General features: G+C 40.3%; 2 protein-coding genes across 2 annotated transcripts; one reads left to right on the top strand and one right to left on the bottom strand.

Moving 5' to 3' along the window:
• Positions 1-22,951: 22,951 nt before the first annotated feature.
• On the top strand, positions 22,952-23,919 carry LOC138878388 (secreted RxLR effector protein 161-like). Its single transcript, XM_070158061.1, has 2 exons — positions 22,952-23,587; positions 23,800-23,919. The coding sequence occupies exons 1-2, from the start codon at positions 22,952-22,954 to the stop codon at positions 23,917-23,919; spliced, it is 756 nt and encodes a 251-aa protein (XP_070014162.1).
• A 4,051-nt stretch (positions 23,920-27,970) lies between these two features.
• LOC104219752 (LOB domain-containing protein 11-like) lies at positions 27,971-29,617 on the bottom strand. Its single transcript, XM_009770478.2, has 2 exons — positions 28,884-29,617; positions 27,971-28,076 (listed from the first exon to the last, which is right to left on the bottom strand). The coding sequence occupies exons 1-2, from the start codon at positions 29,558-29,560 to the stop codon at positions 27,971-27,973; spliced, it is 783 nt and encodes a 260-aa protein (XP_009768780.1). The 5' UTR covers positions 29,561-29,617.
• Positions 29,618-72,089: the final 42,472 nt, after the last annotated feature.

Raw genomic sequence — 72,089 nt, 5'->3', positions numbered from 1 at the left:
ACCAACAGGGCACTACCAAACGTATAAGTTCAAAAACACTTGCTCACATAATCATCACCTCGGTGCTCAAGCTATAGGCAAAAATTCAGCCTCGAGTCCTCCAGACTGGCCCAACATGAAAACACACAGATCACATCTTGCCCATCGATCAGGGAATCATAAGCCATCGATACACATCTGATACCGAGCGCTCATGCGCGCATACGAACATGTGGAAGGAATTCCAAGAGTGACTTTTCAAGATAAATCAAGGATGCAAGAATTCAAGAATGTGAAGTTTTTCCTAAAGGTTCGGCAGCCTCCCGAGGATAAACACAGACATATCTGTACCGATCCACGAGACTCTACTAAATCTACTCATGACTCGTGAGACCTATGTAACCTAGGCTCTAATACCAACTTGTCACGACCCAAAATTCAGACCTGGTCGTGATGGCGCCTCTCGTGAAGACAAGGCCAGCCAACACAACACCTATTCTAACCCTTTAATCATTAAGAGTCATTTTAAGCCTTTAATTACACAAATGTTTCATAATATAAGTCTGAATAAATAGTGCGTAAAATGTACTAAGTACAGTAATGAAAATGAGAGGAGGAGTTAGTACTGCGAACATTGTGCAGCCACCTTGCTAACTCCGATGACTCCGCCTCTGAGCAATCAACACCCACTATCGGGTTCCAAAATACCTGAATCTGCACATGAGATTCAGGGAGTAATGTGAGTACTCCAACCCAGTAAGTAATAAGAGTAAATAAAGACTGAGCAGTAGGAAATGATGAATCCACATTTATGATAAACTCAATAAGTACAACAGGCTTTCAAATTAGAATACGAGTAAATTGTCTCATTTCAAATACAGCTTTTGGTAAAAATCATTTGAAAATTCTTTCCGACAGTTTCAGTAGGGGTTCAATACCATTTATAATAAAAGAGAAAAAACCATAATCGGCCCCTCGAGCCAAACATAGTTCATATACAGCCCCTCGGGCAAAACAGAAATTTATACCCATTTCATAACTTAGAAACTTCTGTTTGAATGAAAGTTGTTTAAAGAGTTTTCTCAACATTTTCAAAAGAGGCTCGATCTAAAGATGAGTGAAAACAGTAATTAAATCAACATATTCGATAAAACTCACTTTAAGAAGGAGTCAAAAACAGTAAGTTCATAACAGGCCCCTCATACAAAGCATCACTCATGTACATGTATGTCTATAGCCCCTCGGGCAAGCCTCTCAGTCACTCAAGAGTCAACTCTCATCAATCCGCGCTCACACTCAGCACTCACACTCAATAAGTACCATATAGTAACCGCTGAGGCGTGTAGCCCGATCCAACATAACGTTGCGGCGTGCAGCCCGATCTATATACATATCGCTACGGTGTGTAGCCTGATCCACACACACACACACACAAACACACACACACACAGATATATATATATATATGTGTGTGTGTGTGTGTGTGTGTGCAACCCGATCCATAGATATATAATCCTCACAACCAGGCCCTCGGCCTCTCTTAGTCATTAACCTCACAATCAGACCCTCGGTCTATCTCAGTCATCAACCTCACAATCAGACCCTCGGTCTATCTCAGTCATCAACCTCACGATCATACCCTTGGTCTATCTCAGTCATCAACCTCACGATCACTCGGACCATCAGTAAAATAGGAAACTCAGCCCAAACACTTTTCACATTTTAAGAAGTAAAGTGATAAAATTAGATTCTAACAATAAACAGGTAAAACATGACTGAGGATATGCTTTCAAAACAAATAGAGTGAGGAAAAATAGTGAAAATGTCCCTAAGGGTATGAACAGGTCGGCACAAGGCCCCAAACATGGCATATAGTCCAAAATATAATATCAATCTCTAAAACATGGAATATCATAAGATTTTCAAATCAAATACGCGACTTAAAAGTCGTACGGGACGGACCAAGTCTCAATCCCCAATGGTGCACGACTCCACACTCATCATCTAGCGCATGTGTCACCTCAAAGTAGCACAACAATGTGAAATTCGGGGTTTCAAACCCTCAGGACAGCATTTACAATCATTACTTACCTCGATCCGGTCCAACTCTAGCCCGCGATGCCTTTGCCCTCACAAATTGACCTCTAGATGCTCCAAATCTAGCCACAATCATTACGTAACTATTAAAATATGCTAAGGGAACAAAGCCCATTCGAAAAAACCGATTTGCATCAACAATCACGAAATTGTTCAAACCCGGCCCCCAGGACCACGTCTCGGAATCCGATAAAAGTTACATCAATAGAATCCTCATCCTCTCACGAGTCTATACATACCAAGAACATCAAAATTGGACCTCAAATGCCCCTTCAATTTCCCAATTTACAGTCTCCAAAGTCAAACCATAATTTCCCAATTTTAGGCTTTAATTTCCACATACTTCATGATTAAATAAGTAAGAATCAACATAGGATCGAGTATTGAGTACACAAATCTTACCTCCAGGTGTTATATCTTGTATCCTTCTTCAAATCCTCTCAAAAAGCTCCAAAATCGCCAAAAAATGGTGAAAGATAGCCCCAAAATTGCGGACAATGGCTATTTAAACATTCTGCCCTGGCATCAAAAACCTTCTTTGCGAACGCGGTCAACACCTCGCGTTCGCGAAGCACAAAATAACTTCGACCCAAAATTGCTCTTCACGATCGCGACCATCCACTCGCGAACGCGATAGCTCCTCAGCTTGACCCTTCGCGATCGCGTTACCTCTCTCGCGAACGCGATGAATAAAACACCTTAAGCACAGCTGACCAATTTTCTCTATGTGAACGCGGAGCTTTACCCGTGAACACGATGCCCTAACAATCAGCCCTTCGCGAACGCGGAGCCTTCCTTGCGAACGTGAAGGCTAAAATTCAGCCTTCACCAACTAACCCTTCGTGAACGCGAGGACCTGCTCGCGAACGCGAAGGTGAAATTTCCTGAAATCCTTTAGCAGTTTTTTGCAACTTAAAAAAAAACATAAAATGGCCCGATTGACCACCCGAAACTCACCCGAGGCCCTTGAAACCTCAACAAAACATGCCAACATATCCCATACCATTATTGAAACTTGTTCCAACCTTCGGAATGCTCAAAACAACATTAAAATACCAAATTTGCATCGAATTCAAGCCTAAGAATTCCAAAATCTTCCGAATTACGCTTTTGATAAAAAACACAACCAAATCACGTCCGAATGACCTAAATTTTGCTCACACGTCACAAATGACACAACAAAGCTACTACAACTTCCAGAATTCCATTCTGACCCCTATATCAAAATCTCACCTATCAACCGGAAAATGCCAAAATCTCAATTTTGCTAATTCAAACCTAAACCTTCCACGGACTTCCAAAATGCATTCCGATCATGCTCCTAAGTCCCAAATAACCTAACGGAGCTAACCAAATCATAAAAATTTCGATCCTAGATAATATACCAACAAGTCAAATATTGGTCAAACTTTTCAAATTTCAAGCTTCAAACTAAGAATTGTTCTTCCAAATTCATTCTGATTGCCCTGAAAATCAAAACCAATTATTTACATAAGTCATAATCCATCACACGGGAAAATGGATGCCCGGGAACTGATGAGCAAGGTGCAGAAGCTCAAAATGATCGGTCGGGTCGTTACATAACGAGACTTGGTATTTCGAGCATGGTGGAATTTTCATCTGTGACGTGGTGTCGTCGTCCTTGTTAAATGCATTAAGTTCGCTGGTGTTATGGTCTTCTTTAGTTTGCCTTTGGGATAGGGTATTTCAAAAAGGTGTCGGGGAAGCGGTTTTCAGAGATCGTGATGTGCAGTAGTTCAGGATCGAATCGGCATTCCTAGTATTGATGGCTCATGAAAGGTTTAAAGTTTGTAGCGATATACTGGTTCAAGTTCTATAGAGATGGATATTGATTTAAGACAACAATTGGGCAGTGAAAGATGATGAAGGACATGTAGGAGGTATCTTAACAGTGGTTAAATTTCTAGAAGGTCAAGTGTGAGAAACAAAAGTCGAGTAGTTGCTTAAAGGAGTGAGTTTGACCAATGTGGGAGAGTGGCAGAGTAGCATATGGGTTCAGTGGTAGGATGACTACATGCATTGGGAAATGTTTAGAGTGATTTGGGATTCATAGTGGATAGTGACTAGGTCTACAGACTTAATTTGGAATATTGGCTATTATACGGCGGGAGATGGGATACAACAGAAAGGAGTTGATTGATATGAAGAAAGATATAACATGACTTTAGATTGGAATGAATTTTTGTACCTTTAGTTGATATCCATGAGGAGTGAACGAACTTGTACAACTGGTGAATGATCACGAGCTCAGGGTGAGTTACTGATTTTATAGTAATTGTACCCAGTGCAACGACATTGGAAGATGTACTTATGTAATTTCCATATGTGGGTTATCTCCTGTGAATAGGTTAGCAGTTGTGTGGTGTTGACGAAGCTCCAACGAAGAATTCTACAGAAATTCCGGTAAGAGGTTGAATATGTAAATGTGGCTAGTGATTCAAAGTTTTCATAAAATGTTAATAGAAGGATTTTGAGGAATTTGGCGGGTTGGATGTGCAAGTTCATGTCAATGGGGGATAAGGAATCTTATTGTGTTCCAGAGTTATGCAATGGTAGTTTCAAGCCAAGTGGGAGAGCCCCACCTCCTACGATTGGATTGCATGGTTGTCTAATTGTGGCGTTTCTGGTTATCAGCATATTGATAGGTTATTTCGACTAAGGAAAAAGAACACCAATGGTAATCTGAGTAAAGGATTTGAGGAATGTTTGATATAATTGGCCTTATCAATTCATGTTCAGGCTTTAGGAAGACTCATGATTTATGCTTCGTGTAGAGGTGAGTTACAAGGAAGGTGATTCAACCGGGTGCTTTTTTTAGAGGGTGTTGATGTGATAGTAGGGCCTTGGAGTTGATTATATTCGGGACCAAGCCAGAGTGGGTGACTCTCAACAATGGTCCTAGTGGATTCGAATGTTAAACTGTGGTGCCTAAGGATTTCGAGTCTGTAGTATGGTTGAGTGTCGAGCTTTTGCAGCGGATTATGAATAGAGCTTAGAGTGTTCTATGTTATCTTCAATCTGCGGTGTAGCATTTTAGCAATGGGAGAAATTAACTTCAGATTCATAGAGGAATCATCAGAATGGGTGTACCAGTTGAAGATGTGAATGTGCGCACAAAGAGGTTATGAGATGATTCGTGGGTTTAGAGATAGCATGGTCTCATGAAATAAAGTCACTCGGAATGAGTGCAGATATAGGTTAGCTATGTTTTGAATGGAGCTCTTATTATTCCTAAGGCAAGTCCAGAGTAAATTAGAAGAAGTTGGATCGGTTAGCAATGGTTGAATTGGCATGATGGTGGAAATGATCAGTTCTTTTAGCGTGTTACGTTATACATGTGATTTGTGGCGGTACGTGCGAGGCTTGATGGCTACCGTGATTGATTTTATTTGGAGGAATTCGAGCATTATGTCCTGTTATGTGTAGATGGATCCCTGAAGAATTATAGTGGTTTAAACCACTGCTCGAGGTTTGTATTTTTCTACAGTTATGGGAATTTAGTGGCGTTTTGCAATGGTTCTCCTGAAATGAGTTAAGTGAAAGGTTTCTATATGATGAAGTGTTTACCTTATCATTGGTTCAGGAGTTATGATGAAGTTCTTGTACTCTTGCGTATTGGCATGGTTAAGTGCAGTGGGAAGCATGGTAATTGGAGGTTGAGGATCGAGGTTGCGGTTCGGTGTTGACAAGAATGTCACAAGATCGGATGAGCAGAAAAGGATTCAAATGGTTAGAGTAAGCTGGTATTGTCTTTAGCATCACCTGAGAACGGTGTCCAGTGTAAGATGCTTTGTGCACTAATAGTGGATTCTTGATTTGCTTTACGGCATTAGTATGGCCGGTGGTATGGATGCACATATTGTTACCTGGTGCGGAAGGTCATAAGAGCATATCCCACGGGAAGATTGTATAAGTGTGACATGTAGTCACTTGATTGATTGAAGATTGAAACCAAGTATGGAGACTGTGGTATTACCGCTAATGTGAGAGTTTTGGCCCGGAAGGCACTTTATTCATTTGGTTATGAACTGAGGATGTTTGTTTTGAAATTGACGGCCTGGTATGTCATCAAAAAGGGTTATTGTGGACCCCTGAAAGGTTATTGGCCCAGTGCGGTACGATCGGAATCGGCTTGAGGTCCATAGGTGGATCTAAATGTGAATGTGGACTCTATATCAGGTTGGATGTGTTCATTTCATCATAGCGTTGTTTACCAAGGAGTATTCAGAAGTTGGATGTTATTTCGCCATTGGCTATTTCATGTAATAATGTATTGTGCCATGTGGTTTGTGAGGCGATTTGATTATTTGCACTCGTGTTGAAATCCCATGTAATTTGTGGTGTTGTGAGAGCAGGATGGCTCTCAAGATACAGGTCATTTATTGCTCCTTAGTTGTGCTTGAGTTTCATGGCATATGGCACTATCCGTCTCCCCAGGATTTGTATTATGCACTTCACATGCTTGTGGTTGATATCTGGGTATTTTGCAGGTATGAGCATTTTAGCTCGGTAAGTATTTCCCCTTATAGATTATGTGTGGATTGGGTGGCACGCCACCACGAGTACATTGTCGGGATCGGGTGGCACGCTACCACGAGTATCATGGTTGGATCAGGTTGTACGCTGCAATGGTATTATGTGTGAGTCGGGTTGCATGCCGCAATAGTGTGATGTTGAGTACTGTTTCCCATATCTATTCTTGTGTGTTTTGTTTCTCATTTTTTGAGAAGGGTTCATAACATCTTCTCGGTTGTTTAATTAGTTACGTGGGTAAAGTAGTTCTTTCCAGGGTTCATTTTTCCTTTGGTATCACATTCGATTTTGTAGCTTGTTGGCATATTGTGGTATCATAGGAGACTTTGTGTCTGAGGTGGCTTATTGCCTGGGAAGCTTGTACTGGGTGAGACGAGATTATTAGACCTGGGATCAGTGCGATCAGATTTATATGAAGCATATTAAAGAGCAAATACCGTTATTTGGTTCATAATGAGGTAATGGTTCTTGTCAAGAGGAGGAACTCAACGATTTGTTGACTCGGCAGTTGGTTATGAACTTCTACACATCTCTTTCGTCATGGAAGCATTACAAGAGTTAGAACACGACTTATATGTGCCATGAGGTGTGTTGTGAGCATCAGATTCGTGGGATTTCGGTTGTTGTTATCAGAGGATATTATTGTGGTCATGTGAATTATGCGGTGCACGGTGTGGATTCATCAAATTTATACAATCACGAATTAGTGCATCATTTAGTGATTAATACGGTGTTTGTATGATGGATACAGACTTGGTGGAGAATCTTAGATGTTGGAATTTGGCTCTAAGGCTAATTTCACTAAATAAAAGGGAGAATCTTCAGATTTGCTCGAGCTAATGTGCTCAACTGAGTTGTGGTAGCACTAGTAGGTGCACGAGGTGTTAAATAGTGATTTCAGACAACTCACGAGCTGTTCTTAGCATGTTTAGGACTAACGCATGTTTAAGTGGGAGAGAATGTAACGACTCGACCGATCATTTTGAGCTCTAGCGCATCATTCGGAAGTTTGAGGCCATGAGTAGCTTCACTTTAGGTATTATGACTTTTATGCGTGGTTGGAATTGGAATTTCGGAAGTTTAGAGTTTATCTAGAAAGAAAATTCTCATTTCGGAAGCTTTAAGTTGGAAGAATTGACTAAGGTTGGATTTTTGAGTAACTAACCTCGAATCGGAATTTGAAGGTTCGAACAGGTTTGTATGATGATTTTAGACTTGGGCGTACGTACTGATCGGGTTTGGATGACCCGGGAGCGTTTCGGCACCTATTGTGCAAGTTTGCATTTTGGAAGAATTTCATAAATTTGGGTTGAAGTGCATTTCAATGTTATCGTTGTTCGTTTGGAATAGTTCCGTATGGTGATTTTGGTATTGGGAGCGTGTCCGGAAGTGGATACAGAGATCCGTAGGTCGTTCTGGGGTCATTTGACAAAAGTTAGAAATTTGAAGATTATTAAGAAGTTTGACCGAAAGTGGACTTTTCGATATCGGGGTCAAATTCTGATTTCAGAAATTGGAATAGGTCCATAATGTCGAGTGTGACTTGTGTGCAAATTTTGAGGTCAATCGGACGTGATTTGATAGGTTTCATCATCAATTGTAGAAGTTTGAAGTTCTCAAGTTTATTAAGCTTGAATTGGGGTGCGGTTCTTGATTTCAATGTTGTTCGATATGATTTGAGGCCTCGAGCAGGTCCGTGTTATGTTATGGGACTCGTTTGTATGAATGGACGGGGTCCCGAAGGCCTTGGGTGCTATTTTAGACTGATGTTGTTGGTATCTGGTTTCCTTCATCGCGAAAAGGACTGGTGTTGTTTGAGGCTGCCGAGTTTTGGTCTTTACGAATGCGACGGGGAGGTCGCGAATACGAAGGGATTGCCTGAGGGACCTATGCAAACGCGAAAGGTCAGTCGTGAATACGTAGAAGGAATGGGGGAGCTGGCCCTGGAGCCATTTAGCCTTCGCAAACGCAGGGCCATAGCCGCAAAAGCGAAGAAGATGATTCTAGAGCCATCGCGAACTCGAGGCTTTGATCGCGAACACGAAGAAGGGTGGACCTAGGCAATGCAGAATGTTTTAAAAGCAGGATTTGAGTTCATTTCACCCATTTTTCACACGGCTTGGTTGATTTTTGGAGCTTTCGAAGAGGGATTTCATCATCTATCATGAGTTAAGTGATTTCTTCTAGTTGTGAGTTAAATAAAGGTTTATATATGGATTTAGACATGAAAATTTGAGATTTTGAAGAAAACCCTAGAAATTGGTATTTTTGGATTTTAACCACGAAGTGGAATAAAATTATATATTTGAGTTTGTGGTGTTATGGGTAAAGTTTACCTTCGAAAATTTTCAAAATCCAGGCACGTGGGCTCGAGGCGATTTTTATCAATTGTTTGAAAGGAGTTGTAATTTTTTGTAAATTGGATTATAATGAGTGTTAGAGTATGTATTTATGGATTTGCACATTCATTGACTAGTTTTGGAGCGTTGGGCAATGGTTTGAGTTGTTGAAAAGGCTTGGGAGCCAGTTATGGAACTTCGGAATGAAGTAAATCTCTTTTCTAATCTTGTAAGAGGGAATTAACCCCATAGGTGAATTGAATTAATATGTGCTTCCAATTTATGGGGCTACGTACGCACGAGGTGACGTGAATCCATGTGTAGCTACTATTAGGCTTACGTCTGGGTAGTCTAGGACCCAAATCATATTATATTTGCGATGTTTGCATCCTACTTGTTAATTTAATTGTTTAAAACATATTGAAACTTGATAAAGGAATTGTAAAAGTTTAAACTTCACCTACTTGAGTTTTAGATGGGTCACTTAACCGTTAATGAGAATTGATATTTCTTTGAACATTAACTCTTAATAAATCATGAATTTGGATGTTTATATGTGTTTTTCTCTTCTTGTGGAGCGGGCCGAATACCTTAGTAGTAGATAGATGCATCTATGGTTAGTGTCGTTTGACCCTCGGTAGTGCATAATTTATATTTATATGTTGGATCGGGCCATACGACCTCGACATGACTTCCGAATGATAACTTTTTGGAACTAATAATAATTGCATTGCTTTATTGGTTTGAGTAATAACTTGTTAAATTTTGAAAATGAAATTGGAAATTTCTATTAGTAAAAAGTGTTAGTTTATATGAGTCCACCAAACTATAGAGTACATGGTCCTCTACGAGATTCTACTGAAAGCACTTAATAAAACAGTAAGTAAATGAGGCAGAGGATTTTTACGTAGAAAAATCCCACACAAGGGGATCAAAAAAACCACGACCTACACCTGTAGGCTTTAAACTTCACTAACTTGTAATCTACCTATTACAAGTTACTTTACAATAATTCCTATTGTAAATGATTTACTCAACTAAATTGTGGTACCTTTACCACAAGCCACTTTGTGACTATCCTAGTTACAAAGGCTTTTTCAAATTTGTGATGCTATCACCACAATCCACTTTGTAATTCTATGATTACAAAGACTTTTCCTTATGACTAAATCTAGTCACAACATAAACTCAACGAGTTTATGGATTTACAAGAGGATTCCTAATCAGAATGCTTTTAGATAAGCGGTTTAGGAGATACAATAAGTACAATAACAAGGTTACAACTCAACTAGGACAACAACAATCTATCTTTTAGGAACTGGTCCGTATTAGCGGTTAACCTTGTTCTTCAAGCTGTGAGGATTGATTTCTCTATTTTTGCAAGAGGCTTGAATGAAAACAGAACCCTTCCAGTGATGTTTTTGTATAAAGCTCATTGGGTATATCTTGATCACATCACTTGAAATGATGTGAGTACTTTGTTTGGTTAGAGAATGAGTGGGCTGACAGTGTAGTGCAGTGCAGTAGAAACAATGTCGTTAGTCACTTCATTTCCAGCTGTGTACAATTGACTTTGTACTTCTATGAGGAAACCACAAGAGCATCATGTACTTGTGTTGGTTCCTAGCTCCTAAAGCTGTAGCAGTTCACCTTTAGCTAGAATCCGTTAAAGCTTGCAGTAATCCAAGTAGGTCAGGTTCCATATCTGGTTCTTAACAGTAAGTTTGTTAGATCATCAAAACATAAAGAAAGAGTATTTAAGATCTATCAATTTCCCCATTTTTGATGATGACAAACTTAACATTTATAAGTAGGAATTGGGGCAGTAAAAACCAGTTACCCCTGAGACTATGCCTTGAGTTCCCCCTGAGATTGTGCCTTATCTTACATTAATAGAGCATAAGAACCAGTTCCCCAATGTGTTTCCCTCTGAGTATTTTCCTCCTTTTGGCATCATTAAAAAGAACAACATCACAAAGAAGTCCAGCTAAGCTAACTCATGCCACAAATGTGCACACAATCATGATAGAGAATAGAACACAGAGAGAGAGTACTAGACATAATAAAAAAGGATTTATATTAATGATGATTTAATATGCTTCTGCCTTTTGAAAAAGGAAGAGGCAACATTGGACTTGTTCACAGAAGCAGTAGTAGTACATCCCAACCATAAAAAAGATACAAAAAAACTTCCACCAAACATCAACGATGAAACATAAACAAACAGAAGAAACATATCCAGAAAATTGGTCACTGAAGGGGTTCTTGGGGGGCACTAGGAGGAACAGGCTTAGTAGCTGCAGCAAGTGTCTGGATAACAAGGTCTATTTGGGCATTTCCTGACTTTTGCTCATTAAGTAGTTCAGCCTTCAGGTTCTAAACTTACGCACTGAGATCAACATTTTCCTGTGTCAAACGAACCACTTCATCATTCGACATGGGAACCGCTCGGGCTTGATGACCTTCCAAGATAGCATTTCTGGCCTTCAACCAATGAATTTCCTCAACTGCACTGTTCTGGGCATTGATGAGCGGAGAAACAGTTGATGTACTTCCTACCCCCCCCCCCAATACTTCTCAGCACATTCTCACTCTTCCAAGGTTTTTTGTAAGAATGTCTACTTTCGGGTCCCCACTTTACCTGTTCCCAGTGGAGTAAGCAACCTTCTGCTTACTGTTTCCCAGTGGAGTAAGCAAAAATCCATAAGGAAGCCCATGATTACCATCCTTGAAATTGGCAACCTTCTGCATGTGTTCAATCATTATGGCAGGCAGACTCACAGGGTTGAAACTGTCCAATTGCTCCATTAGGAATAGGTCAGACTTGGAAGTCACAGACCTCCTTTCTGCTCGAGGCAACAGGACCTTGTTAACCAACTCAAACAACAGCTGGTAGAAAGGGAGTAGTGCTTTATTATGGATCTGGTCCCCTTTTTGATTAGCACTATCTTTCACCACTACATTTCTGAAATTATAATGACAAACATCTCGTACACTCGGCACCCCAACTATAGGAACTTTCAAAATCTTTCCAAGCAATTTTACATCAAAAACGATGTCTACCCCATTGACCAAAGCACAGACATGGTCAGTATCAACTGGAAAGAGACTAGAGAAGAAACTTTGTACCTCCTCCTCATACACTTTAGGTGCATCAATGTGAAATAGATGCACCCATTATTGAAACTCGACTATTTCCAGAATTTGGCGCATTCTGGCCATCTCAGAGATTGTTGGGTTAAACATACGACCCAACAGAACTTTTTGATGTCTCAGGTGCTCAGAGCCAAGACAGACCTCACTTCGCACTTTCTTCCTAGAACTAGATTCTTCAACAGTTTTAGACTTGCGTTTCCTAAGCTTTTCTCCACTGACTTTGCCTTTTCCCTTGGACTTGACTAGTATATCCTCATCACTCACTACCTCCTTCATCTTGGACTTAGATGTTGACCCTTTCTCTATTGAAACAGGCTCTGCCTTTTTCGAGGACCGCCTAATAAGGGAACCAGGTTCCTCAAGATTTCCCTCTTCCACCTCGACTACAGGGATAGCCTCATCACTTACAGGTACACCATCATTCACCAACTTTCTTCTTTTCTTCTTACTGCTCTTCTTGCTCTTTTGGAGAGTAGAGTCATAGGCCACTTTGTCTTGAAGCCTGGTAGTAGGTCGCTTGATTTCAGACTTAGGGGTGGAGACAACCCTTCGTTTACTTATGAATGCATCAAGGGACACGTTGTTCAGGTCTTCTTCATCACTAGATCACATTTCAGGTACTTAAATTTTCAGGGGCACAACATCGAATGCAGGAACATCACTTCCATAGGGATGAGAGTCCTGACCTGGGTCCTCCGGAGAGGGATCAGGTTCCTCATGTGATGCCCCAGTAGTATCTGCTACTGTATCCCCTTCACAACCATAATGGCCCCTTCTCCCCCCACACTGTGTGAGTCATTTTTCTGGGAAGTAATTTCATGCAATATCCCATCAGCGGATACTACAAACATAGTTACGACGTCCTTCTCTTCTTCAACCGGTGCTTCCACAACCATGGAATCAACAGCAACAATGGCAGAACCCTCTGTGAACTCAGTATTTTGACCTTGTTCTCCACTTAGGATTTAACTGGTGGGAACATCAGACAATGGGGAGAACGGAACAGCAGTTTCAAGGGTTTCTGAGTTGGGAAGAGATTGGGAAACTGGGGAAGGTGTGACTGCATGAGTAGGAGTGATGGAGGGTGACGAAGGCTCAGTGAAAACGAGAGGTTCCATAGATGGGTCAGAGGCAGTTACAGTTGAGGTAGAGAGATCAGAAGTTTTCTCAGCCATTGGAAGAAGAGGTTTGGGTGAATCTAGAGTAGGGCTTATGGTTAAGAAGGGCAGAAGAGAGGGTTTTTAAAAGGATAATTATAAAGGGAGAGGAATAGGCACCAGTTCTGAAATGGCGGTTGGGCATGGAGAATTGCGATGTTTCAGATGGAGATGGAAAGTTTTGAATTGAAAGGATGTGACGGCAGGATCTGAAAAGTTCATGACATGGTAGTTGCATTTTGTACTCTTTTTAAGACGTGCATTAAAAGGATGCGCAGAACTACTAACCTTTAGTACAAGAACCTGGTTCTTGAAAAGAACATTTTCTTCTTCTTCCCCCTTTTTTTTAAAAGAATCAATCCTCTTTTATCAGTCATGCACTGCATCTATTGCTTCTATGCTCATCATGTGTGTTTACCTTCAAGGGTATTGAAGTGAGTTAGATATGGCTAGAAAACACTTTGAGCCAGTTATTTCTTAAGGAAACGAGCCAGCCAAAGAGGAATCAGGTTCATAATTTGTCCTCAACAGTCCCAGCTTTACTCTGTTTCTTTCAAACTGTTCCCTACTTAGAGCTTTGGTGAAAATGTCTGTAATTTGATCTTCTGTGCTGCATAACTTCATTCATATCAACCCTTTCTCCACATTATCTCTCAGAAAATGATGCCTCACATCAATATGTTTTGTCCTTTTATGTTGAACTGGATTCTTGGCCATATTGAGTGCACTAGTGTTGTCATATAGAAGGGGCACACTCTCAATGGGTACCCCCAAATCCTCCAGTTGCTGCTTGATCCATAGAAGCTGAGCACAGCAGGATGCTGCAGCTACATATTCAGCTTCAGCTGTTGACAAAGCCACTGAATTCTGCTTCCTTGTTCCCTAAGAGATAAGACATGAACCTAGGAAGTGAGCCATTCCAGAAGTGCTTTTTCTGTCCACAAGATACCCTGCATAGTCTGCATCAGCATACCCAATTAGATTAAAATTGTCACCTGATGGATAATACAACACCAGGTCCTATGTCCCCTTGAGAAATCTTAGTATCCTTTTGGCAGCCTTTAAGTGAGATTCCTTAGGATTCAATTGAAACCTTGCACATAACCCCACGGTGAAAACAATATCAGGTTGACTGGTAGTGAGATAGAGGAGAGACTCAATAATGCCTCTATACATTGTTTGATTCACAGGAGATCTGGTTTCATCCATGTCCAATCGAGTAGTAGTTGTAATGGGAGTGTCTATCACCTTTGTTGCTCCCATGTCAAACCTCTTCAAGAGTTCCCTAATGTATTTTTGCTGACAGATGGAAGTACCCTTTGGGGAATGTTTTACATGAAGACCCAGGAAGAAGTTTAATTCCCCATCATGCTCATTTCAAATTCGCTTCCCATAAGTTTTGCAAATTCTTCACACAGAGAGTCAGTTGTTCCTCCAAAAGTGATATCATCAACATAAACTTGAACAATGAGCAGGTTCCTTCCTCGTTTCTTTAAGAAAAGAGTATTGTCAATTTTCCCTCTTTAAAACCATTTTCTAAGAGAAATTTTGACAATCTTTCATACCAAGATCGAGGAGCCTGCTTTAGTCCGTACAAAGATTTGTCCAGTTTGAACACATATTCAGGGTGCTCATGACATTCAAACCCTGGGGGTTGCTTCACATAGACTTCTTCCTTATGGAGTCCATTCAAAAATGCACTTTTGACATCTATTTGGAACAAGGTGAATTCCATATGAGATGCAAAAGCGATTAGAATTCTGATAGCTTCCATGCGAGCAACTGGAGCAAACGTTTCATCATAGTCAATCCCTTCCTCCTAATTGTAGCCTTGAACCACTAGCCTGGCCTTGTTCCTTGTGGTAATTCCATGTTCATCGAGCTTGTTTCTGAATACCCACCTGGTTCCTATAATGGTTTTATCTAGGGGTCTGGGTACCAGGTGCTACACAGATCCATATGCAAAAGCTCAAGCAGCTTTGAGGTGCTCACATCTCTTTTAGACTTAAAGGAGGACTTCACATGTTTTCCTCTACCACAGGCATCACAGACTTTTTACATCTTGAATTGTGACATAGGCAGACCATGGACCAGGTCCTTCTGAATTAGTTTATTTAGAAGGGAAAAGCTTGCATGCCCCAGTCTTCTGTGCCATAGTTCAGCATCATCGTCAACAGCTTTCAGACAACTCAGATTACTGCTCTGTAAGGACTCGAAATCAGCAACATAGATGTTCTTGTATCTCTTGGCCACTAGTAATATTTCATCAGTCACAAGGTCAGTGACTGTACATATTTTGGACAAGAATTCCACCTTGTTTACTTTATCATAGATTTGAGAAACACTCAGGAGACTGTATTTAAGCCCATTGACATAGTACATATTTTCAATAGAATGAGCGACCGACTTCCCAACTTTTCCAACTCCAAGAATATATCCCTTTTGCCATTGCCAAAGAATACACTCCCTTCTTGCAGGGCTTTTAGTGAAAGAAAGTCTGTGGTGTTCCAAGTCATGTGTTTCGAACATCAACTATCCATGAACCGTTGTTAAACACTTCCTTTCGTTATTCCCTGCACAAGAGATTAGAAGTTAGTTTTAGGAACCCAAACAAGTTCGGGTCCCTTGTAGTAAGCAAGAGGATGAATAAGAGCTCTATTAATCCATGCAGGTAATGTGCGTTTTTTGTGAGTGGAACCTGGTCCCTCTTTTGTGGTCACGGTTTCGGCAGACACTTTGTCTTTCTGAACTGATTGATTCTTGACCTGGACACTTTCCTTGAAGCGCCCAGTGTTCCCACATTAGATATGAGTCCAGTTATCAGAGACAATGATGCTCTCACTGTGAGGGTTGTGAGGAGTTTTCTCCCTTTGGAACCCTGCTCCCTGCCTTTTCACTATCATTAGGAAGCAAGACAGTGGTAGATTCTGAGGACCAGGTCCACTTTAGAGACCTTTCAAGATCATTCATTACTTTTTCTAGATTGGTTTGGAGGAGCTCATTTTTCTCAGTTTCAGCACACATCCTACATCTCATAGCTTTCACCTCATCTTCAAGCTAAGTTACCTCACTTGCTATCTCCTTTCCTCTTTCAGAACTTTTAGGTTTTGACTTAGTCCAAGGTTTTACTATTCTTTCCCTTTGGTCTACAATTTCTACCAACAGATCACTCTTTTCTTTTATAAGGATTTCAATGGTTTTTTTTGTGGTTAATAACTGCAGCCACTAAGTCTTCTCTAGTATGTTCAGATTCTTCTAGTTCTAAGATCAAGGAATCCCTATCCCCCTCAAGATTACAAAATACAGTGATTAAATCATCAACTAAACACATGAGTTTTTTTGGAGAATAGGATTTCAAATTTCTCTGAACGTCTCTGAAGTTTACCTATTTGTTGTCATTGTCTTCATCATCATCTGATTGAGCCATCAAAGCAAAAGTGAGTCATATCCAATCTCCTCGCCTTCAACTTCCATCAAGGAACTTTCACCAGTATTAGATTTATCTTCAGACTATTTTACTTGTGTAGTTCCTTCATAATCCGTTTGCAAAGCTTCCCATATTTCCTTTGTAGTGTCATAGGTAGATATTCTATCATACTCTTCAGGTCCCATTCCACATACCAGAATTTTCTTGGCACAAAAATTCTTCTCCACAGCTTTCTTGTCTGCGTCAGTGAATTCTTTGTTGGTTTTTGCCATTGAATATGGAAATTCACCTAGTACCTTGATTGGAACATAAGGACCATCTCAAATGATATCATATTGCTCATAATCCTCAGCCATAATGAAATCATGCATTCTATCTTTCCACCACCAATAACATTATCCATCAAACTTGCGAGGTCGGTATATGGATTGACCTTCTTCAAAATTTGGTGGAGCTGCCATGAGTATCCTTCCTAGGTGTTATCCTGATAGGAGGAACCTGCTCTAATACCACATGTTAGTTTATATGAGTCTACCAAACTATAGAGTACATGGTCCTCTACGAGGTTCTACTGAAAGCACATAATAAAACAGTAAGTAAATGAGGCAGAGGATTTTTACGTGGAAAAATACCACACAAGGGGATCAAAAAAATCATGACCTACACCTGTAGGATTTTAACTTCACTAACTTGTAATCTACCTATTACAAGCCACTTTACAATAATTCCTATTGCAAAGGATTTACTCAACTAACTTGTGGTACCTTTACCATAAGCCAATTTGTGACTATCCTAGTTACAAAGGCTTTTTCTAACTTGTGATGCTATCACCACAAGCCACTTTGTAATTCTACGATTATAAAGACTTTTCCTTATGACTAAATCTAGTCACCACATAAACTCAACGGGTTTATGGATTTACAAGAGGATTCCTAATCAAAATACTTCTAGATAAGCGGTTTAGGAGATACAGTAAGTACAATAACAAGGTTACAACTCAACTAGGACAACAACAATCTATCTTTTAGGAACTGGTCCGTAGTACCGTTCAACCTTGTTTTTCAAGCTGTGAGGATTGATTTCTCTATTTTTGTAAGAGGCTCGAATGAGAAACATAACCCTTCCAGTGATGCTTTTGAATAAAGCTCATTGGGTACATCTTCATCACATCACTTGAAATGATGTGAGTACTTTGTTTGGTTAGAGAATGAGTGGGCTGACAATGTAGTGCAGTGCGGCAGAAATAGTTCCGTCAATCACTTCATTTCCAGCAGTGTCCAATTAACTTTGTACTTCTATGAGGAAACCACAAGAGCATCAGGTCCTTGTGTTGATTCCTAGCTCCTGAAGCTGCAGCAGTTCACCTTTAGCTGGAATCCGTTAAAGCTTGCAGCAATCCAAGTAGGTCAGGTTCCCCATCTGGTTCTTAACAGTAAGTTTGTTAGCTCATCAAAACATAATGCAAGAGTATTTAAGATCTATCAAAAGGAATTATTGATTATTTTCAGTTATTGAATTTCCAGCTATGTTATATATTCCATGCTTAAATATAATATCGGCATGTTATTATTAGCCTATAGTAAGTGTTGGAGTCGACCCTCGTCACTACTTCTTCGAGGTTAGATTGGATACTTATTGGGTATGCGTTGATTTACGTACTTATACTACACTTGTTATACATTTGTTTTGCAAGTGCATATGTGTTTAGTGGCCCTGTGAGAGCAAAGGTGTGGTTATTTGTTGTTACATAGGTGAGCTGCACTTCCATATTATGATCCGCAGCCAGCAGAATCTCCTTCAGAGTTACTTATGTATTTTCCTTTCTAATTTGTATTCCGGACATATGTTGTATTTTATTTTACCTTCCTAGTTTATTCTCATGCACTTGTGACACTAGGTTTTAGGGTAACTGTGGGTTGTTCAATATTGAAATTGTGAAATATTTGTATTCATTTTGTAAATTTCATCTTTTACCATTTAATTGAAGGAAATTATGATTTCAAAAATGCTAAAATGAGAACCAAGTTGATTATTTATTATTGGCTTACCTAACAGCGGTGTCCGGTGCCATCACGACCTTTAATGGATTTTGGGTCGTGACAGTATAGTTTGGCGGACCCTTAGTTTCTATCAATTGGTATCTGAGCAGGTTCTTTCTATTAGGCTATCACCTAGAAAGGATCCTCACGGCTGTTTCACCAAACTTTGAAGAAGATTAGTCTACCTACAAACCACCAAGGTTCAATGGACAATACTACAAATGGTGGAAAACAATGATGCACGACTTCGTCGTAGCTAAAGATTCAGAGCTCTGGGATTCTATCTGTGATGGTCCTTTCATTCCCATGAAGACCATTGGTGAACTAACAGTGACAATTTGAAAAACAAGAAAGGAATTCAACCATACTAATCGCAAGTCTATAGATAAGAATTTCAAGAAAAAAAGATCCTCGTCTGTGGCATTGGACCAGACGAATACAATAGGATTTATGCATGTCAATCTGCCAAAGAAATCTGGGAAGCTCTCCAAACAGCACGTTAAGGGACAACTTAAGTCAAGCAGTCGAAGTTTGATATGATAACCACTGAGTATGAACTCTTCAGGATGAAGGATGATGAGTCCATTCAGGTCATGCACACTGGCTTCACCTCTATCATCAATGAGCTTCATTATCTAGGAGAGACTATTCCAAGGAACAAACTTGTCAGGAAAATACTTAGTGTATTACCTGGTTCCTAGGAAAGCAAAATTAACGCTATCACGGAGGCAAAGGATCTGCAAAAGCTGACCATTGATGAACTCATTGGCAATCTGAAGACTTATGAAATAAAGAAGAAGAAGGATCATGAGAGAATAGATCCCAAAAGGAAGAAGAACCTGGTCCTCAAGACAGACAACGATGACTCATGTGGTGAGGATGCTGATATGGCATATCTAACAAAAAGATTTCAGAAGATGGTTCGCAAAAATGGAGGTATTCCAAAGAAGGGCAGCTGCAACAAGCCAAGAGGATATGACTTATGTCATAAGTGCGGGAAGCCAGGATATCTCATTAAGGACTGCCCTCTCCACAAGCAAGAACAGTACAAATACAACATATATAAAAGCAACCAAGAGGAACCCGGTTCCTGACAAAGATTCAAGAGAAAAGATGTCGTTGATAATGTTGTGAAATAGGGTCTTGCTGCATGGGGAGACTCTTCCAGCGAATTTGGAAAAGATGATGAGCAAGGTGATAGTTCTACGATGGTAGTAGAAAGTGAAGCAGCTGAGTATGACTCCATTTTTGCCCTTATGGCAAAATCAGATGAGGATGAGGAAGATGACAATGATGATGAGATAAACTTTTTGGATGTTCAAAGAAATTTGGAGTCCTATTCTCAAAAGAAGCTTATATCCTTTGATAATTTTCTAATTGATGCATATCACAATCTTATTAACGATAAGAATTTGTTAACTGTGGAACTATGAGAAATAGAACATGAGAGAGATGATCTAGTGGTTGTTGTGGTTGATTTAAAAGAGACCATTGAGCGTTTAAAAAGGGAAAAGATACCTTAAATGAGAGGATTGCAAACATAGAGCATCAGAGAGATGACTTATTAGTAGTAGTTGTAGACCTAAAGAAAATAATTGAGGAACTAAGAAGGGAAAGTATGCATGAGAACACTCAAAAAGGAAAGGAAGTTGCAAGTGAGACACACCATAGGCTTGAAAATGAGCTAAAATCATTGAAATCTAGTGTGTGTGCTGAACTTGAGAAAAACAGACAACTTCAGGAAGATCTAGGCAGAGTGAAGAATGACCTAGAAAAATCTCTTAAGTGGACTTGGTCCTTTGATGCAATCACTATTATGTTTAAGAAAAATCGGGGGAATAGGTAGGGAATCGGATTCCAAAGGGAAAAAACTCCTTACAACCTTCATAGCAAGTATGTGAATGTCCCTGATAACCGGCTCTGCACTCACTATGGCAACACCGGCCATTTCAAGGAAACATGTAAAGCCAGATTTCAATCCTACCAAAAAAAAAGTTTTTGCTGAAAAGGTAACTGCTGCTAAAGAACCCGGCCCCTCATCTAAAAAACGTGTGATGCCTTCTTAGACAAAAAGAACTTTGATTCAACCTTTTCCTCATTATAAGGGACTCAAAATTTTTTGGGTTCCTAAGTCTAATCCTTGATTATCTTATGTAGGAACAGTGAAAGGAAGCAGCCAAAGATGGTATATGGATAGTGGCTGCTCGAAGCATATGACTGGAAGCACTGATAATTTCCTTTCACTCAAAGCCCTGCAAGAAGGGAGTGTGTCCTTTGGCAATGGCAAAAAGGGATACATTGTGGGAGTAGGAAGAATTGTGAAATCTCTCACTCACTCAAACCCAAAAAGGAAGTAAGCACCTCAAGGCCACTTGATCTCCTTCATATGGATCTATGTGGACCTATGAGAGTGCCAAGCAGAGGAGGAAAGAAGTACATTTTAGTCATAGTAGATGACTACTCCAGGCACATGGACCTTGTTCCTCAAAACCAAAGATGAGACTTTTCCCGTATTTGATGCTTTTATGAAGAAGATACAAGTAAAGATGAGCCATAATATTGTGAGTATAAGATCTGATCATGGAACAGAATTCGACAATACAAAGTTTGATGAGTTCTATGCTGAAAATGGTATAAATCATAATTTTTCAGCTCAAAGAACACCTCAACAAAGCGGCGTTACAGAGAGGAAAAATAGGACTCTTGAAGACATGACTAGGAAAATGCTGACTGACAGTGGTGAAGTGGTGCATGATCAGCTCCCTCATGAACAAAATCATGTATGAATTGCTGAATGGGAAAAAACCTAAGCTAACACACTTAAGGACATTTGGTTGCAAATGTTTTGTCCTTAACAATGGTAAGAAAACTCTGGGAAAATTTGATGCCAAAAGTGATGAAGGAATATTTCTTGGATATTCATCACAAATCAAAGCTTACAAGGTGTATTACAAAAGCTCAGTGTGTTGAGGAAAGCATACAATGATCTTTGACGAATCACACCACCTTTTTTGGAAGAGCTACAAACAATAAGGATGATCAAGATGGAGAGCTATCAAATGTCCCTGGCGAAGTCAATGATATGGAAAATGGAAAGGCCGGCATGATGAGTCAGGTCAAGGAATTGACAATGGCATAGCTGAATCTCCAGCTGATGTAGAGGATTCTGGTCCTCAATCATGATAACTGAAGTAGAGAACAAAGTTGTGGATGTTGTGCAAGGAACCCCAGATGCTAAGCTGAGAAGCAGGACTCATGAATCACATCCAGAAGAACCTAGATCCTCTCATAATGAGATTCAGGTGTCCAACTGGAAGCATAAGAGTTCACATCCTCTTTAGAATATGACCACTCCTCTTGACTTAGGGATTCAAACTATATCAAAGTCAAGAAACTCACTTGCCTGCTCAACCTTTCTCTCTCAAATTGAGCCAAAATATTTCAAGGAAGCATTGAAAGATGCTGACTAGATCACTGCCATGCAAGATGAACTCCATCAATTCTAGAGGAACAACGTATGAAACCTGGTTCCTCGACCAGCTGATAGAATTGTATAGGAACCAGGTAGTTATTTAGAAACAAATTGGATTAGTTTGGAAACACGACAAGGAATAAGGAAACACTACTAGTTCAAGGATATAATCAAGAAGAGGGGATTGACTATGAAGAAACCTTTGCTCCAATTGTCCGAATGGAGGCCATCAGAATCCTTATTTCTTTGCATCCCATATGGAATTCAAACTATTCCAAATGGATGTCAAAAGTGCATTTCTGAATAGTTTTCTAAAAGAAAACATTTTCGTCAAACAACCTCCTGGCTTCAAATGTCATGAGCATCCTGAGCATGTTTTAAAACTTGACAAGGCTTTGTATGGGCTGAAGCAGGCTCGTCGCACATGGTATAAAAGTTTGTCCAGATTTCTCCTAGAAAATGGCTTTATAAGAGGAAAAATTGATGACACCTTATTTTTTAAGAAACGAGGGAGGAACCTGCTTATTGTGCAAGTCTATATTGACGATATCATCTTTGGTGCAACAAATGACTCTCTGTGTGAAGAATTTGCAAAGCTCATGGGAAGCGAGTTTGAGATGAGCATGATGGGGGGATTAAATTTTTTCTTAGGTCTGCAAGTTAAGAAAACTCAGAAGGGCACAATGATAAGTTAGTAGAAGTACATCAAAGAGCTTTTAAAGTGAATTAAGATGGAAAGTTCAAAGGTCACTAATACCCCTATTACCACTAAAACTCATTTGGACATGGATGAACCTGGTTCTCCTGTGAATGAGACCATGTACAGAGGTATCATTGTGTCACTCTTATATCTCACAGCAAGCAGACCAGATATCATTTTTAGTGTGAGACTGTGTGCCAGGTTTCAATCTAATCCAAAGGAGTCTCATCTGAAGGCGGCCAAGAGAATCTTGAGGTATCTCAAAGGGAAGCAGGACTTAGTTCTCTACTATCCCTTAGGAGACAATTTTGACTTGGTCAGGTATGTTGATGCTGATTATGTTGGTTATCTGGTGGATAGGAAAAGCACTTCCGGCATGGCACACTTTTTGGGATCGTGTCTAATCTCATGGGGTACAAGAAAACAAAACTCAGTGGCTATTTTAACTGCAAAATCTGAGTATGTGGTAGCTACCTCTTATTATGCTCAACTGCTATGGATCAAGCAGCAGCTAGAAGATTTTGGTGTTTTTTCTAATTTTGTGCCATTACTATGTGTCAACACCAGTACTCTCAACATGGTCAAGAATCTCGTTCATCATAAGAGAACAAAGCATGTTGATGTGCGACACCACTTCCTTAGAGTTAATGTTGAAAAAAGCTTATTTGTACGAAGTTTTGCCGTACAGAAGATCAAATTGCAAATATCTTTACCAAATCACTAAGTAGAGAGCATTTTGAAAAGAATCATTTGGCACCGGGGTTGATCAAATCAAGTTGAGGACCTGGTCCCTCAATGATTGGCTATGAAAGAAATGAATAGGTAAAATAGCTAAAAGTGTTTACTGGTGAGGTCTAACTCATTTCTATACCGTTACAGGTAGACATGCATGGCGATTACAGGGCAAACAAGAAGCTAATAGTATTACACTTTGGTAAAAGGATGCGGCTCTCATCTACAAAATCTGTCAGGGAACCTGGTTCCCTTGACACAAGTTAGTAGTCCCTTTTGTACTATCATGCACAATTTTTTAAATGGATAAAACACAACAATAAAATGTCATTTTTCAATTTTTCTTTTTGAAACCCAAGCGTACAACAATTATGAAACCATCCGCCTACCCAAAAACTCAATACCCATTCCCAACCGGTCCCTCACCCCCTTAAATTAATCCAAACGATGTCACTCTCATAACTATTCACATCTAAAGCCAAAACTTCTTTTTTTTCTCAAACAACCAAAGACTCTCTTCCTCCTTAAACCTTCACTATACTATACCATGTCTGAAAATCTCGAAGCCACAAATGTCCCAAGTCTCGTCCCCACTATGGCTTCATCTATTGAAGCACCAGTGACAGAGTCGAAGTATCCTATGCCACCCAGTACAAACACTAAACAAGATTCCCAACCACACATTATCTCTTTTCCAACCCAGTCAAGTTTTGGTTCTCATCGGACATACAAGACTTCGAACCCCAAGAGGTTTGTAGCTATGACCTCTCCTTCTGCCTCACCGGAAAAAAATGGTTGAGGGAAAAATAGTAGAAGGAGAAGAAAATCCAGAAGTCTCCAGTCTGCGAGTAGAAGAGAATCCTGAAGCGCAACAGGGTATGGTTCACAATGGTGATGAATCAGCAATGACTACATCAGACCTCGATTTGAATGTCGTCAATTCTACAAGTAATACTCTTCATGTGCCTTCTGAGTTTACTTTGGAGTTACAAGAATAAGAAGCCATAGAAAATATGCTGTCAATAGCTACTGAGGGAAGTTTGGTGGGTGGTTGTGAAGGTGTTTCTGAAACCCATGGGCCTCAGGGGGAAGGTGATAGTCTACAGGTAGAGGGTAGAGAACTAGTGCCTATAAAAAATTTGGCTCCTTAAAGTACTATTGGAGAACCACATGAGGGACATGATCCCTATGCCCAAGAGGAGCTCTATTCTTCTACTTGGGATGAAACCTCTGGTTCTCCACAAGAACCCCAGGTCAGTATTGATTCCGCTCCCTCTCCTCATTTCCATGCTGAGACACTGATAATTGTTGTTCCTGAAATGAGATCTCTGTCTGGGGAGGAGAATGAGGATAGTGAAGAAGACTATGATAATGTGGCTCTTGCAAGCTTTATTAGTGCTAGGAGTAAAAAGGCAACTCCAAAGGAGTCCACTCCTAAGAGGCCTACTACTAGGCTATAGAAGAAGGAAGCTCTTGAATCTGTTCTAAGGCAAAACAAAGAAGAAAAGAAGAAGAGGAGATTAGTGAAGGATGGAAAGTTTATGAATAAGAGGGTAGTGCCTCCAGCACTTGTTGTGGATGTTGATGATGAGGTGAATGAGGAACCTAGTTCCTTAGATCGTAAGTCCTCCAAGAAACCTTCAGTTTCGAAATCCAGGAAGGAGTCATCTGAGAGTGTGATAGAGTTTAGCAATGTTGAGGCTGAAAAGTATGGTGAGAAAGCAGTTGAGGAGTCTAGTAAGAAAGTGGTTGAGGAGTCCTTGAGAATGTGATTGAGAAATATGTGTCTAAGAAGGTGTCTAAGAAATCTGTAGACAAAGGGAAAAGTGTGAAAAGATAAGTGAAAAGAAAAGCCGGTGAGGAAACTGGTTCCTCCAAGAGGGCCAAGCTGTGTGTGGACAAGGATGCAGGAAGAGAAAACTTAAGAATCAAAAGGTGTTATGGGGCAAAAAATTTGACCCTGATATTATATACATGCCTGGTATGCGCCAACTAGTAGAAATTTGTGAATCTCAATAGTAGACACATTTTTTCATGGTAGTGTATGAGGCAGAAGTGCGCAGTTTCTATGCTGACTTTTTCACAATAGAGGATGACAACATATGCATGAAAGTGAATGGGGTTGACTTTGTGATGGATGAGAGTGTGTTGGGAACCATCTTTGGAGTGCCTACTGGCGGCATATCCTCCATTGAAGGGACTTGTTCTTCAAACTTCAGAAATGTCATTTTCAAGGATAATGTAGTACAGCACGGGGAACGGGTACATAAGAAGGTCCTCCTTCTTGTGTACCAACTGATGTTTCAAATGGTCAACAACGTTCTACTCCCACGTGCAAAAAGACTTCCATTACATCATGAGGAGACCTATTTCTAATGGAAGCATTAGATGCCCACTCCACTATAAACTTGTCTAGTTTAATAATAAAACACATGAAGAAAATGGCGTATTTTAAGGATGGTAATAATGGGTTGCTGTATGGGTTCCTACTCACCAAAGTATTTAACTACTTCAAGGTCCCCTTAGGAAAGGCTACAGTAAGTACTCGCAAGCAAACCATCTCCAAGACCAGCTTAAAAGAGTGTGAGTGCATCGATAAATGGGGAGGGGCTGGCAACACTTCCACTATCTCTCAACTAATTTACGCTCAGAATACTGCCATTAAAGAGATAAGGAAACTGAAGGAAAGGAATGCCATTCTTGAAGGTTAGCTCAGTCAGGCCCAGGAGGCACCTGGTTCCAGCAGTTCACATTCCCGACTGATAAAGGAAAATGCTGATCTGAGGAAACAGGTCGAGGACCTGAAGGAGAGGCTGCTCAACAAGCAGGTGTCAGCAAATGCTTGAATGAATGTGTTTAGTGACTGATACTCTTTTTTTGCTATTATAATTTGTGGATGATTATGTAACAACTGATACTGCTCCCTGCTTATTTTCAAAATTAATGAATATCCCGTCCTTTTGATGTACATACTTTGCTCTTATGCTCAATTTTTAGTCATGTTTGTGTGTACACATGTGGCATGAGTTAACCAGGCTACACTTATTTTTGCTTATTGCTTGTGCTTAATCATTTTATGATACCAAAAGAGGGAAATGAATTGAGGGGGAACAAGAGAGGGAACAAGTTCAAGGGAAATATAGAAAATATGCATGACACTCTGGTTCTCACGGGAAATTTCTATTACAAGTTTGTCATCATCAAAAAGGGAGAAATTAATAGGTTATGTGACCTGCTATGTTTTTATGATCTAACAAACTTTAAGAACCAGATGGGGAACCTGCTCTACATCCTCAGGTGCTCAAGAACAACAAGTGTTAAGTCGGGGACATGTCTCAACAATTCAGAGTCAAAGAAACGATAGAGGGAACAGATAGATATCAGTTCTCTCGCTGACCGTACTAAGTCACCTCCCCAAAGCTGTAAAGCTACTGCAATTGTTTCTCTGCACGCACGCAACAAGGCAAGCAGTGCAGCAGTCACTTTATGGGAATGCCTTTGTACCAAATGTGTTTGCATCATCCAAGTGACATCACTTGGGTAATATTAACATGAAACAAAGCAAAAACAAGTCACTTGCACACTCCAAAATTGAAAAAGCTTTTTCTCAGGTGTGTCAATCTTGCAAGTGACTTTCAAGGCTTTAAGAACAAAGAACAACATAACAAAGGATCAGTTTCCTGCATTGAGTCATTACATGTCCTTAGTTGTGTTGCACCTTTGATAATGTGATTTACTTGTAATTCCTACTTAGCTTAGTTAAGAAGCATTGTGTAAGAAACCGTTTGTAAAACCATAAACCTTGTGTCTATCTTGGCTAGAGTTAGTCGAGCTGTAAGCTTTGTAATAGAGTTATTACAAAGAGGCTTGTAATAGAATTACTACAAGTTAGTAAGGGATTAAGAGTTTAATTCCTAGATTACAATAGTTTGTAATCCAAAATTTGCTCAGTAGTGAAGTTGAAATCCTAAGAGTGTAGGTCGTAGTTTTTAATCCCGTGAGCTGGGAATTCTCCACAAAAAACTCCATTGTGTCATTTACTTATTGTTGTGTGCATGTATTTTGTGAAAACTAATAGAAAACCCGATTCTCTATATAGTTTGGTGGATCCTTAGTATCTATCAACATGCCATATTGCTTCCACGATCAATGTGTGCCACTGGAATATTAAGGAATTAATAACGGAGTCATTAATTAGAAGATACCTTGACGGTTTATTCATGCATGTAAAACGGAATCTCGCACATATATGAACATTAATGGAAATGATAAAAGCAAAGTTCAAAGAAGAAAAAATTGCAATAATAGCCAATTCTTGTCACAAGGTAACTCTGCTGGTTAGGCTGAGGCAAGCAGCTGCATTCCTCAGCTCATTCTGAGACAAATTCTCGAGAGATTGTGTATCCTTCCAAGATGATTCGGAGCTGCACATGATCAAAGTAAATTTTACTATTATTATTCAATATATGTTTAACAACTACCAAAATCCTTTGAATTAAATGTGATATTCTCTCTATCAAACTAAGAGCCCGTTTGGACATAAGAATTTTCATCTATTTTTTTGATAAAAGTTCACTTTTTTTCGAAATCAGTGTTTGGCTATAAAAATTTTAATTTCCACTTGAAGATAAATTTTAAAATTTTTCGAAAATTTGAAAAACTCTAAAAAGCTATTTTTTCAAAATTTCTCTCACTCACAAAAATTCAAAACAACCCAAAATTATATTCATGTCGAAACACAACTCTAATTTTCAAATCCCATTTAACTTGAATTTTTTTTCACTTTTATTTTTGAAATTTTACAATTCTTATGTAAACGCCCACTAACTTTTAAGTTGTTACTTTAAATATATATATATATATATATATATATATATATATATATATATACACTTTAGTGCAGAATTAGTAATATCGAGTTGCAAATGCGATGAAAAAAAGCAATTGTTGGAGAGACATCTCAAAATATTTAATATTCTTTGTACCCTCCTTCCAATTAATATGACACTCTTTATATATTGAGATACATTTCAAAATATTACTAATATTTTATATACATCTTTAACAACATTCAAAAAATTCACTGAACAATTCAAACTTTTAACTCATACTATTGAGATATTTTCTCTCTCAGACTAGTAACTTCTAAACTATTAGTCCGATATTTTCTTTTACTATTCATTGTGTAGTCAAATACAGTCATATAGATCAATGAAGGAATACAAAGATACCTTGAGTCACATGCTTCCTTGGTTTCAACATAAGATTGCCTATCATCAGCCATAATATTGTTGAAGGGGTTAATTAGGCACTCATATTCATGTGAAATGTCTCGTTGATGATCATCTCGAACTCCAAATCCAAATATTACATGATCTGAAGCTGCAAATGTTATTGAACTATTATGGCCAAATAAAGAATCAGAACCCAACAAATTAGTTTTTGGCCCACCTTCACTACATTCTCCTTCACTAGTGAAAAATGGACCCATTGATATACCATTAACAAAAGGTATTTCAGAAGTAACGCCGCGCTGCAAGGCTAGTTGTTGTTGTTGTTGTTCTCTGTAGAGGGCGAGTTGAGCATAGACATAATGAAGTTCTTCGAGGGCGAGTTGTAACTGTTGACGAAGGTGACAAATGTACTCCACGCAACCATAGACGGGGAATCTCTCCCACATGTCTGACTCAAAGATGATGGATTTCATGGCGTCCGCCTTCTGATCGTCGTCATCCAATTGCCTGAGGATTTTCATAATGTTGCATACACCGAAGAGCCTATGCGCGTTTTGGAACATTTTAGGCTGATTTGCTGGGAAATAAGGAGCTAACACACACTCAGAAGAACACTTTCTTCTTTGGTATTTGCATGCAGCACAAGCAGGACTTGTCCCACCTTTGACTGTCATTTTTCAACTTTTCCAAGTCATATATTGTTACTTATAACTAATACTCAAAAAATGATAGTACTAGTATTTGTTAATTCTAAATAATTTTGATTTCTACTTCTTAAGTTGCTATAGTAAATGAGTTTCTTCTAGTGGTATTGCTATATATGGAGAGTAAACAAGAAAGACGCATGAATCAGTTGGGATCTAGCAAAGACTAAGTAATAAGTAACTATTTGAAAATTCCGATTGTAATGGGATTTTGATATTGAACGTTGAACAGTAAAAAGAGTCGTACGTACGCACGTACACAGAGAATTGAAAATATTATCACTTTTAAAATATGACAAATCCCAGTTTAGTTTTTCAGTCTAAATATTTTTATATTATCGATGTATCTTAACCTATAATAATAGAATATTAGTTACTATTTTTATCACGTTAATAATCAAATAATTTTGTTATATAGATTTACTTATAATTACTTGATAGGCGATCTGATTGAGTATATACTCTTATAATAATGAGTTTAAGTTTTATGCATTATGTGTGATAGTAGTTCATACATAATAGTAGTTAATATATTAGAAGGTTGGTACTTGGGGTGGATGTATTGTATTACAGACGGGTTCAATTGAACCCATAACTTTCGGCAGGGAGCTAGAATCTACATTAAAAATTCAATAAAATTTTAAAAATAGTAGATATGAACCCATAACTTTAAAAATATAATGAGTTCAATGCTAAAAACTTTAAATGAACACGTAAGGTTTAAATCCTGGATATGTCTCTGGTTGATACTATTTTTTTCGAGTTATCGCTTAAAGATCATAAGGGTTTACCTATAATTACGGTATAAATGACCCGATTAATTAAATAAATTTTATATTGTCAATGATCAAACTTATATTTTCTATGATAAACCTTGGTAACCTAATCAAAATGATAATTAATTGTTATAGTAAGTTAAACTAGTTAGGTGTATATGCTACCTAAAAACTTTTAAACAGTCAGTGTACATTACTTTAAATCCCAAAACAAATTAGTGACGGGTCGTTTGTGATTCATTATATACATATATTGTTCATGTGTGATGGCAACGGTAGAAGGATAGATCCCCGACGTGCATGTATTCCTTTTCAAAAGACTCTATGGTGGCTCAGATAATATTTGACTATTTTAGTCCAAATGAATTATGACTGAATTTGAGGATTAATTCATTCCCTTCTCACCGTGGAATCTGTTATACTTGAGAATTCTCTCGACCCACGTTTGTAGAAACATTCTTACTCCCTCCGATTCACAATAAGTAACCAATTTGTTTTTTTATTTTGGTTCAAAATAAGTGTCCAGTTATATAATCAAGAAAGAATTCAATTTGTTTTTACAAAATAACCCCTATGTACATATCCCTAAAAAGTTTTCTTACTCCTCACATTAAATGTTTAATTAGGGATAGTTTAGTCATAGCAGATATTTTGTATAGAATTTAGTATTTTCTTAATAGGCGTGTTAAAAGCAAATTGGACACTTATTGTAAGTATTATTTTAAACCGTACTAATTAATAGTAAGACTGTTAGGTGTTGACTGTTTCGAAGATACTTTAAGAAGATGCATGATTTGTAGAATAATTGAAATATTGTAAGGGGTCGTTTGGTAGCCCATTAGGGAAAAAGTTATTCATGTATTAGGGGTAATTGTTTAACCAAAAATCTGAGTCTTTGGTCAAGGCTAAAAAGAAATTCGGGTTACTGATAATCAGGAGACGAAAACAAAATACTTTTGAGAATGATGGTAAAGCAGTAAATAGTTTTGTATTTCAGTAAGATCCCAATAATATTTCGTATACTTACAGATGGTGAGTTCTTCTCCTTTTATAGCAAATCCTAGGAGAAGAGGTAATGTCTTTGTCTTAATGAGGCAATTATGAGCAATAAATGACATTAAAAGAAACGTTACACAATCATTTCCTTTTAAAACAAATATTCTAACGTATTTGATATTTAATGCTATATTTAAACTCTTTTACGTCATCAGATTCGTATCTTCAACTTCTTCCGATCTTCGGTCTTTAGATGACTTGGATAGGTACGAGACTCGTACCTATTTTAGTAACGGTCCGCACCAATGTTGCTTTCTTTTTCCCTTATCCGTTGTCACCCGTGCCTCTTGGCTATTTATTGTGTTTTGACCGTTTGACCAGTCCACGTGTCATGCCACGTCACCTACAATGTGAATTCAGTTTTTTCCCAATACAGATAGTCCCCCCACTTTCCATTTATTTATCAAGTAAATAATTGGGAAGTGGATTTTCATAAAATGGGAATTTTTGCCGTAATTAATATTATGACAAATACTGACGCTTCAATTGTCCCTTCCATTTAATGCTTTACATACGTGTCACCTTCTGATTGATTCTGCAATTCTACCCCCTTTTTCGAGACTTCTTCATTCACACTATTCACGAAATGATAGTTGCCTTTATTATAGGCTTTCCTTCATTGCACTTCTAAGTTTGACGGTTGTCATTATAAGCATTTTTAACCCTCTTTCGTTTACCCTCTTCTTCATAGATCTTCAACAAGCAATTTCTTACTTACTTGTATTTTCTCTCCCTTTTAGTACATCCTTCTTCAACAATGTCATCTCCAAACCCTAACCCTAGAAAGTTCCAATTCTTGATCACTTCCCCAATGCCCCTACAAGACATAGGAGAGGCAGAGGAGGTAGGCTTCGGAGCTTGGGCCTAGGGTCCGCTCGTGATGGTTTATCTTGTCCTGCTTCTTCTTCTCCTAATATCGAGAGTTCTATTCCGAAGGCCCCTTCTTCTAAAGGTAAAGAAATCCTTGATTCTTCTCAAGAACCTTTAGTCGATGAAATTGTTCCCAGTGATTTGTCTTTTGGGAGTGATAGAACGTCTCTTCAAAGGCAAATTGCAAATTTAGAAAAAGCTGACACTTATCCTTCATTAGTAACCGAGCTTACAATCCCTACCATCAGAAGGGATTGTAACTGGAGCAATAGTCTACGAATGTCAATTCCTTCCCCAAATCAAAGAATTTCTTCCTTTAGAAATGGTTATTCTTTCGTTTATACTTACCCATTTACTTTGGGTTTTAATCATCCGGTTGACCCAGTCATTATTAACTTTTGTCGTTTCTTTAAAATCTGTTTGGCCCAAGTCGGTCCCCTAGTGTGGAGAGCAGTGGCTTATCTGAGATACTTATCTACCAAAGCCAATGTTGACTTCACTCTTTCTCACCTTATTCATTTATACCATCCCAATTTAATGCGCCATGGGGTTTTTACCTTAACTGCAAGAAGCAAAAAGGTTTCGGTAAATCCTGAAGATGACAGGGATCGTGGATGGTACACCCGTTACGTTGCTGTATGTACGGTGGACTTGCTTGGTGAAACAAATATTCCCTTCCCAGAGTAGTGGAATTTTGCACGTAAATTTCCTTTTATTTACCACACCTATTTTTGAGAATTCTGATTCTTTTTCTCACTTCGTCTCTTTTTGGTTTTTTGTAGCAACCATGGAAGATGTGGAACTTATTCCTAACTTCCGTGGTTGGGTAGATTCAATTTTGAAGATTGCTCCTAAGGATCAAAGAACTTGGAAATCAATTTCTTCTTTACATGGCTGGAAGGTGAAAACACATGGTATGTCCCTTTTTACACGTTTTTTTTTTCTTACATGCCAAGCACCTTTTTCTCAATGTTGATTATATATCCTTATTTTGATCAGGATTTGGTGTTAGAGGAATGACAGCTGAAGTAGCTATGACCATTCGCATGTCTGCTAATGCTGCACTTGATTTGAACAAAGTTCGAGCTTCGCTTCCCAAAAGGAAAGCTATAGGAGAAATTTTTGAGAATGAGGAAGAGGAAGATACCTCTTTAATTGCCAGTCCAAGAGTTAGGAGACGAGTCATTAATAGTGATGAAATTGAGGATACCCCTGCTCAAACTTCGTCCACCGAGCCTGTTTTGACTCATTCTGACGAGGACACCATGCCAAAAGATACTAATGAATTAACTCAACGTCTTTTTGATAGTGGTTTTGAGAGTGGCGAGCCCGGCCCTGTTTTTGATGAAGCTCCTCTCTCCTCATTCGTTCCTATTTCCTCCATTCCTTTGCCAGTTTCAATTGGACCTGCTTCCGTTCCTGTGTCAGTTTCTTCATCTTCTCCTTCCATCCCTTCTTTGACTCTTATGGCTCCTACTGCTGTGCTTTCCTTTTCTACTACTCATCCTTCTATGGCTCCTCCTCCCTTCGTTCAGCATACAAAGGGGGGTTCTAGCAGTAGAATCATGGCTATGAGAAGTGTTACTCTTGAAGTTCCTGCCAACCATAGCCTTTTGAGAAAGAATGGTAGAGCTGATGTTTGGCTCGAACCTCTAATCAGTGATATTGAGAAGAAGAAGATGGAGAGCCACAGTTGCCTGACTCTGATGAATGACATAGTTCATTCTATTTTGAAGGTATTTTTCCTTTACCAACAAGTTTTTTATTTTCGATCTACAAATCCTCATTTCTATGAGTTGTCTCTATAGGCTAACCTTATTGGTACCGAATTGATGGGAAGAATTTCCCTTCTGGAAAGAAAACCCGTGAGTCTAAAAAATCTATCCATGAGGCCGAGGAAATAGCCAGGGGAGCCCAGCTTGAAGCAGCTAATTGGAAAGAACAGTTTGAGAATGCTTTGGGGATCATAGAGGAGTTGCAAGAAAGTAGAAATCTCCTGGAGCAGCAAAAGCGTGGTTTGACTTCTGAACTAGCGACTGCCAAGGCTTCTTCAAGCCAATTTAAAAGAGATAAAGTGCTTTTGGAGTGCTCAATGTCAGAACAATTATCAAAGGCTAGTGAAGAAGTCAGGGAGCTTAAGGCACTTTTAGCCAAGAAAGAAGAATATGCAGGAGAATTAGTGCAAAGCTTGACTCAAGCTCAAGCTGACTTACATACCTCCTCTGACGAGATTCGAGCTTTGAAAAGCTCTCATGCCTCCCTTGAAGCTTCCCTTGATTCCCATTTAGCTGAACATCTAATATTGAAGAATGATCTTGCTATGTGGGAAAGGGAGTATGGACTTCTGGAGGAGAACTTCAACATAGAGGTGAGTTGGGCTTTCCTGAAATCTCGCCGTAATGCTCTGATGGAAGCTGCTCAGGAAAGCTTCGATTTGCAATCTGAATTAGCCAAAGTCTTAGACACTATCGAGAAAAGTCAACAACCTGTTGATACTCCTTCTCCTGCACTTGAAGCTCCTGGAACGGAAGAGCTTTTAAATGAAGAAGTGGCTACTGCAGCAATTGAGGTTGCAATTCCGGCTCTAGAGGGTGAAACTTCTATGACACATTCCATGGAAGCTGAAGCTCCTGTGATTCTTGCTCCCCTCGGTGATTTCAATATTCCAAGCCCAATTAAAATTGCTCTTGAAAATGAAATTGCAACTTCTGATGTTCCAACCCCTTCAGTGACTAGCTGAAAATGAAATTGTTGTTTTTGTTTTTATTAATTGGTGGTGTTATCCCTTGGCAACTTTAAGGGATCTTTTAACGAAGTCCCCAGTTATCATAATGGGGCATTTGTAAAAAACAAATATTTTGCTGACTAAGTTTGTACTTAGTCTTTTATATTAAGAAGTTTTTATTGGTACTTCTGTATATTTTATTCTTGCCCATTTATCTAGGACTTATAGAATAGCTTAGCATTTTTATTCTTTTAAAATGCTTTATGATTCTTCTCATGGATTATCAACATGAGGCTTATAAAAGAGGGCCCTTTTATTTTATCGACACTTAATGAAGAAGACATCTCAACTTCATAATGGTGTTTATAATACGATGAAAGAAATAGGAATACACACGTTTTGTATGAAACAACTTTGGCAAGTTTCTATTCATGAACTTTAACAAGTGTTTGACTATTACATGTATTACAATACATCTACAACTTTCTCGTAACTATTTTTTTTTGTAACAGATTTGTACATAACATAGAATAAACAAGGTTTTTCTTCATAACCTGTTTCAATACATAGTCATGACCCTATCTTTATATATTAAGAAGGGTTTGAGAGGTGACTTTGTTTATGAGTTTTGAGAGATGACTTTGTTGTTCTCATGAATGCTGAAGACTTCGTAACTTTTTCTCAACACTTGTCTCTTTGTGGTCGACTTTTGTTCGATATTCGTATCTGCACTTCTACATGTATCTGTGTACAATATGTAGTACCCCAAGTGTTTGAGCGGTGAAGTATGAAGCCTCGAGCACTTGTTTATTTCTTTTACTTTGGCCCTTTTCCTGAAACAGAAAGATATACGGGACTCAGAGGTGCGATTATAGATGAAGACTGCCTAACTCGTGTGTATTTCCATCAGATTAATTGTAACCCTGGGCTGGGAATTTAAGAATACTCCATTTTGCCTTGCAGGTTGTGACTCATCATTTGGCACGAGTTAGGGTGTTTTGCCTAGCATCTAAAATCGTTAGTAAAATATTAATAATCCAAGAGAGAAATTTTAACATGGTGATACCTAACCGTAGATACTTTCTCAAAAGTAATATCTTTTTAAGTGGACGGCATTCCAATGTGAGGGTAAAATTTGCCGTCCATTGTCTCCAACTGGTATGCTCCTTTTCCCGCAATGTCACGGACTTTGTACGGTCCTTCCCATGCTGGACTTAGCTTTCCTGAGTTAGCAGCCTTTGCAGATTGGAACACCTTTTTAAGCACGAAGTCCCCAATTTTGAAAAATCTGAGGCGTTTTTTCCTATTGTAATATCGTTCAATTACTTGCTTTTGTGCTGCCATCCTTATCAATGCAGCTTCTCTTCTTCCTTCAAGTAAATCAAGGTTGAACCGCATCTCTTCATCATTAGATTCCTCCGTTGCCTGATCGTACCGTGTGCTTGGCTTACCTATTTCAACTGGAATTAAGGCTTCCGCACCATAAACCATTGAAAATGATGTTTCTCCAGTGCCTGTTTTGGTCGTTGTACGATAAGCCCATAATACTCCAGGTAACACCTCAGGCCAATTACCTTTTGAATCCTGTAACCTCTTCTTCAAGTTGTTGATAATGACTTTGTTAGTAGATTCCGCTTGTCCATTACCTACTGGATGGTATGGCGTAGACGTTATCCTTTTGATCTGCCAACTTCGAAGAAATTCTGTGATTTGAGCTCCAATGAATTGTGGTCCATTGTCACACACGATCTCCTTTGGTGCTCCAAAGCGGCATATTATATTTCGCCATATGAAGTCTTTAACTTCCTTCTCTCGTACCTGTTTAAATGCCCCTGCTTCTACCCATTTAGTGAAATAATCTGTAAGTACAAGTAGAAACTTTACCTGACCTTTTGCTTGTGGAAGTGGACCTACGATATCCATTCCCCATTTCATAAAGGGCCACGGGGCTATAACAGGATGTAGTAACTCAGCTGGTCTGTGCATATTGTTGCCGTACCTTTGACATTTATCATATTTGGACACGAAACTGGTTGCTTCTTTTCCATCTTAGGCCAATAATATCCTGTGCGAATTAATGTTCTTACCAGTGACCGTCCCCCTGCGTGATTCCCACAATGTCCTTCTTGCACTTCTCTCATCACATATTCTGTTTGAGAGGGTCCGAGACACCTTGCTAGTGGTCCACCGAACATCTTTCGATAAAGATTTCCTTGATATAAACAATATCGAGCAGCTTTTTTGCGAAGCGCGTGAGCCTTTCCTTTGTCATTAGGCACGGTACCGTGCTGTAAAAAGGCAACAATTTCGTTTCTCCAATCCCATGTTAAATGATTAAAATTTACCTCATTTTTATCAGATTCGAGAACGGAATGAAATAAATGTATGACTGAAGCATTTGTATCGTTTGCTACGTCTGCTGCAGATGCGAGATTTGCTAAAGCATCTGCCTCTACATTCTCATCTCTTGGGATCTGCACTACTTTCCAAGTTTGGAATTGCTTTATTAACTCCCGTACCTTTGCGAGGTATTCTTGCATTCGCGTCTCTCTGGCTGTATAAGTCCCCAGCATTTGATTGACCACGAGTTGAGAATCACTCTTGATTATAATCTGTCTTATGCCGAGTTCTCGTGCCAATTCTAAACCTGCAATTACAGCCTCATACTCTGCTTCATTGTTAGTTATAGAATGACATTTTATAGCCTGTCTAATAGTATCACCCGCAGGTGGTACGAAGACTATCCCTAGGCCTACCCTTTTTACATTAGATGAACCATCAGTGAATAAAACCCAAGTCCCCGGGTTTGCACCATTAAAAACTAGTAATTCTTTTTCTGCTTCTAAATGCATCCCCTGGCTAAAATCAGCCACGAAATCAGCTAGTACTTGAGATTTTATAGCGGTCCTGGGTTGATAAACAACTTCATATTCACTTAGTTCTATAGCCCATTTTGCTAATCTTCCTGAAAGTTCGTGTTTATGCAAAATATTTCGAAGCGGAAAAGCAGTAACTACATTAATGGGATGACATTGAAAATAAGGTCTTAATTTTCTAGATGCCATGATCAAAGCTAATGCTAATTTTTCTAGCTGTGGGTATCGTGTCTCAGCATCCAATAAGGACTTACTTACATAATAAATAGGATATTGTTTACCTTGATCCTCGCGGACTAAAACAGAACTCACCGCTACTTCAGATACGGCCAGATAGATGAGAAGTTTTTCCCCCACCTTTGGTTATGCCAACAACGGTGGTTTTGACAAATAAGCTTTCAAATTTCTAAGGGCTTGTTGACAATCTTCATTCCATTCAAAATGATCTTGCTTTTTGAGTGCAGAGAAAAACTTAAAACACCTTTCTGAGGATTTGGAAATAAATCTCCCCAAAGCTGCAATTCTTCCCGTTAATCTTTGTACTTCCTTTTTATTAGTAAGGATATCAGGGATTTCTTCTATTGCTTTGATCTGAGAAGGATTCACTTCAATACCACGGTTAGAAACAAGAAAACCCAAAAACTTACCTGATGCAACTCCAAATGCACATTTTTCTGGGTTGAGTTTCATATTAAATTTTCGCAAAATTTCAAAAGTAACAGATAGATGAGAAATATGATCATGAGATTGCTGGGTTTTGACGAGCATATCGTCTATATATACCTCCATTGTTTTCCCTAAATGTTCTTGGAACATTTTGGTGACCAACCTTTGATAGGTTGCCCCAGCATTTTTGAGACCAAAGGGCATTACTTTATAACAGTAAGTCCCCCTGTCTGTGATGAAAGAAGTTTTTTCTTCATCACCAGGATCCATTTTAATTTGATTATATCCCGAGTATGCATCTAAAAAACTTAAAAGTTCATGACCTGCGGTTGCATCAATTAGTTGGTCTATATGCGGTAAGGGAAAGGAATCTTTTGGACAGGCTTTGTTTAGATCGGTATAATCCACACAAACGCTCCACTTACCATTTTTCTTGGGTACGACCACCGTGTTAGCTAGCCAATTAGGATACTTTACCTCACGGATCGATCCGATTTTTAATAATTTTTGGACCTCATCCTGAATCACCTGGTTCTTGAAAGCACCTTGCTTTCTTTTCTTTTGCTTTATTGGTGTGAAAGAAGGGTCCTCATTGAGTTTGTGAGTCATCACATCCGGTGGTATCCCTGTCATATCAGCGTGGGACCAAGTAAAGCAGTCTAAGTTAGCTTTTAAAAATTCGATTATCATACCTCGCATGTTTAAGCTTAAATTGGCTCCGTCATAAACCTTCCGTTCAGGCTATTGCTCAAATATTATCATTGCCCCGAGCTCTTCAATTGTCGTTTTGATGCTTTCATTTTCTTCAGGTTCCTGAATTGTGTCAGGCCTTGAGTCCAAATCTGTCTTTTCTTGTTCAGCTGAAGTTTGATCTTTTTTACCTTCAACCGTTTCCTGTAATTGCTATTTTTCTTTATTTACGGTGCTCGTACTTGTTACAGCGTTGACACTTCTAGCCATCTGCTGATCCCCAAGAATTTGGCAAATTCTCCATGGTGATGGGAATTTAATAACTTGATGTAGAGTTGATGGGATAGCATCCATATCGTGTATCCATGGTCTTCCCATGATCATATTGTAGGCCATTTCCATATCAACTACCTGAAATTTAGTTTCCTTCACAACACCCATAGCAAAAGTTGTTAGAAATACCTCACCTTTTGTTACTACACTTGAATTGTCGAAGCCTGACAAGGTGTGCGCCTTGGGTATCATTTTGTCTTCAGCTTGCATTTCTCGTAGTACCCTTAGTAATATAATATTTACAGAACTCCCTGGATCAATCAAAACTCGTTTTACATTAGTATCATGTACAAGTAAAGATATTACCAGTGCGTCATTATGTGGAGTTGTCACTCCTTCGGTATCTGCGTCATCGAACGAAATACTTTCATTTTCTAGGACCTGCCACACCCGTTTCCCGTGTGTAATTGTTACCTTAGAAACCTTGTTGGAGGCTGTGTAGGTTATGCCGTGAATATCTTCTCCCCCACTTATCACATTCACTGTCCTCTTGGGTGAAGGAAGTTGTGGTGGCTCTTGCCTGTTTTTCATATAAGCTTGTTTTCCTTTCTCGCCAAATAACTCAGTGAGGTACCCTTGCTTCAATAGATGATCCACTTCACTCTGCAAGAATCTACATTCTGAAGTTTTGTGTCTGTGATCATTGTGGAATTCGCACCAATGATCTGGATTGCATCTATTTGGATTTGACCGCATCTCTTTTGGCCACCGTACCTTATCTCCCATGCTTCTTAAAACAGCTACGAGCTCGGAGGTAGAGACATTAAAATTATATCCGCCGAATAGTGACTTTAAACTTATGTCATCATCTCGTGATTCTTGTCTGTTCCGATCATTCCTGAACTTTGAAGAAGAATTAGAGTCCTTGTTCCTCGATTTTTGATCATATTGTTGGCTATCTTGTTTCGACCGTAAGTCTTTTCCTGCAGGTCCCATATATGGATCATACCTTTTTTTACCTGATCTTTTTTCGGTTTCTGATCTTCGGGGACCACCCCTTTCTTCATGATGAAACTTAGGTACGGTATCTTCTTCAATTCGCAGCTTCGTACTATACCTGTTGTAAACATCATTCCATGTGGTTGCAGGAAATTCTCGAAGGCTTTCTTTGAGTCGTCTCGTGGCTTCAGAACTTTTGTCATTTAAATTACTTGCAAAGGCTATTGCAGCCCAGTTGTCAGGCACACGAGGTAGAGTCATTCTTTCACGCTGGAATCTATCAACGAAGTTTCTAAGCAACTCCGAATCCCCTTGTTTGATTTTGAAAATATCTTCCATCCTTTTCTCAACCTTTTGTGCTCCCGAATGTGCTTTAATAAAAGAATCTGCAAGCTCAGCAAAAGAATTAATAGAATTTTCAGATAAAAGAGAATACCAGGTTAATGCACCCTTGGTGAGTGTTTCTCCAAATTTCTTGACCAGTACTGATTCAATTTCTTGTTTGGTCAAGTCGTTGCCTTTCACGCCTGTTGTAAATGCAGTCACGTGGTCACGTGGGTCTGTAGTACCATCATATTTCGGGATGTCAGGCATTTTGAACTTTTTCGGAATTGGAAGGGGAGCAGCACTTGGCTTCCATGGTTGTTGTGAGTATTTGTCCATGTCTACTCCTTTTATTACAGGCGGAACTCCAGGGATTTGCTTAATACGCTCATTTTGTTCCTTAATCTTTTTCTGCAAGGTTAGTACTAAATTTTGGAAATATGAATTATTTGAATTACCTTGTCCCCCTTCCTGTGGTTCACTGGGGGTTGCTCCATTTCCAGAATTATCAAGACCAGAACAGGGATTCTCCAATGTATTATTATTAGGAGTTGGTGTGGGTGGTGCAGCAGGCAATCGACTAACAAGTGCCTGAAGAGCTTTGTCGACCTGTGCATCAATTAGCTTTTATAAAGCTTCAGTTGTAACTCCTTCAAAGTGTTCAGATTGTTCTTGTTGATCAGCACGGGATTCAGTAACAGGAGTGCCTTCACGAGATTGACGTGGTGAATCTGGAGGGCAGGGAACCACGTCACCTTGATTTTGATGGATTTGATTTTCATGGTTTCTCAATGTGTTATTACTGTTATTGTCGGTGTTGTTGTTTGACATGGTGACGACAATGGACAAGATATAGCTTAAAAGAAAAGATTATCAGATTCCCGGTAACGGAACCAATTTGTTTAACCAAAAATCTGAGTCTTTGGTCAAGGCTAAATAGAAATTCGGGTTACTGATAATCAGGAGACGAAAACAAAATACTTTTGAGAATGATGATAAAGCAGTAAATAGTTTTGTATTTCAGTAAGATCCCAATAATATTTCGTATACTTACAGATGGTGAGTTCTTCTCCTTTTATAGCTAATCCTAGGAGAAAAGGTAATGCCTTTGTCTTAATGAGGCAATTATGAGCAATAAATGACATTAAAAGAAACGTTACACAATCATTTCTTTTTAAAACAAATATTCTAACGTATTTGATATTTAATGTTATATTTAAACTCTTTTACGTCATCAGATTCGTATCTTCAACTTTTTCCGATCTTCGATCTTTAGATGACTTGGATAGGTACGAGACTCGTACCTATTTTAGTAACGGTTCGCACCAATGTTGCTTTCTTTTTCCCTTATATGTTGTCACCCGTGCCTCTTGGCTATTTATTGTGTTTTGACCGTTTGACCAGTCCACGTGTCATGTCACGTCACCTATAATGTAAATTCAGTTTTTTCCCAATACAGTAACATAACTTAAACAAAAAAGTGCTTAAAAGCTAATAAGTAGTTAAAATAAGTCAATCCAAACACCCTTTTAATCATGTTTGGTAGCCATTAGTTATTTTGTACCAAATTCAGCATAACTAATACCATGTTTGGTTGGCATTTTACAATGCTACAGAAATAATATATGTATAAGTTATGAGTCAATCTGTGTATTATTTTATGCGGGGTTGAAGGTGGAATAACTAATACATATATTAGTAATACATAAATAAAATACTGAAATGATAAATTTACCCTTATCAATTTACCACAAATCATTACCATTTTCTCTAGCAAAGTTTTCACTGCCATATTCTCCAGCAAATAACAATCCTGTGCTATGATATTTTTGAACTACTAAATAAAGTATGTAACAATATAGCAAAAACTTCAATCAAAACCCAAGAAAGAATTAGATGCACTATAATTAGCATGGCCCATTTTTTTGAATTTCACATGTATTACTCAAGGACTAATTTTTGCATAACTAATACATGCATAACCAATCCCTGCATAACTAATACATGCATAACTAATCCTTGCATTACTTATTCCTGCATAACTAATACATGCTAACTCATCCTTGCATTACTTATTCCTGCATAACTAATACCTGCATAAACAGTGGATAAAATACAATACTAGGATAACCAATCCCAGCATAAGTAATCACAACATAACTTATCACAGCATGACTTATCCCGGCATAAGTGTATTCAAACCAAACGACCCCTAAGTGTTTATATAACAACTTAATAATAGACCATGTATACACCACAAAGCTCTTAAATTAGATTTTCTTTCAAAAATGAAAACAAAAAACCTTTCTTTCTAAAATAAAAGATAATTATTTTTTGCATAACCTAGATAATACTCTAGGAAAAGTCAGACTACAAACATAATATAGTATTTGACTGTTATGATTATTCTGTCATATTAAATTAAACCAGCTTTAGTTTGACGAAATTACCTCGACAAAAACAAAAAAGAAATAGAAAATAACATATGAAAGGATAATGAATTAAGGAACCAGATTCGTAGTGATATGAGGGAATATTTTTTCCACTGCTTCATTTTAATAAAAGAAGATAGTCCATTAAGCAGTGACGAAAAAAAAGTAAAGCAGTAGTAAATAGTTTCCTTCTCAATAAGACTTGGAGCCCGTTTGGCTTAGCTGATTTAGAGTAGCTGACAAGCATTAGGTGCTGAAAAGCACTTTTAAGTGTTAAAGCTGATAAAAAAATTAAACAGTTACGTGTTTGGATAGAAGTACATTGATTAAAAAGTGCTGATAAGCTCTTTTTATGTTAAAATGACTTACATGACCTTATAACAATTTACACCATTAAAAACATTATTTTCTTCAAAATTTTAGGTTCTACATAGATTCTACCTATTTATCATGTTATTATAATTATAAAAATGATTAGATAATATCTTTTTTATAAATATAATTTATGTTATGATGGAGTATAAATTAACAAAAGTTAAGGAAAAAACCTTAAATAATGCATACAGTGTTTGTAGAGAAGAAATAAGCACTTAATATTTATTGTTTGTAATAAATAAGAGTAAAACATTCAACTTTCATAAATACTTTGAGCAAGCAGATCACGAATTGCCATCCAATATTATTATCTCCTTGATTTTCTTCATTTTCTTCATTTGTAACGTTGACTCTGGTGGATCTTCCAATATCAGAATCAACACGTGGCACATATCTCTCATTCTCGGCTTCTTGGAATGCATTGTCCACCTTACATTTCTTTCTAATGTAATTGTAAATCGTCATTGTAGCCAATACGATATCCCTTTGAGTGTCAATACGATAAAAAGACATATCTTGCAAAATTGACCACCTTGCTTTCCACACCCCAGATGTTCGCTCTACAATATTTCTGCAAGAAGAATGCAAATAATTGAACATTTCTTATGTCCATTTGGTGCTCGCAATTGTCGTGTCGCGCCTCGACGAAATTCTGCAAGGTGGTATCTCACATTATCCCCTTTATATTGATCCATATATCTTTTATGTGTGAATATCCTGCATCAACAAGATAATATTTGTCCCCATATGGATGTGGAAAATTCAGTTTGGGTATACGAAGTGCCTCACTATGATGACCCTTTTGGGTCATCTTTCATTTTAGAATCTGATTCCATGTTCTTAGGCCTTGGAAACCTTAATTTCTTCCTCCTCGATTTGCGTGCGCAGTCCGGGTGTGCTTCCGAAAAGCCTTATATGAAAATTTGAGAAAAATATTGAGTTTTTCCTTTAAAATTGATTTAAGTTGACTTCGGTCAACATTTTGTGTAAACGGATACGGACCCATAATTTGACGATCCCGCAGGGTCCATAGCAAAATATGGGACTTGAGTGTATGCCCAGAATTGAATTCCGAGGTCCCTAGCCCGACAAATAAATTTTTGAAAAAAATTGTTAAACTGAAAATATAATAGTTTATGGAAATTGAATAATGTTTGAACTTGTTGGTATCGGGCCGGTATTTTGGTTTCGGAGCCCGGTACAGGTCCGTTATAATATTTAAATCTTATCTGTAAAATTTTGGTAAAAAATGGAAGTGATGTGACGTGATTCAGACCTTTGGTTGAGAAAATAGAAAGTTCGAAACTATCTTGAAAATTTCATGTGTTTTGGTGTTGAAGTCAAAGTTCTAGGTGTTATTTTAGCGATTTGATCGCATGAGCAAGTTCGTATGATGATTTAAGACTTGTGTGCATGTTTGGTTTGGAGCCCTGAGGTCTCGGGTGAGTTTCGGATAGGCTGCGGAGTATTCTGAAACATAAGAAAAACTGTTGGTATGTTCAGGTCTGCAGATTTCGCAAATGCGAAGTCTGGCTCGCAAATGCGAGTATCGCATTTCCGAAGAATCATTGCTCGCAATTGCGAAGAATCATCACATTTGCGATCTTTAGGCTGGGAGGGGACCTTCGTATTTGCGAAGCTCGTCGTCGCAATTGCGACTTGAACAGTGGCCGCATTTGTGATCAATTGTTCGCATTTGCGAAGACAGCATGCCAGGCCAAGCTTCGCATTTGCGAAGTATTGGCCGCATTTGCGAGTTCACATTTGCGAACCTGTGATCGCAAATGTGATACCTGCAACTGTTCAAAACGAGTTTTGGACGGAATTTTCAATTTATTTCTCAAATTTTCAAACCTTAAGCTTCAAGAGGCGATTTCTAAAGAGTACTTCTTCCCCAAATCATAGGTAAACGATTTCTAACATTTCTCTCAAACTATCTCATCTTTTTACAAGATTTCGCCACAAAATCTAGGGTTTTTCATGGTGAAATTGGGTGCTTTTGGATAGAATTTAGGAATTTCAAAATTTGGGGATTTAGACCTCAAATTGAGGTCGGATTCCAAAATTAATTATATATTCGGGTTCGGGGGTGAATGTGTAATCGGGTTTTGGTCCGAACTTCGAGTTTTGACCAAGCGGGTCCGGGGTCGGTTTTTAAGTTTTTGGGGAAAATGTTGGGAAATCTATAATTTTATATTGTAATTGATTCCTTTAGCGATAATTGATATTATTAAGTTAATTATGACTAGATACGAGCGGATTGGAGGTGGAACCGAGAGGTAAAGTAGTAATTAAGGCTTGAATTTGGCTGTGGAATCGAGGTAAGTGTCGTGGATAACATTAGCTTGAGGGATTAGGTGTTGTTGCATTATTTTCTACGTGTTTAGTTGTTGAGTACGACATATAGGTGAGGTGACGAGTATCTATACGTTGTTGTTGGGTCATAGCATGTGAGTGTGCCTTATACTTGTGACCGTGGTGTTTCTTTATATGTACTATTCATGCTTTAATTGGTTAATTCCTCATGCTAAACAAGTTTTATTATATTCTTCCCTGTTTTGGATATTGGTTGAGTATTGACTCAAGTTAAGATTCATATTGTGATGTTAACTGTTGAAACGAGATTGGTTATTGTTGATTCCCTTGCCGGGGTGTTAATGTTTCTATTGTTTGGATGAGGAAGAGTGTAAAGTACGAAGGGTGATGATGTGCACGATATTGTGAGTGAGTGTTAATGCACGAAGGGTGATGTCGTGCCATGATTATGAGAGAGTTAGTGCACGAAAGGTGATGCCATGCCGTTTCTGTTGTTTCTTATGGTGAGGACTAGAGTAAAAGCATGAAAGGTGATGCCGTGCACATGTTACTATGTTATTATTTCTATTTGTTCAAAGCATGGTATTTATTTTGATTTTTTACTTTATTACTGTCAGAATTTGATATTCCCTTCAGCACGTTTCCCCTTCCCGTTATGTTTTGTTAAATTTCTGTTATTATTACATTCTCACATATGATTTAACTACACAGGTTTAAATTGTTGTCGTATCCTAGCCTCGTCACTACTTCGCCGAGGTTAGGCTCGACACTTACCAGTACATGGGGTTGGTTGTACTAATACTGCACTCTGCACTTTCTATGCATATTTCGGTATCGGACCTCGTGAGTAGAGTTTGGGTTGCTGCCTTTAGTCCACAGGAGACCCAAGGTAGATCTGTCGGCGTTCGCAGACCCCGGGAGTCCCCTTCCCTCTATCTTAGATTTCCTCTCTCTTTTCATTTCGAGAACAGATGTATTTCTTTTAAACCAGTATTTGTAGAAATTCCTAACCATTCGTGGATCGTGACACCAGATCATTGGGGTAGGCGTGTTTAAGAGTTTTGAACTGTTATAAAATATTCGCACTTTATATCTGTTTAGCTTTAAATATTATTTATTACTGTTATTTACCGTAAAAATGGTAATAACAATTAAATTTATTGATGTGACTCTAAAAATATGTGATCTATTTTTATGCTAGTTTGTTAAGAAATTGATGCTAAGTATACAAGATTTAGAGACGAAACAAAGTTAGGGAGAGAGCTATAATCAAACCATTAGGTCAACTATTCGGGGCCTCGAGCCTGTCGATTTGGGGCCTCGAGGTTGATTCCAGGGCTCAGGCTCGAGCTATCGTGTGTGATCGGGGTAGGGCTAACAGTTATGAAATAATCAACGAGAGCTCTTTATGGCCAATGATGAGCAATAAATGAACAAACATGAAGACAGTAAATGAAAGCAATAATATCAAGAGAGTGTATAAGAGAGCAAAGAGAATGCTCTTCTATATTTCTTATGGAGCAGCTGGAGCAACATAGTGTTATAAAAAGTCAAGGATCCCCTTTATATAGGAGGGAAAATCCCAACATAGTATAAAATATATTAGTGATAAAGAAATCAGGATGAGACAGCTGGCTAACTTCATGATGCAGGCTCAGACTAGCTTCAGCTTGCCTGGCAGATTTTGCCAGCCTTGGATGCACTCTTCGGGAACTCCCCGTATCTGTTGGGGTCATGGCCAACGTTATCCCTAGGTCGGGTGTCGATGGACCTCGAGGGAGGGTACTCAGTTCATGGTCTCGAGCCTTCGGGGTGATCTTTCGAGATGCCTTATCAACGAGAAATTGGTTCCTCCGATTTTGCCGTATACAGATAGTCCCTGCATTTCTTAGAGAGGAGCGACAAGAAACAATTTTGACATCCGACTCTTCAAACTTCCCGTGATGATGTCATACTGATGACGCAAGCCTCCATGATTATTGAAGCGTTCCGTCGTTTCACTTCTCCAGGGTCATTTAACATATTGCGGTTTCTCATTCTCCAAGCCATAATGTCACCGTCGATTCAGCTCCTAGAGACACATTAAATGCGCTGATCATTACGTTTTTTGAGGGCGATAATGGCGTCGTCGGTTATGTTGCCCCCCTTTCTATAAATAGGGGCATCTTGGGATCAGCCTTTTATCCAAGTACCTATCCATTCCTCCTTTCTCGCTATCTTTATTCTTTGTCGTTCACCATGTTTGAGGCCTATGGCCTCAAGGTTGTATGGCGGTACTTCTATCAGGCATGCCATGGCCTATCTACTGGACCTTCTCCGGTCGAGCGAGATTATGCTGTTTTTTGTTGTTGTTGTTTTTGCTGTTATCATTGGCTCGGGATGACGAAGCAGAGGGCCGATTTCCTCCGACCCGAGGAAATATTTGGATTATACACCGCTACTCAAGAGGGGGCTCGGACTATATGCCACTGCTCACCTCCCTTGATTATCCGGTGCGGCGCCTCGCTCCCTTTGCTTTTCATGGAGTGAGGTGGTACTATCTACTAACTATTGCATCCCGCACTGGGGCAACGTCTCAAAAAGTGGCTTTACAATAATAGCCTGGCGAATCCATAATAGCCAGATTTTTCACCCAGCCATTTCTTTGTTCCTTCCTGCCTCTTCCGCGTCACTTTGCTCTTCTCCATCACTTTCCTCTTCGTTGTCTCCCCTTTTGAAGATGCCATTCTGGGGAATCGAGATAAGACTCCTGAGGGGATTGTGCTTGGAAGATATTGTCTTTGAGGACGCGTGCCTGAGGAGATGATGTCCGAAAATGTTTCTACCGAGGATGCACCTTTGAGAATAGGCTAGGCTCTTAGGCTTTTACTATATGTACACCTTCCTGCTTCTTTATTTCCGTGTAACGACCCCTAGTGGGCTTTTGTAATCATATGTAAGGATCCCTCGTAGGCTTTTGTAATTGAATGTTTCATGAATACAAAGTTATTTCTCCAATTTGTCTTCGATGCTTGCTATATTCTTTTATGTTTGTGGAGAGTCTAAATGCATGACTCTGTCTGCTGTTGCCAATATCAAGCCGGGTGTGAGTATTCTTTCTAGCTTTTTGTTGATATGGCCTCGCGCGAAACCTTTTGCGATCCCTTGGATCGAACCTGGATCGGGCTGATGAACTCGGGTCGCCAGGACCTTGACTTCGAGTAGAATGAAATTAACACTTTGGGCCTTGAAACCATGATTTATTACTTAAACTCCATGGTAACCTTTGAGAATAAATTTTCTCGGAGGCCTATGAACAGGGACTGCCTTTAATCTCTCGAGGGCAGTCCCCGAGCGGAGGTTCGTTCAAATTCAGACCACCTGGAAACTTGCTTTGGGCTTAGTGTAAATAGCCTTAAGGCGCTGTATATAGATCTTGAAAGAGGGTTTGTCCGATCTCGGACGGTACCCCCGGGCCAAGCCCATACGAGTGGAGTTTAAATGTTTATTTCCTTGGAGCCTGATTCCCTTTTGACAAAAAGCCCCTGAGGTCGAGTACCACCTCGGGTCTCGTAATGATGTCATTGGCTTCCTAGAGCCTAACCTTCCCTTTGATGGAGATCCTCGAGGTCGGGTACCACCTCGGTGTTGGCGAAGGCATCATCGGCTTCCTAGAGTCTAGCCTTGTTCTGATGGAGGTCCTCGAGGTCGGGTACCACCTCGGGACTGGCGATGTTGTTGGCTCCCTGGAGCTTAACTTTCCTTTGATGGAGATCCTCGAGGTCGGGTACCACCTCGGTACTAGCGAAGGCGTCATCGGCTTCCTAGAGCCTAACCTCGTCCAGATGGAGGTCCTCGAGGTCGGGTACCACCTCGGTACTGGCGATGATGTTGTTGGCGTTTTAGAGCCTAACTTCTTTTTGATGAGGGTCCTTGAGGTCGGGTACCACCTCGGGACTAGGAATGGTGCCTTTAGCCGATTTTGGGGCAAGCAGATGGTCACCGTCTTTTCCATATATATACATAGACATTTTTTACTTTTCGTTACTCCGGCGCTAACGCACTTGCACAAATTCCCGCTTTAGTTTTCTAATTTTGTCATAACCATGGCTGCTATGTCGGGGTCTGCCCGAAAGGGAGGGAAGATCTCTGCCTTCGGCATTCACGACCAACGAGAGTATGCCTTGAAGGTTGCTTCTTTGATAGGAGAAGAAAATCTTGGGTTAGTGAGAAAGGACTGTGGATGGGGGGAAAAGGTAGTACCATAGATACTTTCCCCAGGTGAGGGTATCACGGATCGTACCGATGGATTCTTGAATGTATACACATACCCTTTCACATTGGACCCCCTTGATAGGGTTGTGCTCGACTTCTGCCTAGAGTATCGGGTTACCTTGGCGTAGATCCATCCGTCATTTTGAAAAATAGTGCTGATGATGAGATTTTTTGCGAAGAAGGCAGGGCTTGACTTTACTCTTAGTCATCTTATTAGGCTGTATCGGCCCTTCCACCATCGAGGTCTGCTGACCTTATAACGTCGATCGGCCACGCCCTTTGTTGTTGATGATGAGGAAGATGAAGATCAGGGTGGATGATTCTCTTTGTCCAGGTGCGGACCGCTGACATTATCCTCGTGGAGCTCATGCCATTCCCTAAGGAATGGAACTATGCTCGTAAGTGGTGCATCTCGTGCTTTCCCAGTTCTGTCTATGATGAAAGCTCGATTTCGTAATTGTGCCTTCTTTTCTTTTCCCGTAGCGATTTCATTGGCGCCAGGCGACGTTACTGATTTGCCGGATTGGGTCCGAAAGTTGGCGACCCACTCGACCTGTGATGAGAGCAAGTGGCGAGCTGTGTCCCGGGGCAACTGGGAAGCGAAACATTATGGTGAATGCAGTGTTATACTTCCCCTTCCCTTCCTGCATGAAGCAAATTCCCTTTACGCGTATTAATCTTGTTGTTGTAGGCATTGGAGAGCCTTTCTAGGCGAGGTCGTGCTCCTTTGGAGAGGGGAAAGGGTTACCAGCCCCCGTGCTAAAGAGTGACAACAATAAGCGAGAGATGCTTTTTCAGGGAGATGGTGCTCAAGGGAAGGCAAAACAGGACTGGGGCATCGGAGCGGAAGCATCATCTGAATCTGCCGTGTCCGCGGTTCCTGGTTCTAGAAAAAGGGTTTCTCCATTGCTGTCGCCTTCTTTTTCCATCGATAGTACTTCGGGAGATACTAAAAATTTGGGGTCGCACGTACCGAGCGACCGCGCGCTTTAACCGGGGTTGGCTTTTTCAGGGATGAAAGAACTGGATTGGTAGGTTGCGCTCGACCTTCGAAGAAGCCCAGCGGCTTCACTTTGCGGTGAGTTTCGACACAGTTCTTTTGAGCTTCGTGCTTTCCCTTTCTTGTTGGGTTTCCTTTTTGCAGGAATTCGACAAGCTTAAGTCCGGGCTGCTTCGTTGTGAAGCCAAGCTACGGAAAGCTCTGGACGAGGAGAGATCCCTTAGGCTCCTTTGTGATGAAAAGGAGGTCGAGCTGGTACACTTGCAGTATGAGGTGGGCCGGAGCTTGAATTACGAGAACCATCTGAAATAGCAGGTAATTTTCTATCTTGGGTGAGCGTACACCCCGCCTCCTGGTTCCTGAGGCTAATGCTTAGTTTGTTTCAGTTGCAAAAAAAGAATGAGGCCCTAGAGCGCCTTCAAGATAAAGTTGGCCGGGCCAGGCGTGAATATGATGAGCTGAGAGCTCGGGCGAGGCTCATGATTTAGAAGGGAAGAACGCTCTGGTTAAAGTTCCTACTTTTGAAGCTCAACTTCGCTTAGCCCGTGATAATGCTTCGGTTCATACATACATGATTGTGAAGCTTGAGTCCGAGCTTTTGAAGGTCAGGGCTGAGATCGTTGATGCTCGGGCAGAAGCTGTGATGAGCTGGACTAAGGCTGGCTGGGAGATGGAAATCTATTTAAAGGATGTTGCCAATGCTCAAGCTAAGCTGAGAAGGGTCATCGGCCGTGAAGGGAGGGTTGAAGAATATGCTCGCTGCAAATCTCAGAGAAAGACCCTCGAAGAGATATATGCTAGGGGCTTCGCCCTCTTAGAGGAATTGGCACTAGAAAGGGTGGACAAGCGTGATGCTCGGCTGTTTTTGCCCGATGCCGAAGAAAGCGAAGATGAGGCTGACAGGCCGTAGCCCCCGGGGAGGCGTAGATTTTGCCATCTGTATGTAGCATTTTAAAAACATGTTTGTAGACGGAGATTGCGCTTTTTCGCACATGTGTATGAAAGAAAACCTTGCAGCTTGATTTCTTTTGTATCTCTTACTGTCTTTAATTTGGCCATGTGGACTGGTCTTCGAGTTGGTAGGAATCCTTAGAGTCATGATATGGCTCTCGGCTCATTGGACTGACTGTAGGCTCTTACGCGCTTTTGCTCTTAGGCATATTTAGGCCATCTGCTTAAGGTGCAGTCCTGGAGTCGGGCACCGAATCGAGCTTATTTGGCCTTCGAATGGCCGAAATTTAGGCTGGCGACAGTGGCTCTTACACTTTTGGTCGATGCGACCTTCTAGTGTATGTGGGTTAGCGACAATGGCTCTTACACCGTAGGCTGATGCGGCCTTTTAGTGAGGGCTGGTGACAATGGCTCTTACGCCATGGGCCGATGCAACCTTTTAGTGAGGGTTGGCGACAATGGCTCTTATGTCGTGAGCCGATGCAGCCTTTTAGTGAGGGTTGGAGACAATGGCTCTTACGTTGTGGGCTAATGCGGCCTTTTAGTGAGGGCTGGCTTTAATGGCTCTTACGCCATGGGCCGATGCAGCCTTTTAGTGAGGGCTGGCGATAATGGCTCTTACGCCGTGGGCCAATGCGGCCTTTAGTGAGGGCTAGCGATAATGGCTCTTACGCACTTGCTCTTAGGCATATGTAGTTAACTATTTTGGGTCCGATCTCCGAATAGGGATACGACTCGAGCTTATTTTGACCCTTAATTTTTCAGGTTTCAAGCTGGCGACAGTGGCTCTTACGCTTTTGGTCGATGCGACCTTTTGTGTATGTGGCCCTAAGGCTCATTAGGCTGGCGACAATGGCTTTTACGTCCTTAGTTGATGCAACCATTTATGTAGGCTTTATTTTTCCTCTCGTTAAGGACTTTTGAAGTAATTTTTGCCTGACCCGTCATCAGTTCGGGAAGAACCTCAATTTTGGGTAACTTGCGGCGATGTTCGAGCACCTCGGGAGGTTTGCCTCGGAGGCTGAGTAGCTCAAAGCCTATGATTTGGAGCTGACATGGTCGAAGCTCTTTTGCCTATGCCTAGGGTAGCCTGTTTAACTGGTTCTTTCCGAAGTAGATTCTGAGTAATTGAAGGCTTGTGTGGGATGGCGACAATGGCTCTTACGCCTTGTAGCGACGGTCGGGAATCCCCGAGTCATGTTAGTTCGGCTGGTACAGCCTTATGACCGGAGTCATTTGTGTTTGTCCGGAGCTTTTGAGTCCCGAGTGAAATAGTTTCGGCATCTATATCGAGGGTATGCCTTTTTAGGGGTCTTACAAGTTTGATATATAGCCGAAACTTTGGGATCGTGTCTATGCCTTTAGTGAGGTCTTACAAGTTTTACATGCCGTTGAGGTCTTACAGGTTTTTCATGCCATTGAGGTCTTACACTTTTGTCACTTGGTACAAGTGTGGTTCATGCCTTGCTTGAGGTCTTACAGATATAGTTGCTACCTTATGTAGGCCTTGCGAGATCGAGTCTGCCCTCTCGAGGTTTTACGGCCTCAGTTTTTGATAAGTCGTTGGATATGGCGCTTGACGGTAGTCCCCGAGTCGTCGAGGATTTCTTGACTCGGTAGCCATTATTTGCAGACTTTGCATTGTCTCATTGAGGGCTCATGGTTTGGAGATCCTGACCCTGGGGTCGTGCGATTTTGGAGATATTGGCGCTAGTCCCTGAGTGTTTGGGGTGCTTTTGGCCTTAGAAATGTTTTGTGATTTTCATATTGCCTCATTGAGGGTTTACGAGCTTGGATTCCTGACCCGGAGGTCATTTAGGTGTTGAATTGTTGATGCCATTCCCCGAGTGTTCGGGACATTCTTGGCGGAGGAGTCATTTTTACGAAGGTGTTGAGGTTCCTTTGGAGTGTGAGGTGTTTTGACAAAAGACATTCTTCAATTATTCGGTACAAGTGTACATGCTTTCGCCGTCAGGGGTCCGACTATACGGACACAGTTCGTTCGACCGTTTGATCCAGTACATGATTTTCCTACTAGGACCCCATTTGGTGTTTCTTAGCTTTTTCGAATGTATGACCCTCCGGGGGAATACCCCCTAGTGTTTGGGGTTGATTGCAAAAGAAGCCTTGAACACTTGTTGGATCTTCCTAAGGTAGCATATAGATGTTGTCTCGTTAAAAACCTTGTCGGTAAAACCTTTTTAGGGATAAAAAAACTCGGTCGAAGGAAAAGAGTGCAACTGATGCTTTAAAACCTTAAGGTCTTCGAACTGGGTTAGCATTTTGACTGCTCCGGTCGGGCACCTGCATAAGGGTTAGTACGAAATACAAAATAAAAAGGGAAATGGTTATACCTTAGCATAGGATATGTTGATGATGTTTCGAGGACCGATGCGTCCTAGTTACTCGAGACGAGGACGTGGTATTGTCCTTTACTTTGTTTGACCGGGTTTTATCGAAGGTGTGGCTTGATTAACCTTTGGCTATTTTGCGAGCGGAGGTATTTATGCCAGTGCCATGTCGTGCACCGCGAACATCTCCCTTGCCGCATGTTGTTCCCCGTAGATGGTTTTAATCTTATCCTTTGTCAGGAATTTCATCATTTGGTGTAGAGTGGATGGTACTTCTCTCATGCAGTGTATCTACGGCCGTCCGAATAAGGCGTTGTACCTCATGTCTCCTTCGATGATATGGAGTTTGGTGTTTTGGGTCGTGCCGACCACAGTGACTGGGAGGTTGATTTCTCCTTTTGTTGTTTCACTTGCCATGTTGAATCCGTTGAGGACTCGAGCGGCGGGCACGATTTGGTCAAGCAGTCCGAGCTGCTCTATCACCCTCGACCTGATAATGTTGGTCGAGCTACCTGGATCCACGAGTACACATTTTATTTGAAAATATTTACAAGGAAAGAGATTACCAGTGCGTCATTATGATGTTGAGACAAGGTCTCGGTGTCCTCTTCACTGAATGCGAGGTCATCTTCGGGTATGTACCCCCGGGTTCGCTTTTCTCTGGTGATGGATATTTTTGTCCTTCTCATCACGGGTTCTTGCGGGGCATCGATGCCTCCCAAGATCATGTGGATGACATGTCATGGCTCATTTGTTTTGTTCTTCTTGCCTGCCTCTCTTTCTCGGAACTGATTTTTGGCTCGATCGCTGAGGAATTCCCGAAGGTGGCCTTTGTTAAGTAGTCGAGCTACCTCCTCTCAGAGTTGGTGGCAATCTTCGGTCCTGTGGTTGTGCGTGTTGTGAAACTCGCGCACTAAGTTATGATTCCTCTATGAAGGATCCGATTGTACAGGCCTGGGCCACTTGATGTCTCTGATTTTACTGATGGCGAACACGATGTTCGATACATCGACATTGAAGTTGTATTCTGACAAGTGAGGTACCCCCGTTGGCCATGCGTTCCTATCAAATCTGGCTCTATTGATGAGTCCCGAGGATCATGTCCTCGGTCTATCCTTCGATCATTGCAAGGTGGGTTGCACCACGAAGCTTTCACCTGTCTTCGATATATGGCTGATATCTTTATTTGTTTGGTTTTGGCTCCTTTACCGGGATCCTGCTTGGGTATACTGAGCCCGAGGTGGCTCCCAACTGGTCATCTTCGGCCATGATTTTTGACTGGTACTGGTTGTGGATGTCTGAGCAAGTCATAGCCTGATACTCAATCAAATTCTGTTTCAACTGTTTTGAAGCCACCGAGCTTCGTTCATTTAGACCTTGAGTGAAAGCCTGCACTGCCCAGTTGTCGGAGACTGGCGGTAACTCCATCCATTCCATTTGAAAGCGAGATACGAATTTTCGCAGCATCTCATTCTCCCTTTGCTTAATTTTGAAAACTTCGGATTTCCTCGTTGCTACTTTGATGGCACTGGCATGTGCCTTTATGAAGGAGTCTGCTAGCATGGCGAATGAGTCTATGGAGTTAGGAGCTAAGTTGTAATACCACATCATGGCTCCCTTCGAGAGTGTTTCTCCGAACTTTTTCAGTAATACGGACTCAATCTCGTCATTCTTTATATAGTTGCCCTTTACTGCACAAATGTAGGCAGTAACATGTTCATTGGGGTCTGAGGTCCCGTTGTACTTTGGGAGTTCCGACATCCTGAACTTCTTTAGAATGGGTTTCGGGGCCGCTTCCTCGGGGAACGACCTTTGTATGAACTTCTTCGAATCCACACCTTTCAGGACTGGGGGTGCGCCCGGAATCTGGTCGACCCTGGAGTTGTAGGTCTCGACCTTCTTATCGTTGGCTTCTATCACTTTCTCACCCGATTTGATCCTTTTGGTGAGGTCCTCGAGCATTTTTATGATGACAGGGTCAGCTATAGACTCGTTTTTGCACGATCTCTCTAGTACCTGTTTGGCTGGGGGAGCTGTCCCCGGTGCTACCGTGCTGGGAGTTTTCTGGTGACGTTGCAGCTGAGCAATAGCTAGTTGTTGTGTCTGCAAAATTTTAAAAATAACGCGAAGGCTAACATCACGTTCTTCCCTGGTCGAGGTTTTCTGAGCTTCTTGTGGATCTCCCTGGTGCATGCTCCTGTCGGTATTCGAGCTTATATCAATGAATTGGGCGTCGTGCGAGACCGCGTCCATGGGGATTGGTTCAGGTACATTCCCAGGGTTTTGTGGTATCACACCAACACCCGAAACATCCACACCATTCTCCCCGTGGTCCTCGAAATTGTTGTTTTCGCCTCTATTTACAAAGTTAGACATATTGACCTGAAATCGAAGATCTTGGACAGGAAAAAGCGTGAAAGATAACTTGCATTGAGTGATGAAACCAGCAAGAAAATAATCACTATTATTTTTAGCCCCACGGTGGGCGCCAAACTGTTTACCGTGAAAATGGTAATAAAAATTAAATTTGTTGACGGAACTCTAAAAATATATGATCTATTTTTATGCTAGTTTGTTAAGAAGTCGATGCTAAGTATATGAGATTTAGAGATGAAATAAAGTTAGGGAAAGAGCTATAATCAAACCGTTAGGACAACTATTTGGGGCCTCGAGCCTGTCAATTTGGGGCCTCGAGGTCGATTCCAGGGCTCGGGCTCGAGCTATTGTGGGTGATCGGTGTAGGGCTAACAGTTATGAAATAATCAACGATAGCTCTTTATGGCCAATGATGGACAATAAATGATGAACAAATATGAAGATAGTAAATGAAAGAAATAATATCAAGAGAGTGTATAAGAGAGCAAAGAGAATATTCTTCTATATTTCTTATGGAGCAGCTGGAGCAACAGAGTGTTATAAAGTGTCAAGGATCCCCTTTATATAGGAAGAAAAATCCCAACATAGTATAAAATATATTAATGATAAAGAAATCAGGATGGGACAGCTGGCTAACTTCCTGATGCAGACTCAGACTAGCTTCAGACTAGCCTGATAGATTTTGTCGGCCCTGGCTGCACTCTTAGGGAACTCCCCATATCTGTTGGTGTCGCGGCCAACGTTATCCCTAGGTCGGGTGTCGATGGACCTAGAGGGAGGGTACTCAATCCGTTGTCTCGAGCCTTCGAGGTGATCTTCTGAGATACCTTATCAACGAGAAATTGGTTCCTCCGATTTCGCCGTATACAACTGTTTTTGTTAATGATTAATGTGCTAGAACCATAACTATTGGCTTGCCTAGCATTCAAGAGTTAGGTGCCATCACGATCCCGATAGTGGAAAATCCGAGTCGTGGCACTCATCAAATATATTGTTATCATGAGTTGCTCCTTCCCACCCAGCCCATGCAAATGTGAAACACATATTAAAATCGACAACAGCAAAAATATTTTGAGTAGGATAACCTTTACGCCCAATATATGGTATCTCTTGACCTTGAGGCAATCTTGCTTTCACATATGTGCCATCAAATGCTCCAATACAATCCCAAAAATATATACATGCATAAACTAAATATAAGTTTACACTAGATAATGCTTTGAGTTAAAATGTAAAAATATAATAATATAATTATTAAGTATGTCACTTACTTTAAAGAAAGGGAGATATCGTTGATTACATCGCTTGTAATCTCCTGCACCATCATTATAACTTGGATGTGGTTGAATTATGTCTCTTGCAAGCTTACCAATGGCCTTTAGAACACTATGAAAATGCCTATGAATTGTTTCTCCTGAATGTTGAAAAATCTTTTGTACCAATCGATTTCCAGCACCATGTGCATAAATCATCAAGAACATCCCTAAATCTTCATAGACAGACACCCCACGCATGGGTTTAAGACCATATTTATCAGTTAGATCTTTATATAAATCTAGAAATACTGACTTCCTGAATTTAAAGTTTTCATAACACCAAGTCTTATTTTCATGTAATATCTCTTGGATAAATATATTCCCAGTGCGTTTAGATGTACGACATGATTCCTTGCAAATGTATTTCTCATAATATATCAATATACTCTTACAGGCTAATCGACATAGTGTCATCCGTATCTTATTTTCTTGAGTTTCCTCTTCTTCATTTTCGTCATTTAACATGTCATTGTTCCAGCATTCCATTAAACTGAAATGAAACAGACATACAAACTATTACGAATAAAAAATGACAAATGTTAACTTCAAAGTTGATAGTATAGTCATCTATTAAAATAAAACACGTAATGTCCAAACAAGAAATGATTAAACCACCATTATGCCTAAACAGGAAACAAAACATTAAGAAAATATAACCTTCTGCACATACTTTAAAGGGCAAGTTAAAATGTCTAATACTAATGTAATATGGGTAAGGCATCATCAACAACTTCTCAAATTACATTAGATGGATTATTCGACACGAAGGATCGTCGGTGGTTGTACTCCAACCAAGATTTTCTAGCTTCATCAGTAGACAACTTCAAAAATGCATATCGTATCTCTTTCTGTGTCAACAAGTTCACAGCACAATTAAAAATATCACACATTCCAAGAATACCATGAATATTTTCTAAAATGTCCATGAACATCTCAATGGTGGGCTCTGAAGATTTAGATGTGCCGTCGTTAGATATGAACTCAATTGGGGAGTGTATTTCCTCTTTTAGCAATAATGAATTATTTTTTGTCTTGCGCTTTTTCACTTGACTGCTACTGCCACTTCCATCTATTGGCTTTTGCTTTCTAAGCGATGGCTCAGGAAATGTAATTAAATCCATATTCTATATGACATGACTTTCATCGCTTCTTTCATCATTACATTGTTCTATGTCATTATCATAAACATCATTTGTTCTATCATCATCTTGATCTAACCCAACTTCCAACTCTTGTTCTTGATTTGCTGTACGTGCTCTCTCTCCGGTGGTAAAGATATCAGTAAATAAAGCATCGTAACGAAACCATACAGCGAAAGGTCTTTGTTCCTAAATTTTTTGTATTTAAAATTCTCCTATAAAAAAAGAATTTAAAATTACTCTAAGCAAACAAATGAAACTAACAATTAATAGAGTTATGAAATAATTATAGAAAAGGGCAAGCAATGTACCTTAATTTTTTGCTCCCACCAATCATCATCTGCAATAATTATTTTTCTTGTGGGATCCCATCCTAAATCTGTCTCACCTCTCATCAACTGCTTAAAAAGAGTCCGCTCTGCTTTCATGTCATCCCAATGATTTTTTATTTGTTTTCTAGTATATTCTAGTCCCGTCTTCTTATTGAACTCACTAACCATATTCTTCTATCCATCTTTAGACAAGTAAGTGTTTGGCCTAATTTTCTTTTCTAGCTTCTTGCTCACACAATTCAATAAATTTAATATGTGCATATTCGTCCCACTTAGCATTATGTCGGTCTCCCATAATTGAATATTAACAATCTAAAGAGATTACAAGATTTAGCTATAAACGTACACATTTAATAATATTTATGCACAACTGAAAATTAACAAAGTTCAAAAGAAGCTAAAGAAACTAATAGTTAAACTAACAGTTAGTAATAAAAGAAAAATGGTGTCATTGTTTCACCAAATGTGAACGGGTTGAATAGTTGGTATAGAACTCCAAAATTCTGCATATAAAATTTGCTCAAAATAGCAATCAGATATGTTAAATATGTCATATGTGGTAGTTGAAACACTATTGAAGTACAAAGTGACCAGTAAAAATTTTCACTTCAAAGTCTGTAACTGTTAATACAAAAAAGAAATCCAGATTATATTTTCCATAAAAACCACTTTCAAGATATATAGTCCTCACATGCAATTCAATAAACCACTTAGTGTGTATTGACAGTGACACCTCTAATCTCCTCCTTACATATTCTTTTTTGACCAACCTTAATTTTCTTGAGGCTATTCTACACCCCCTATTTTCACTCAAACAAAAGGCAAATATTCAAGAAATCACCAACTTTTTATTTCCTCTACACATTTAAGAAGGATGAAATCTCCACCAACTCATGTCTTCTTTAAACATAAAAGTATGCTTCTTAGGTTTCTTATATTCATACTAGGTATTTGTTCAATAAACAAAACTAACATCTGTTGTGACCAACCTTTTTCCACCCCAATATCTTCTTCTTCTTCTAACCCTTCAAGTTTTTCAGTGATTCAACCATCACTGACACAATTAAATATTGAAGGGTATTTTAGTTTCAAGAATTTCGATCACACGGCCAAGGACTTTGGCATTCTCTAGAGGTCATGGTCATTCTCTATAAGGCCAAGCTCAAGCTTACCTATTGCTTGGCCACCAGACTGGGGACAAGATATATTATCTAGCAAATTTTCCTTTTGTGGACAAGAATGTCTCTTATTGCTTTTGCAATTCAATTTGTACAAGTACACAGTTAATATTGGAAACAACTTTGAGACCATATAAATTCCTTACAACTTATATGTGTGGCCCTAAGGCTCAAGAAGCTGGCGATGATGGCTCTTATGCTTTGCCTTTAGGCATGTGTAGTTAACTATTTTGGATCCGGTCTCTGAATCGGGTTACGATTCGAGCTCATTTTGACCCTCAAGCTTTCAAATTTTAAGCTGACGACAGTGGCTCTTATGCTTTTGGTCGATGTGACCTTTTAGTGTGTGGCCCTGAGGCTCGTTAGGCTGGTGATAATAGCTCTTACACTTTTGCCCTTAGGCATATGTAGGCTTTGTTTTCCTCTCGTTAAGGTCTTTTTTGAAATGATTTTGCCTGACCCGTCGTCGGTTCGGATAGAACCTTGATTTCATGTCATTTGCGGCGATATTCGAGCACATCGAAAGGTTTAGCTTGTAAGTTGAGTAGCTCGAAGCCTTGTGATTTGGAGGTGACATGGTCGAAGCTCTTTTGCCTGTCGAGGGTAGCCTGTTTAACTGGTTCTTTTCGAAGTAGAATCGAAGTAATGGACTATGATTTTGCAGCGACGGTCGGGCGTCCCCGAGTCGCGTTAATTTGGATGGTACAACCGTATAACCGTAGTCATTTGTGTTTGGCCGGAGCCATTTTTGATCCCGAGTTTAGTAGTTTAGGCGTCTACATCGAGGGTATGCCCTTTCGAGAGTCTTACAAATGCGATATATAGCCCAAACTTTGAGATTGAGTTTATGCCTGTGGTAAGGTCTTACAAAAATTTTATGCCTTTTGAGGTCTTACAGTTTTGTTGATACTTGGTACAAGTATGATTCATGCCTTGCTTGAGATCTTACAGTTTAATTGATACTTGGTCCAAGTGTGATTCATGCCTTACTTGAGGTCATACCAGACCGAGTCTGCTCGCTCGGGGTCTTATGGCCTCGGGTTTTTTAAGTGAATGGGGATTGGCGACAGTCTCTAAGTCATCGAGTTTACTTAGACTCGGGGGCCATTACTCGTGAGCTCGGAACAACATCATTGAGGGTTTATAACTTTAGAGATTCCGACCCTGGGCTCATGCGCTTTCTGAGTTTGTGATGCCAATCTCCGAGTATTCGGGAGATTTTTCCCTTTTGGAGATGTCTCGTGATTTTCGTGTTGCCTCGTTGACAGCTTATGAGTATGTAGTTTTGACCCTGAGGCCATACGGGCACCGAGTTATTGATGCTAGTCTCCGAGTAATTCAGGGCGTTCTCGATGGAAGGATCCTTGTTGTGAAAATGCTGAATTTTCTTCGGAGTACGAGATGCTTTTGGCGAAAGATATTCTTCGATTGTTTGGCATAAGTACATGTTGTTTTGTTGCTATGATCCTGACTCATGCGAACACGGTTCATTTGACCATTTGGCCCGGTACATCATTTCCTATTGTAACCTTGTTTGTCATTCCCCGGTTCTTCCAAGTGGATGACCTCTCAAGGGGGTGCCCTTTAATGTTCGGGGTTGATTGTAAAAGAAGCTTGGTGCACTTCTCGGATCCTCCTTAGGTAGCGTGTGAACGTTGCCTCGCTAAAATCCTTGCCGGTGAAACCCTCTCCGGGACAAAAGTGCGACCGAAGGAAAAGAGTGCAATGGATGTCATTAAGGCCTTGAGATATTCGGATTGGATTAGCACTTTCGACCGCCCTGACCGAGCGCCTGCATATGGGTTAGTGTAGAATAATGAAAGGGGGAGGTGGTCTTACCTTATCGTGGGATGCGTCGGCGATGTTCCGAGGTCTGATGTATCCCCATTGTTTGGAGCGAGGACTCGGTACGGTCCTCCACTATGTTTAATCGGGCTTAGACAAAGATGTAGTTTAGTTATCCTTTGACTCTTTCGAGAGTGGAGATATTGGTGTCGGCGCTACATAATACGAACGCTTCCCTTGCCACGCGTTGTTCCTCGTAAATGGTTTTAACCCCATCCTCCGTCGGGAATTTTATCATTTGGTGGAGGGTGGACGGTGTCGTTCTCGTGCAGTGTATCCTTGGTTGTCCGAGTAAGTCATAGTATTTCATGTCTCCTTTAACGACATGGAATTTTGGCATTTTGTGTCGTGTCAGCCACGCCGACTGGGAGAGTGGTTCCCTCCTTTCGTTGTCTCGATCGTCATGTTGAATCCGTTAAGGATTCGAGAGGTGGGCACGATTTGGTCTAGCAGTCCGGGCTACTCTATTACTCTCAACCTGATAATATGGGTCAGCTACCTGGATTTACGAGCACATGTTTTATTCGAAATGAATAAATGAAAAAAAAGGTTACCAGTTTGTTGTTATGAGGTTGGGGCGAGGTCTTGGAGTCTTCTTCGCTAAACGCGAGGGCATCTTCGGGTACGTATCCCCGGGTTCGTCTTTTTCTAGTGATGGACATTTTTGTTCTCCTTGCCACGGGTTCCTGGGGAGCGGTGATGCCCCTCCAATATCATGTGGATGACGTGCCGTGATTCATTTCCTTCGTTCTTCTTGGCTGTCACTCTTTCTCAGAATGGGATTTTTGCCCGATCGTTAACAATTCTCGACGATGACTTTTATCGAGTATCCTGGCTATTTCCTTTTGGAGCTGGTGGCAATCTTTGGTCTTATGGCCACGCGTATTATGAAGTGCACATACTAAGTTGTGGTTCCTCTAGGAAGGATCCTACATAATAGGCCTAGGCCATTCGGTGTCCCTGGTTTTGCTGAAGATGAGCATGATGTCATGTTCATTGATGTTGGAGTTGTATGCTGATAGGTGAGGTTCCCTCATTGGCCTCGTGTCCTCATCGAATCTGCCTCGGTTGATGAATCCCCGAGGGTTCTATCTTCGGTTGACCAATCGATCGTTGCGAGGCGGATTGTGTCTCGGGACGTTCCTTCTATCTTCGGGGTACGGCTGGTACCTCTCTTTGTTCAATTTGGACTCCTTCGCCAGGAGTTTGCTCGGATATACTGAACTCGAGGGGGCTCCCAGCTGGTCATCCTCGACCCTCATCTTTGACTGGTACCATTTGTGGACATCCGACTAGGTTACGGCGGGATACTTGACCAGATTCTCTTTCAGCTGCCATGAGGACGCTGAGCTTCGCTCGTTCAGACCTTGAGTGAAGGCCTGCACTGTCCAGTTGTCGGAGACCGGAGGTAGTTCCATCCATTCCGTTTGGAAGCGAGATACAAATTTTTGCAGCATTTCATTCTCCCTTTGCTTGATCTTGAATACGTCGGCCTTCCTTGTTGCTACTTTGATAGCACTGGCATGTGCCTTTACAAAGGATTCTGCTAGCATGGTGAATGAATCTATGGATTTTGGAGCCAAGTTGTGATACCACATCATGGCCCCCTTCAAGAGCGTTTCTCTAGGCTTTTTCGGTAAGACGGACCCGATCTCGTGGTCTTTCATATCATTTCCCTTCACCGCGCATGTATAGGCAGTGACACGTTCGTTGGGATCTGAGGTCCTGTTTTACTTTGGGAGTTCTGGCATTCTGAACTTCTTTGGAATGGGTTTCGGAGCTGCTTCCTCTAGGACTGCCATTGTACGAACTTCTTCGAATCTACGCCCTTCAGTACCGGGGGTGCACCCGGGATTTGGTCGACTCTGAAGTTATAGGTTTCAACCTTCTTGTTGTTAGCTGCTATCATTTTCTTGCCCGACTCGATCCTTTTGGTGAGGTCTTCTAGCATTTTTACGGTGGCAGGATCGGCTACTGATCTGTTGTTGCTCGATCTCTCCAGTGCATGTTTGGCTAGGGGAGTAGTTTCCAGCGCTACTATGTTGAGAGTCTTCGGGTGGCTTTGCAGCTGAGCGATAGCCAACTGTTGTACCTGAAATATTTCAAAAATAACATGAAGACTAACTTCCCGTTCTTCCCGAGCTGGGGTTTTTTGGGCTTCCTGTTGGTCGCCATGTTGTTTGCACCTGTCGGTGTGTGAGGTTTCGTCGGCCTGCTGCACGGCCTGCGAACCTCCATCCACTGGAATCGGTCCTGGTGCGTTATCGGGGTTCTCCGGTGGCGCGCCAATAATTGGAACAGCCACACCGTTTTCTCCGTGGTTTTCAAGGTTGACGTTCTCAACTCTATTCACTGAGCCAGACATTTTCACCTGAAATCGAAGATCTTGGACAAGAAAAAGTGTAAAAGACAACTTGCGTTGTGTGACGAAACCAGCAAGAAAGTAATCACTATTATTTTTAGCCCCATGGTGGACACCAAACTGTTTACCGTGAAAATGGTAATGACAATTAAATTTGTTAATGGGACTCTAAAAATATGTGATCTATTTTTATGCTAGTTGTTTAAGCAGTTGATGCTAGATGTGTGAAGCTTAACGGCGAAATACGAGCTAAAGCAGAGTTATAATCATACCGATGGGCGAGCTATCCGGGCCTCAGACTGACGATGAGGGGCCTCGAGGTCGATGCCTGGGCTTGGGCTCGAGCTATCGGGGGTAATCGGGGAAGGGATAACAGTTAGGATATAATCAAAGGAGGCTCTATATGGTCAATAACAAACAATAAATGAAGAATGAATATGAGAATAATAAGCAATAGCGTCGGAAAAATGCGTTAGAGAGAAAAGAGAGAGAGTTGTTATATTTCGTGTAGAATAGTTGGAGCAACATTAGCCCCTTACAAAGTGATGAGGATCACCTTTATATAGGAGGGGAAATCCAACATAGTACAAAAATGCATTAATTGTAAAGGTATGAAGATGGGACGGCTAGATGCGACACCGTGATACAGGCTCTGGGCAGACCAGCTTTGTCAGACTTAGCCGCGTGCCTAGGGAATCCCCTATTTTACTCTAGCCTTGATCAATATTCTCTTCGGGTCAGACCTTGACGAGCTTCGAAGGAGGGAACTCGGTCACAGCTTCGCGTCCTCGAGGCCTGGAGGTGTTCTTCCGGAGTAACTTAACAGCAAGAAATTGGATCCTCTAATTTCGCCGCATACAGATATAAAAAAGTATTTTTTTTTATTTCAACAAAAAAAAAGTACTTTCTTTTCATAGAAAAAAGTATTTTCTTTTATTTCAACAACAAAACTATTTTTTTCATGATATAAAAAAGTACTTTTTTTATTTCAACAAAATGAGTACTTTATTTTCATATTGTAGAATAAGTACTTTCTTTTTCAACAAAAAAAAGTATTTTTCTTTTAGTTATGGAGCACAAATTTTAATATTATTTTGCGTAAAAAGGTAAAGCAACACATTAGTTCCTTTGGGTTTGTGTGAATTTTTAGAAAAATAATTAAATTCTTGAAAAAAATAAAGTCCCGAAAACGTTGGGTAATTGGGGAGGGGAGGGGGGAGCAAGGAAACATGGGGACTTGGGGGAAAGAGGGTGAGAAGAGTAGCATAAAAAATATTTTCTACTTTCTAACCAAACAAGAAAAATAAGTGATAAAATCACTCATTTTCCATGAAAATATTTTCTAGGAAAATATATTTTCCATGAAAACATTTTCCTTCGTACCAAACACATCCTAAATAAGGAGATCTAATGGAACATATACCTTTGATTTCCTATTTTCTAAAGAACCTTCTTTACTGCCAAGGGTGGCTTTAGGGTAAGGCAAGTGAAGCTCTTGCTTTAGGCCCTCAAATATTTAACACCCCAAAAATATAAAGTACTATTATATCATTATATAATATATGTAATTTATATTTATACAATTATTGATAAAAATACTTTAAATTTTAATATTTGTTTTTTTGAAATTTAGTAGGTGTAGGATTGAATGAGTTAATAGGATAAAAGAAATTCTCTCACTAAATTAAATAATATATTTATTGTATACGGCTAAAATCGGAGAGTCCGATTTTATGATCATTATGATACTCCATAGCCCGTCTCTAGAAGGCTCGAGGCACAGCATGAGGTTTGGCCTTGAGGGTTCCCTATGTTCGACCTCGGGGAAATGCAAATCGGTGGCTATGATGGACAAGCGGGAAATTCCCAAGGCACGTGGTTAGAGCTGACCAGGTCTACAAGAATAGTACAAGTCCGTACCGTGACATTAAATGATTGTACCAGCCACATATCGTTGTAATAAATGTACCTGTACTATGTTAGGATTCCCCCTCCTTTATAAAAGGGACCCTTATCATTTTGTAAGGGACATATTATTCAATACAATAATAAGAACATTCTCTGCTCCTCAACTCAAACATATTCTTGGGTCATTTTAATGCTTACATTTATTGTGTTTTATTGATTGTTCATCATTTATTACTCATCATTGATCATAAAGAGCCACAATCAAGGCCCTCGGAACTGTTAGTTCTTCATCGACCATTCCCAGTCAGGCACTTCAGCTCGACCTCGAGGCCCAGCGTAGGCCAACTCGAGACCCCAATTTACGGCTATTCGGTTTGCATAGCATACTGTCCTTGAGCTCTTATCTCATTCCCCTAACTCACACTTAGCATCTATCGCTTAACAACTAACATTAAAATAAATCACGTATTTATAGAACCACAAAATCAAATTTAGTTGTAATTGTTATTTTCAAAGTAAACAGTTTGGCGCCCATCGTGGGGCTAAAAATAACAACGATTGTTTTAGTACTGGTTTATTGAAAACACAAGTTATTCTTCATACTTTTTCTTGTCCAAGAATCTTTCATTTCAGGTAAAAATGTCTAACTCAGTGTATGCACATGAAAACAACGGTCCTGAGGACCATGGAGAGAATGGTGTAGTTGTTCGAGGCGCTAGTATACCACTGCAAAACCCTGAGATGCACCAGAACCAATCCCTGTGAATGTGGGCTCGTGCAATACCCAACACATTGATATAAGCTCCCACACTAACGGGAGCATACGCCAAAAAACAAACAAGAAGCTCAGAGAACCCCAGCTCGGGAGGAATAAGAGGTTAGCCTTCATGTCATTTTTGAGATGTTGCAGGCGCAACAGCTGACGATTGCTCAACTGCAAAGCCACCAAAAAACTCCAAGCACAAAAGCACCGGAAATGGCTCCTCGAGCCGAACAGGTACCAGAAAGATCGAGCAACAATGGGTCAGCAACCGACCCTACTATTATGAAGATGCTTGAGGACCTCACAAAGAGGATTGAATTGGGCGAAAAGAAAATAGAAGCTAATGACAAAAGGTGGATACCTACAATTCAAGGGTCGATCAGATCGCGAGCGCACCCCCGATTCTGAAGGGTGTAGATTCAAAGAAATTTCGTACATAAGCCATTCCTATCGAGTGCTTATCCAAAACCCAACCCAAAGAAATTTAGAATGCCCGATGTCCCAAAGTACAACGGAACCTCGGACCCCAACGAGCACATCACTGCTTTCACTTGTGCTGTAAAGGGAAATGACACTGAAGGACGACGAGATTGAATCCGTCCTGTTAAAAATATTCGGAAAAAAACTTTCAAAAAGGGCCATGATGTGGTATCACAACCTATCCCCGAATTCGATAGACTCATTTGCCATGCTGGCAGATTCTTTTATAAAGGCACATGTCGGTGCCATCAAGGTTGCTATAAGGAAATCTGACGTCTTCAAAATCAAACAGAGAGAAAATGAGATGTTACGGGAGTTTGTATCTCATTTCAAATGAAGCGAATGGAATTACCACCAGTTTTCGATGACTTGGCAGTGTAGGCCTTCACCCAAGGTTTGAATGAACGAAGCTCGATAGCTTTGAAGCAGCTAAACCAGAACTTGGTTGAATATCCCATCGTGACTTGGGCGGATGTTCACAACCGGTATCAATCGAAGAAAAGGGTCGAGGACGACCAACTAGGAGCCCCCTCAGGCTCAGTATATCCTAGCAGGCTCCTGGCAAAGGAACCAAGGCCAAACAAGGAAAGGTACTAATCGTACACTGAAGATTGAAGAAACGCCCCAAGACGTATAACATACCCCGAAACGACCGAAGGGTAGAATCCTTGGGGACTCGTGAGCAGAGCCGGATTCGACAGACACGCAAGACCGATGGAGGCACCCCGATTATCTGAATACAACTTCAACATTGATGTTACGAACATCGTATTAGCCATATGTAAAATCAAAGACACCAGATGGCCAAAACCCATACTATCAGATCCGTTGCAAAGGAACCCTAACCTGGTGTGTGAATTTCACGGCACACACGACCATAGGACCGAAGATTGTAGATAGCTCCGAGAAGAAGTAGCCCAACTAATCAACAAAGGGCACCTCCGAGAGTTCCTTAGTAAAAATCAATTTCGGGAAAGAGAGGCGAACAAGAAAAATGAAACAGAAGAGCCAAAACATGCCATCCATATGATCGTTGGAGGAATCGACATCCCACGGGAACCCATTGTCAGACAAACAAAAATATCCATCACCAGAGAAAAGCGAACTCGAGGTTACATACCCAGGGATGCTCTCAAATTCAGCGAAGAGGACATCGAGGCCCTGTCTCATCCTCATAACAACGCATTGGTAATTTCTTTTCTTGTGAATACATTTCAAATTAAACGTGCGCTTGTAAATCCAGGTAGCTCGGCCAACATTATCAGATCGAGGGTAGTGGAACAGCTCGGACTACTCGACCAGATCATGCCCGCCTATCGAGTCCTCAATGGATTCAACATGGCGAGCGAGACAACCAAAGGGGAGATCACCCTCCTGCTCAACATGGCTGGCACAACCCAAAATGTCAATTTTCATGTCATCGAAGGAGAGATGAGATACAATGCCTTGCTCGGAAGGCCATGGATACACTGCATGAGAGCAGTACCATCAACCCTTCATCAAATGATGAAGTTTCCAATGAAGGACAAAATAAAAATGGTATACGGGGAGCAGCATGCAGTAAGAGAGATGTTTGCGGTGCACGATGTGGCACTAGCATCGACACCTTCAACATCGAAGGAGCTAAAGGATAAGCAAACAACGAAGTAGCAATCACAAGCTACATTCTCGGCTGCACCCAAGTGAATGAGCAAAGGACCGTACCGCATCCCCGGAGTGAGTAGTTAAAGCATATTGAGGCTCGAGCGCCATCACTACTAAGGTATAACCATCTCCCTTTTTATTTACGTCTTACACTAACCTGTGTGTAGGCGTACGGTTAGAAAAATTGAAGAACCTTCCAGCTTGAAGACCTTAGGTTTTAAAGCATGTATTGCACTCTTTTCCTTCGATCGGATTTTATCCCAAGAAGGGTTTTACCGGAAAGGTTTTTAACGAGAAAACATCTATATGCTACCTAAGGAGAACTTAACAAGTATTCAAGGCTTCTCTTCAATCAACCTCGAATACTGGGGGGCATCCCCCCGGGAGAACACCTCCCCGGAGAAATAAAGATGAGACAAAGAAGGTCTCGATAGAAAAATGATGTATCGGGACAAACGGTCAAATGAACCGTGTCCGCATAGAATAATCGAACCCTCGATGATAAAAACATGTATACTTGTACCAAGTAATCAAATGAGTATCTTTTACCATCAAAACACTTCGCGTTATGTATACTTGTACCAAGTAATCAAAGGAGTATCTTTTACCATCAAAACATTTCGCGCTTCAAAGAAGATTGCTATTTTTACAAGAAACGGACCCAGGGCCAGAAATTTCTCGAATGCTCGGGAACTGACATCAAAAACTCAAAGTCGTAAGACCTCCGGGCCGAATACTTTGAGCTTATAAGCCCTCAATGAGGCAACGTCAAGTTTACAAAAGAACAGCTCCAAATCCAAAAACTTTCAATGTCTCGGGGACTGTCGCCGACTGTCAACCCATCGAGCTATCAAAAACTCGAGGCCATAAGACCGCAAACCGACAACCTCGAGACCGAAAGCCCTCCATATGGCAATGCTAGAAAATATAAGACCTCCATGAGGCAACCTCGAGCTCATAAGACCTCCACAAGGCAATATCAAATCAGTAAGACCTCAAGCAAGGCATGAATTATACTTGTGCCAAGTAACCAAAGAACCTGTAAGACCTCAAAATTTATAAGACCTTACAAAGGGCATAATACCGATCTTAAAGTCAAGGTTATATATTCGAACTTGTAAGACCCGTAAAAAGGCATACCCTCGATATAGATGCCGAGGCTACCTCACTTGAGGACTAAAAGTCTACGGCCAAACACAATGACTATGATCATAAGGCTCCGACCAAACTAACGCAACTCGGGGACGCCCGACTATAATATCACAGGCCTTCAAATACTTCGAAAAGAATCGGTTAATCAGGCTACCCTCGTCATAAGCCAAAGAGCTTCGATCATGTCAGCTCCAAACAATAAAAAGGCTTCAAAACAATTCAGCCATCGAGCGAAACCTCCCGATGTGCTCATTTATCGTCACATAATGGCTTATAATCGAGGTTCTTATCGAACCATCAAAGAGTCGGACGAACACAAAAACTTCAAAAAGTATTTGATGAGGAAAAAATAAAGCCTATATTAGAGTTCGAACCGACCCAATGCGTAAGAGCCTAAATGCCAGCCTATATTAGAGATTGTACCAACCCAACACGTAAGAGCCTAAGTGCCAGCCTATATTAGATGTCGTACCAACCCAACGCGTAAGAGCCTAAGCGCCATCCCATTTAGAGGTCGTGATAACCTAAAGCGTAAGATCCTAAGAGCCAGCTTAAAATTCAAAAACTTAAGGGTCGAAGAGCTCGAGTCGAAACCCGACTCGAAGATTAAGCCCGAAATGGTTAACTAAAAAGCGCCTAAGGGCAAATGCATAAGAGCCTACAGGCCAGCCTAACAAGCCTCAAGGCCAATTTGTAAACCTAAGGGTTTTACCTCGAAGTCCAATTCATCTGGCTAATCATTGACAAACGTCAAAATTCAAAACAAAAGAAAGACATACACAAGCAAAGGGAAATTCATGAAAGGGGAAAACCGAAAGGTTTATCTTTTTATATGTTTATGTGAAATAATACAAGGCTTCATTTACATTGTTATCCAAGAGCATTTTACGCAAAATCAGAAAGGAAAAGCCTAGTCTACTTTCCCCTCGGGGACTACGGCTCCATCGGCCTTTTCCTCATTATCTTCGGCATCGGATAAGAGGAACTTGGCATCGTATTCATCCGTCTTGTCCTGCTCTATCTCTTCTGAGAGATCGAGGCCCCTAGTGTGGATCTCCTCGAGGGTTTCC

The sequence above is a fragment of the Nicotiana sylvestris genome, chromosome 9, assembly GCF_000393655.2.
Source record: "Nicotiana sylvestris chromosome 9, ASM39365v2, whole genome shotgun sequence".
Taxonomy (NCBI): domain Eukaryota; kingdom Viridiplantae; phylum Streptophyta; class Magnoliopsida; order Solanales; family Solanaceae; genus Nicotiana; species Nicotiana sylvestris.
This window is presented reverse-complemented; position numbering and strand designations above follow the sequence as displayed.

Bases quoted from the DNA above. Each gene is read 5' to 3' on its own strand.
- LOC138878388 (XM_070158061.1), top strand. From the start codon at position 22,952: ATGGAAAGTTCAAAGGTCACTAATACCCCTATTACCACTAAAACTCAT. The intron at 23,588-23,799 runs GTACGAAGTTTT...ATACCGTTACAG, and splicing joins ATGTTGAAAAAAGCTTATTT to GTAGACATGCATGGCGATTA.
- LOC104219752 (XM_009770478.2), bottom strand. From the start codon at position 29,560: ATGACAGTCAAAGGTGGGACAAGTCCTGCTTGTGCTGCATGCAAATAC. The intron at 28,077-28,883 runs GTATCTTTGTAT...GATCATGTGCAG, and splicing joins AAGGAAGCATGTGACTCAAG to CTCCGAATCATCTTGGAAGG.